Raw genomic sequence first — 72089 nt, 5'->3', positions numbered from 1 at the left:
CCTAGAAGCAACTATTATCATAACCAAGGTTATGGAGGTGGTTCTTCTAGCCGTCAAAACCCTCCCCAAAATCCGTATCAATCTCAACAACCGTCGGTCGTCAATTCTAAGTTAGAAGAGACATTGACGCAATTCATGCAAATGTCAATGGCCAATCAAAAGAGCAATGACGCGGCTATAAAAATCTCGAGACTCAAGTTGGGCAACTTGCCAAGCAACTCGCGGAACAACAAACCGGTCCTTCCTTTTCGGCAAACACGCAAACAAATCCTAAGGAGCATTGTAAGGCGATCATGACGAGAAGTGGGAGGGAGTTGGGAAGTGAGAATAAAAAAAGAGTTGAGAGTGAACAAAGAGAGAAAGAGAAAGAAATTGAGGAGGAAATATTGGAGGAAAATGTTGATGGTGAAGTAGGAGAGTGGAGTGAGGGTGAAGAAGTTGAAAAGAATAAAAATAATGGTGAAGTTGAAAAGAAAAAAGGTGTGGAGATTGAGAAAAATACAAGTGATGAGGTAATAAGGGAGGTAGTGAAAAAGCCTAGATGGAGGAGTTCTAGAGTTGCAAAGGGGAAGGAGGTAGTGAGCGCTACTCCAATCCAAAACCTTCCTTATCCTCATGCTCCGTCCAAAAGGGAGAACGAACGGCATTACGCCCGGTTCATGGGTATTTTTAAACAATTGCAAATCAACATTCCGTTTGCCGAAGCCTTGGAGCAAATGCCCAAGTATGCCAAATTCATGAAGGACATACTTACAAAAAAAACGGAGGCACACGGAACCTGAGACAATCTTGCTTGATGCACGATGTAGTGCCATCATTCAAAAAACCCTCCCAAGGAAGGAATCCGATCCGGGACGAGTCGCTCTACCGCTAACCATCGGAGACACCTACATGGGTAATGGCTTGATTGATTTGGGATCTAGCATCAATTTAATTCCACTGTCCATTATCAAAAGATTGGGAAATGTTGATATCAAACCTGCGAAGATGACTTTGTAACTTGCTGATAAATCTACCACTGCACCATATGGAGTGGCTCAAGACATGTTAGTCAAAGTTGATAAATTATTCTTCCCGGTTGATTTTATTATTATTGATATGGAAGAGGATGATGATGCTCCGCTCATCTTGGGCCGACCATTCATGAAAACCGTGCGCATGATGATAGACGTAGATAACGGTTTGATGAAGGTAAGGGTCCAAAATGAAGAGGTAGCCTTCCATCTTTTTGAAGCCAAAAAGCATCTCAATGATAAACATGATTCTTTCCGAATCGATGCCACAGAGGAGAAGCTAGTGGAGGTCGCAAACCAGGTCCATATTTCTAATCCTTCCGAAAGACCTTTTATCGGAGTCTACCAACTTTCGACCAAAACTAAAGAAAAAAAGATGGAAGCATGGTTGAATGAATTAGAAGCTTGTGGAGAACTTGTCTATCATAAAGAGACAAGGGAAGGCGTGGATATGACCAATATAGTGGAGGAGCCGAAACTAGAGCCACATTTGAAATATGTGTACCTTGATGATAACTGTGCTAAACCCGTGATCATTAGCAATAATTTGTCCACAAACGAAGAGAATCAATTGATGCGGGTGCTAAAAAAGAAGGAGGTTGTCAAATTAGTGGAGGCCGGGATGAATTGTTCTATCGCAGATGGTGAATGGGTGAGCATTGTACAAATAGTTCCGAAAAAGGGTGGTATCAGATTTTATCGAAGGTTCATCAAGAACCTCTTGAAGACAACAAAGCCCTTGAGGAAGTTGCTCAACAAAATGGATCCCGGATAGTCAAACAACAAAGTGGATAGCGGAAGCTGCACAATTCCTTTGGATGCTCCTCTGTGAGCATCACACCGTCGAGCTTAGCCGACGTTAAACAAGCGCTAGTTGGGAGGCACCCCAACATTGTAAGTATTTACTGTTTTTTGTGTTGTGTGTGTTGGATTTCCTAGTGCTAAAACCATGATGTATAAACATGAACTGCTGCCTTTGAAAAGGCAATTGCTGTCATGCTCGCTTGCTGCTCGCTAGGCGAGGCAGTAGCGAGCTGATTCGCTAGCTGCTCGCTAGGCGAAGCAGCAGCGAGCGCTGCATGACAGCACTTATTTAAATCTCAGCAGGGCACTCATTTTTGCCCTAACACAACTTTGCTGTTTTGCAACCCTGCTGAGAAAATTTTTACAGAGCTCTCCACACTCTCTCATTTGCATCACTCTCACTAACACTCCATCTCTATTCGGTCCATTGCAAACCCTGCTCACTTCATTTCAATCAAATCACTGTAACTAAGGTTTGCCCTACTACATTTTCTTTTTGTTTGAACTTTATATTTCCAATTTGAATGTCAATTAGGATGAGTTGTGGTATGGGAAACCTTGGGTTTGCATGTGCGATTTTCGGTTTTGCAAATTGGGATTTTAGGTTTTGGAATTGGGGATTTTAGGTTTTGAATGTAAATATGTAACCCCCAATAGCATAGAACGGTTATTTAATTGTTAAATCATTAGGTTCTGATGTTGGAACCAGTAGAGTATGGGTTTTGGGAAACATTCTTTGAACATGCTGAAAACCCCAAAAACCTGTATGGTTCGCTAGCACTCGCTAGGCGAACCTGGGGCGAGCGTTCGCTGCCACTTCGCTAGGCGAAGCAGCAGCGAGCCTGACAGTCTTTTGAAAAATGGCTTTGCTGTCTAATCTGTTTGGTATGTCTTGTTTCCTTTTATATTTTGCAGATGGAATCAAGGTCTTGAGCGTCTAAGAAAAGAAAGGGAGCGACTACTTCCCGGACTGTGCCTATCCAGTTTGATAATGACAAATTTGTCGGCCCCAAGCAGGCCGCCAGGTACATTTCTCTGGAGAAACGGAAAATTCTTCCAGAGAAGCGATTCCTCATCAACCCCGAAGGCACAAACAGAGCATTTGCCGGGTTGATTGACACTATGAAATGGGATCGGTTGATTAATCCCTTGGAGCATTACGACATAGCAATAGTGCGTGAATTTTATGCTAACGCACTGCCTGATGACGACGAGCCCTTTACTTGGATATCTAAAGTGGTCGGGCGTCCAGTAGCATTTGATAGGGATGCCATCAACCGAGTCCTTGGGGAACCGCTCCAGCTGGGAGCTGAAGAGAGGGACACATACCACACTGACCTACGGCTTCACCGGGATGTTCCAGCCATTTCTGCCGCCCTGCTATTAAGGGGGAAATTTGTTGAGCTGAACCCATCTGGGGTTCCAATGAGGTATCACAGGGAGGACATGACTCCCATGGCTCAACTGATACTGCTGTTGGTGCCGACGAACATCCAGCCAAAGTCCCACACCTCTACAGTGCCGATCCAAGTGGCACATTTGGTCCATTGTATCCTCTCCAACGTCCAAATCGATGTGGCGAGGATTATCGCTTATGAGCTTAAGTCCGTGATCGAAAGCGGGCTAAAGTCGGGGGCTCATGTGAATTGTCCCCTAGCTTTCCCGTGTTTGATCATGAGTTTGTGCATTCAGGCAAGGGTGAGACTTCCGTCTCGGGGTCAGGTAAGGATCCCGCCACCTATCGATGACCGGTACGTGGCCAAATATTGTAGAGCGAAGAATGCCAGAGGCAGTGCAGCTACAGAGAGTACCCGGGCTTCTGATGGTCCTGGTACTTCTACTCCTGGACTAGATCCCTACCTGCGGGCTGTGTGTGATTATAGTTTTGAATGGATGGCGGCATCCCAGAGAGCCATGATAGATATGCACGACTCTATGCAGCGGTTACAGCTGCAGGGAAGTGGTGCTCATGCCTTGATGACGCGTGAGCAATTTCTGCTTAACGCCAACTGGCCTGTGGACAGGCCTGTCTATGGTGAGGGGGTGGGCGCTGGTGCATCTTCAGGTGCTGCAGCTGATGATGATGATGATGAGGATGATGAGGCTACCGGTTCTGAGGCCGGTAGCGAGGAGGATTCTGAGCCCTTAGAGGGTTGAGTTTTTGTATTTTTCATTTTTATGTTTATTTCTATTGTAGTTTCGGATTCTGTGTTTTGTACTGTTGGGGTGTTTTGTCCCCCATGAACAATTTAAATTTCCAGTAATGTTATTTATTTATGTTTTTAATTTTGTTTGTTTAATAAATTTTTGGTTGATTAAGTGGCAAACCTTCTAGATTGGTTGCTCCTCAAAGAAGTACCCAATGAAGGTGCATCCGAGCTTGGATGGCAATGATAAGAATAAACAAGTGAATGAGGCTAAGGTACATGGTTACCTTCGGCTAGAATGATAGAATGCATTAGGAACTTTACTCTTTTAGGTAAATTGAATATTGTCTTTTTGCAACATGATTGAATGAATGTTTCATCTAGAACTTAAAACCACAAATTGTGAGGAAACCTCCATTGTACACTTAAATGTTGGATTCTAATAACTTTTGTTGATTCATTTGATTCATGCTTTGTCTTTTATTATTGTGAATATGTGGAAGCAATTAGAAATGATCAAGGCACTTGTTTTTTATCGAGCACAACTACATCCAAAAACAACTTACCTGTAAGCAGAGAGAGTATTTGTTAACCCCTTTGAGCTTAAACAGTTGAATCTCAGCTTGAAATAAAGCGAGATTTCAAAAATCTTTTTTTTACAACCCGGAAAATCTTGATTATTGTTCTTTTGCCGTAAAAAGTTAAGAGCATTCACTTAGGGTGAGTAAGAAATAAGTTGGGGAGAATCGGTAAGTACCACAACTCTTGAAAAAAATAAAAGAAAAACCGAGCAAGCATTGAAAATAAAAATATAGAAAAGAAACATCTTGATTATTTTTCTAATATTGTTCAAGTAATTATGTCACTGCACAACCCTATATATCGAAAATGATTTAAACATATTATGCGCTAGACTAATCACAAAGTCAAAAAAAAATATTACTAAAAATCCCATAAACATAAACTTACCTAGAAATAATAAGTTTCATGTTAGGTTCAAGTAGGTAATGTAAGGAACAATGTGTGATTACCATATTCATCCTAAGAGATATGATCAATTGTCAATGGTCAATGAATAAACACAAGCATATATAATTAGTATTTGCTAAAACATGGAAACTAACTATAATAGATCAACTGTAACTTTAAAATTACTCACGAATTGATAAATGGTGTTAAGTAGCATTCCTTTCCCCCTCACTTATCAGTGATGACAAGTCATCTTCAATTCTTTTTGGATCATTATTTATCCATCGAATACTATATGGATCCAAGATGCCATAAATATTCGATTTATTTAATTCTATAATAATACGATGAATGTACCTAAATGGTTAAAAAAAATTCAAAAAATAAGTGAGGAAATACAAAAGTTATAAATATAACATAATGGCATATTCAATATATTATATACTTACATGCACAAAACTTGTAATATCCATACGTCCACCCACTCATTTCCAAAGAGAAAATCCTTTATATCTTTAAGATCGGAATAGAAGACCTATATCCATGGACAATGTTCTAGCTGAATAGAAATTAGGTCTACAACATCCACAAGTTGTTCGGATAATGTCCTGACTTCATTTGTGAAAGGAGAAAATGTATCATTATGGATATCTGGAGGGGGCGACTGAACAATTTCCTTCTGTGCTAGAACCACGTACAACAATTCTTTCAGGCAATTAATCGTCACCATCTTCATTTATACATTTTGGATGGTTACATTGATTCTCTGCATCATAATAATAACAGGAACACAAAACAGAATTAACACAATATATATCATACGTTTCAGATAAAACACTATTCTCACATACCGCGTACAACTATTCTAACTTTTCCACATCTTTCATGCATTTTTTCTACTCCTCATCTAACTTTTCATTAAAAAAATCATTTGTTCTTCTAACATCTTCTCAAAATGGTCAAGCTTTTCTTTTTGTGTTTGTTCACTGCTTTTTCTAGATGAACCATAGTATAATCTCAGGTTGACGCCTTATCCAACACCACAAACACGCCCATCATGCTCATATGTTTTGATTGCGTCTCTTAGTATATCATGTCGTGGTTCTAGAACAAAGGAACCTTCACAGTCTGATGCAACCAATAGATCCTAAACAAAATGATGATATATATTGGTATAAAAGCAATTTAAATAACACATAACATATATATGCTCAACAAATCCTAGTTACAATTTTCTCAGCAACTGCTCTTGAGGCATCTGAGGTGTACTCTCCATTTGGGCTTAGTCGAGCCCTCTTCCACTTTGTTAGATGCCCAAAAGTGCTTATTTGAGCTATCATATGTGGGCATCTTTCACTCTATTTCCTTGCTAATGTGTTCAAAACCACCTTTGTTTCGGATGAAATGCAATTAAACGATAAACGATCTTGGTACCTTTGATTTGTGTGTTATTGTGCAGGAAGAAGGCATGAAATAATTGAAAATGTAGACACAAGAAAGTTGGCAAAGGAACCAAAGAAATCAAGCATTCATCAGCCTGCTCGCTAGGCGAGGGCTGTGGCGAAGCACTCGCTAGGCGAGCGCCCAGCGAAAAGCTCCAGTAAAATATCAATAAATTAGCTAGGCGAGCTGCTAGCGAAGGTGGTAGCGAGTTCGTTCAGTTTTGATGAAAAGCGCAGCCAGCACTCACTCGCTAGGCGAGGCTCTAGCGAGTTCCCAGCGAGCATTCCAGTAGCCAAACCTTTCAACCTCGCTGGGGCGAAGGTTGAAGCGTGCCCTTCGCTAGGCGAAGGTTTTGTTCGCTAGGCGAACATGACAGTCTAAGATAGACTGTGTCTCTGGGCGCAGGTGCCTCTTGTGCCTCAATTAGACCCTCGCTAGGCGAGCCATTCTGCTCGCCTAGCGAGCATGACAGCCCAGTACTGCTCTATAAGTAGCAAGTGCCACTTTTGAGAGCCAGACCTGAGTTTTACCTAATTTTTCCACTTTTGTACTTTCTTAGAGATATTTTCCAGCATTGTTCTTAGGATCTTTTATGCCCTAGATTTCATTTCTCTTCATCTTGTAACCATCTTCTACAAAAAGAAGGTGGATTCCCATCCAATATCGATTATCCGACTTGGATGTTGATCAACCTTCTTCCGAAACTTGCCGACCAAGCTACCATGAAAATGAGTAGCTAAGTCATCCATTTGTCAAGGTTAGATGTAGGTGATTACTAGCTTTGTGTGTAAATGTAAGGATCTTCATGTGTAAACTCTTTAATGGTGAATATATGATGAAAACTTTGTTTCTATTTAAAACTCTTTGTGTTGGTTTATGATCGAGAGATGTTTACCAACTCTTGACCTAGGTTTTCATCCAATCTTGTTTGTTAGCTAGAGATAGTAATGAATGATTTTGTTCACCATAAGGTTGAACCAAAAAGTTGTCATTTTGATAGATTGTGTTCGAGAGAAACAATGGATCAAAATGGGAAAACTCACAATGTGTGTTCGAGAGAAACATATTGGGAGGACTTTGTGAAATGATTTATCATCTAAAGGAGTTTATAAGATTGTTGACCGAACAAATACATGCAAAGTGATCATCGAACCCTAACTTTGGCAATATTTCTCATTTATTCAAACCATAACTTTTACCGCAATTTATTACCTTTTTATGCAAGATAACGTGACAACCAACCAAAACCTTATTGTTACATTGAGCTAAGATTAATACAACCATCGAACGGCGGTGATATCTTACAATCCCTGTGGATACGATAACAAAAACCCGACACTTAAAATTACAACTAACACACTTCTCATATCGTGACGGTGCAGATGGGTTGCAATCACAACTAATGGAGTCCTCATCTCCCATTTTTTTTCATTAATCATTGTTTTCTCAAGTTTCCTGTAACCCCCACGAGAGAATCTATAGGGGTATATGTTTTTTCCTTATTTTGTTTTCCTGATTCACTTTTATCCTGTTATAAACATAGTGAAAATATGGTTATTATCAATAAATCATAAGCATAAAATTATCAGAAAAATAAGATTAGTACTAACCATGAATTTGTCAAAACGACGAGACTTCACAATTTTTTTCCAAACCTTCTTAAAAATATAACTATATATCACCCATGGACGCTCAATACTAGGTTTAGGCTTCCTAATGTAGTCATGCGTGAGTCGTAACTTAAAGCCTCACCAACACGTACCAGCATAACTGATTCACCTTTTTTTAACTTTGAATCATCGGTAAACTCATAAGTCAACTGCATTTACATCAATAAGTATGTATTATAAATTATATAAAGTGATATCGAATACATGAAAATTAAAATTAATACCATAACGTTTGTCCAAATGTTATCTTTGACATTCGTTGGTTCTTCTTTCCAATCATCTATCAATATATTAACTTTGCTACATCCAAGGAACGCAACATAACTTTTAAAAAGCAAAGAATAATCACCATCAACTACTCTATAAAACATATCAAACATAATCATAAATTTGCGACCAGAGTCATAGACTTTTGTTAGTCGAGCCATCATTGTGACACATCTCTTTTTTCTTTTCTTTCCATCGTGAGAATCATTTGTACAAGTTCTGTCGCTACTAGGTAAAGAAGACGACATTTATATGCTCAAAAACAATAGTAAAAGATTAAACCAATCTTAAGCCGACAAATATGGTCATACTCATTTGACAACAACAAAATAACACACAACACGTAACAACAAAAACAACAAAAGATTAAACAAATGTCTCTAATACACATTCAACAAATAACAACAACAACAACAAAATACTAATCAAATGTGATCATACACATTCAACACTAATAAAACAACATACAACAAAAATAAAAGATTAAACAAATGTCTCTAATACACATTCAAAAAATAACAACAACAACAACAACCTTAAACATTTAACATGAACAACATAGACATAAACATCAATAACAATGACAACTGAAGTTACTATAGATGCATGGGGGAAAAGTATCTATCGAAAACGTGATGAATAAGTAAAAGAGATTATGTTGTGAGATTCTTTGTCCTCCTCATCAATAGTGTTAGAACAAGATTTGGTTCTGCATGTATACCTTGAGTTTTGATGATAACAATATTATATTTATGTGTGAACAATTTTGGTACCCTAATGGTTTGTTATTGTGTAGCTTTAAAAACCAGTTCTGATTCTGAAAATATGATGTGCAACATCATCAGTTTCTGAATTATGTGTTCTAAATCCGCTTCTGTGCAAGTTATTAGAAGTTCTAAAAGACATCAATATTATTGCTGCAATGTTCTTTCTGCTTCTGAGTTGTTTCACTCATTAGAAGCTTTTGAGGAGACATTATGTTGTTGATGCAATGTTCTCTTAGTTTGTGCTTCTGGACGTGACTCTAATCACCAAACTTCTGAAGAATGGCAAGATTCTAAAGTTGTGTTATGAAGCTGAAGATTTTGAAGATCTAAAGCAGACGATTGAAGTTGTCAAGGTTCTTACTGAAGATTCTGAAGACGCTGAAGATTCTGAACATACTGAAGATCTCAAGCTATACTATTGACGTTATCAAGGTTCTGACCAAAGGTTCTAAAGATTCTGAACCCAACTCTCTATTTTTATATTTCATGCTTCATCAACATTTATCAGAAGCCATTGAATTTGAAGTTAAGATCAAAATGGGAATGTGATCAAATAGTACATGGTACAAAATGAATAACCTTTCCACTACCTGATTTCATGGGCAAGGACAATACTATACATCACACTTGTCACTGCTTTTGTGGGCGAAAGGATAGTATGCAATATCATTCATTTCCCATCCAACAGTGGACAATCGCTCAAATGAGCTTTCCCCATTTTGCCCTCTAAGGGTCCCATGCTTATGCTATATAAGCAAGACTTGGAGACTTGAAGAAAATGTATCGGTTACATAAATATTTTGACAAGTTATTTTCTTTGTGAAAAGCTATCATTCTTTTGTACGCAAATTTTATTTAAGTGTTTGTTATTCGTTTGTGTAAAAATTGCTTGTGAAGAATCATCTTGTAACAAACAAAATATTATCCAAACTATTTGTTTGATTCCTTAAGTAGGTTATCCTTAAGAAGACAAAGAAGGTTGTTCTTTGTGAGTCCTTAAGGAGACTAAGGTTTAGTTGGATCGTTGAGAAGACAAAGAAGGTTATTCTTTATGTTTGTTGTAATTTGTTGATTATAGTGTATTAAGTCCTTGTGTATAAGGCAAAATCACATTGGCAGGTGAAGTGGATTAGGTTTGAGTTCAAACGAACCAAGATAAAAATACTTGTGTTTTTATCTCTTTGTTATTAACCTGATAGTGGTGTTCTTGTTTTGGAAAAAGCTTTTGCTTATAAAATACAATTCAAACCCCCTTTCTTGTGTTTTTCATACCTTCAAATAGTTTTTGAAAAAAAATGATGGGTTGTCTTCCTTTGGTTCGTGAGCAAAACCGATGAATGATGAACGATGAAAATGAAGATGGTTGATTTGTTAGGGTTGAAATCATATGTTGTTTTGTTGATGATCGATGAATGATGAAAGATGAATGTTAGGGTTGAAATAATCTTGTTTCGTTTCTCAGTGGAAAAGATGGCAATTGAAGAGACAAGCTAGTTAGTTATGTTACTTGAAAATGAATAAGGGATACCACCACAGTCACTTACCACAACCATGGTAATATGATTTACTTAATTAAATTTTATAAAGAAGCGCCAGTTTTTAACCTTTTGAAAAATTTAAAACAAAATGAAAAATCTATCACAATGGTTGATTTAAACAATCGTAATGATATCACATTTATTTTTTATTCAAAAATAAATAAAAAATAAAGGCGCGACTAAAACATTAAAGAAATAAATTATTTGTTGGCGCTGAGATTCAAACCCATGAAAGTTTGATTATATCACCAGGGTTGGTCAAACTAACCGTGGTAATATGTTAATAATTTTTAAATAGAAAATAAAAAAAAATGTTGGTGCTTGAGTTTAGAGATGCCTTCAAAGGACTGTGGTAAGATGTGTGTTTTTGTATATAGTTTTTGTAGTAGTACTTCTTCGAACTCTGGAAACGTCGCAGACTTGTCGAAACAATTTATATGAACATGGTTGAATCCAACCAGTTCATTCTCAGGATAACGTCAAGCTGACTTAATGGTAAGCAGAATAAGTACATACCAAAGTCCTTACCATAAATAGTCAAAGCACAATTTGAACAAACCAACGAGGTAGTCACTGAACCATTAGTTGGGGTATCAATGACCATACTCCCAACCATATGAGATATTTCCAAATTTAGCTTCTTAGCACAATCAAGAGATATAAATGAATGCATCACACATGTATCAATAAGAATAATTAGAGGAATACCATTAATGGAACACATACCTCTAATCAAGTTATCAGATCTAATAGTCTTCATTCCACTCAAAGAAACTTTTCCATCAGATTGAGTTTCCTTTGGCTTCTAGCACTAAGTCCTAATGTGACCTGGATCACCACAGTTGAAAATAGTCATAACTTCACTCTTGTATTTTGCAGCATGATGTCTTAGCTTGTTGCACTTGAAACATATTGTGTCTGCACTTATGCACTCAGCTACATGATGACATGTTTTGTCACACTTGAAACATTTCAGAGGAACATAATTTCCTCTTCCACTTGTCTCTTTCCCACCTGAAGCCTTCCACTTCCCTTTATCAACTAGAGCACTATAAGGTTTGTAAACAAGATTTGGTTCTGCATCTGGCCTTTAGTTTTGATGATAACAATGCGTTGTTTCTTAGAGAATAAATTTGTACACTAATGGTTTTTATCTAGTGTGTAGCTTTTTCTAACAGATTCTGAAATCAAAACACACTCTGATTATGGAATCAACACACTCTGACTTTGAAGAGATACAAATGCTTTACAAAATGTTGGCAAGTTCTAGAAAGCTCTTAGACAACGGTTCTGATGAACGTTTGTGATAAAGCTTCTGACTATGTCTCTGATTGAAGAGCCTCTGAAGGATTGTTAGCCTTCAAGATTCTGTGCTCAAGTTCTGAAGATTCTAAAGAACAAGATCTGAATACTCTGAAGACCAGGTTCTGAGGAACTATGTCAAGACTCTAAAGACCGGGGTTCTGAAAATTTGGTCAACTAGTCTCTTAATCCTTCTAAGCATGCTTCAACATTATTTCATCAGAAGCCTCTGAATATTAGAAGATAAGATCAAAAGGTTTTGCATCAAAAAAATAGTACACAGTACAACATCACCCTTCCCTCCACTACGCTGATTTTGTGGGCTAAGGACGATACAATTGTACCATTTTGTCTCCTATATGCAAACCATTACACAAAGAAACAACTGTAATTATATATTCCAATTCTACCCACCAGTGGATCTTTTAACTTCCTATATAAAGGAGAGTTGAAAGAATTGAAGAAATTGCTCGTGTTATTACGCTACCCTCATACACATGCTCTTGGTGAAGTAAATATTTTCTTTGTATATTCTTTGTAAACATACAAGAGTTGTTGCTCGTTATTGTGTGATATATTCATTGTATTTAACTTGTGTTAATTTGCTTTCTTATAAGCAATACTTGTAAACACACACTTGTCAATCTCAAAGTTGTTTGAATGGTTTCCTTGAGTTACTAGGTTTTAGTCAGACAAACTCAAGAAGACAAAAACGGTTTATCTTTATGGTGATGTAATTAGTTTTTGTTATAGTAGATTAAGTCCTTGTTGAGAAGGAAAAATCACCTTGATAGGGTGAATTGGAGGTATCTTCATTAACATCGAACCTCTATAAAAATAACTTTGCTATTTTTCTTGTTTGTGTTATTGTTTGATTGAGTTGGTTTTAAAAAAGCTTTTATTTTTAGAAACCCAATTGGAATCAGAGCTCCAGTTATGGTCTTGATAAGATATCAAACACCTAATAGTGTTAGATAAAGATCCAGTGTGAAACACAATGGATGCCCTTCCACCACCAGTTGCTCAAACAAATAATAGAGATCATTATAATGCTAAACCTCCAGTTTTTGATGGAGATGGATTTGACTATTGGAAGGATAGAATATAGAGTTTTTTCTAGGTCATGATGTTGATCTATGGAATATGGTAGTTGATGGGTACGAACACCTAGTAGATGCAAGTGGAAATAAAGTTGAAAGAAAAGTGATGACAGATCAACAAAAGAAAGACTATAATAATCATCACAAAGCAAGAACGATCTTGCTAAATGCGATTTCATACACTGAGTATGAAAAAATAACCAATAGAGATACTGCAAAATCTATATTTGATTCTCTGAGGATAATGCTTGAGGGGAATGCACAAGTCAAGGGACCCAAGGTTCTTGCCTTGATTCAAAACTATGAAACATTCAAAATGGAGTATGAAGAAATTGTTGAGAACATGTTCTCAAGGTTTCATACTCTTGTTACAGGACTTAAGGTTCTGTACAAAGGGTAATCTACTACTTATTATGTTAAAAAGATCATCAAAAGTCTACCTAAGCATTGGAGACCTATGGTAATAACTCTAAAGTTATCAAAGGATCTAAACAACACTTCTCTTGAAGAGCTGGTTAGTTCTTAAAAAAGTCACGAGATTGAGCTCGAGGAAGATGAGCCCAAGAGAAAGAGCAAGTTTTTTTCTCTAAAGTCTGAAGAAATTGATGAAAAGCCCGAAGAGGAATCAGAAGAAGATGATGAATTGTTTCTTCTGTCCATACGTGTTAATCGTCTCTGGAAGAAAAGGCAAGGTAAGGTCAGAGGACAAATAAGGACAGGTGGTCGTCTCTTTGATGAAACGACAAGGCAAATTCGAGTGGAAGGAACCTGGCCACTTAGAGAATGAATGTCCTAAGTTAAAGAAAGAAAGGCCCGAGAAGAACTTCAGAGAAAAGAAGAAGGGTATGATGGCTACATGGGATGATTCATAATCTTCAAAAGATGATTCTAAAGAAGATCAGGCTAACGTAGCGATGGTGGCTTGAACAAAAGCTTCTGCAGAAACTGTTAGGTTTGTCTTTTGGTAATTGAATGCTTTTTTGAAAAACATTTGATTTAGTGAGTGACTTTGACTATGTTTGTTTGGTGTGCTTGAGTGTTTGGATGGGTTTCTCTTTGAGGGGGAGCATGTGCAGGTTTTTAAGGGGAGTCTTCCTTGGGGAAACTCAGCCCACTGTTCTGATACTCAAGGGGAGCGCCTGATCTGGTTCTGTTGTTCATGATGTCAGGAACTATGTCCTGACATCCTGTCTAAAATAGAAGGAATTTTTCTTATGCGCTTAGTTTTTTTTACAGTATAAGACATGTTGATTCGCTGCGCATGCCTCTGATGACTGTGTCTGAAAGGGTGTTGTATGTTTTCTTGTTGATATACATACCTATGTCTATCCCTTCTATTTATTGACAGTTGACCTTTGCAAAGATTGTTTTAGCCAAAAATTGCCAAAGGGGGAGATTGTTAGGTTTGTCTTTTGGTGATTGGCTGCTTTTTGGAAAAAAGAAGTATTTTCCAGATGTTGAACAAGATGTCCTAACATATTGCCTCAACATTCTACATAATCAAGCTTGTGTTAGTTATGAGATTTAGTCTCCTTAATTGTGTTATCTATAGATTTTCTGAAGATTTAGTTATTGTATTCTATTGCATGTTTTCCTGTGACTAAAGAATATCGTATCTTGACTTGCTGATGAAGGAACAATGTCAAGACATATTAGGAAACATTTGATTTAATGAATCGTATCTTCAGAAGATTGAGAAGAGATCTTGGATCTTATTCATATCAAAGACCGAAGCCCATGCGTCTCACTACTTTATATAGAGGAGTTCTTAACCTAGGAAGGTATTGAAGCAGTGTAACATTGTGTTATCATTAGGGTTTTGTGTGTGCCTTGTGTGAGCCATTCAAGTATCACTTTGATACTTGAATTGGATTGAGTGTATTGAGTTGTAATTTACAATCCCTCATAAGCTTTTAAGCAAGAGTGGACTGTGTTTTTCCGTTGTGTATTAGCGTGTGATTGAGGGAAGTGGGAGGGGTCTCATATTTAGAGTTTCCCTAGATAGAAACGTCCACAAGTAGAGATTAGGAGAGAAGTCTGTAAACACTAAGGTTGTTCAGGACTTCAAACTAATTCTTTGATAGTGGGTTTCCTTCCTGGCTTGGTAGCCCCCAGATGTAGGTGACGTTGCACCAAACTAGGTTAACAACTGATCGTGTTATTTGTTATTTTATTTATCATGTTATTAATTGTTGTGTGATAATGTGCAGACCCTAAGGTCGTGACATCGTGTTCCACATCAGGGATCTACTTTCCATAATTCCTATTAGTATCAGAGCAGGCATCATGCTCTATTTCTGGGTGAGATTCAGGGAAGTTACTTTCTGGAACCATGGACAAGGAAGGGGGATTTATCAACAGACCCCCCCCCCCCCTCCCCCATCTTAGATGGATCAAACTATGACTATTGGAAGGAAAGGATGGTGGCTTTCTTAAAATCTATGGACAACAAGACATGGAAAGATGTCATTAGAGGATGGGAACATCCTATTATGAATGACCAGGATGGAAAGGCCATTACTTAACTGAAACCTGAAGAGGACTGGTCCAAGGAAGAAGATGAGTTGGATCTTGGAAACTCCAAAGCCTTGAATGCCCTATTCAATGGTGTGGACAAACATATATCCAGGCTGATTAATACTTGTATTGTAGCTAAAGAAGCTTGGGAAATCCTCAAAACTACTCATGAAGGCACATCCAAAGTAAAGAAGTCTAAACTTCAGCTTCTCACTACCAGATTTGAGAGTCTAAAGATGAAAGATGATAAGAATATCCATGACTTTCACATGATTATTCTTGAAATATCAAATTCATCTAGTGCCTTGGGAGAAAGGATGTCAGAAGAAAAATTGGTGAGAAAAATTCTAAGGTCTCTACCTAAAAAAATTGACATGAAAGGTCACGGCTATTGTGGAAGCTCACGACATCAGCTCATGAGAGTAAATGAACTTATTGGATCTCTCCAAACTTTTGAGGTAGGTATTAGTGATAGAAATGAAAATAAAACCAAGAGCATAACGTTTGTATCCAACACTAAAGATGAACAAAACCAGTGTGACTTGGACATCGATGAAGGAATGACCAATGTTATAATGCTTCTAGGAAGACAATTCAACAAGGTTCTTAAGATAATTGACATGAAGTCAAGACCCAATGTCAAGAACATCCTTCTTGACATCAGAAATACTAATGACTTCCAGAGAAGAACAAGAACTGAAGAGAGATCAAATCAAGGTAAAGGAATCCAGTGTCATGGGTATGAAGGTTTTGGACATATTAGAGTTGAATGTCCTACCTATCTTAAGAAGAAGAAAAAGGACTATCTGTTTCTTGGTCTGATGAGGACAATTCTGAAAGTGGACCTAAGGAGGAAGTTGATAAACATGTTATTGCTCTAACTGGAAGATGGGAATCTAATGAAGATTCAAGTGATGAAGAACTATCCTATGAGGAACTGGTTGCTTCCTATAGATTGCTATGCATTAGAAGTGAAAAAGTGTGTCTGCTGGGAGAAAAATAGAAGAAAATTATATCTCAACTGCAAGATGGAAAAGAAGGATTTCAATTCACCATCTCTGAGCTCCAAAATGAAGTCATATTGTAGTCTTCCAAACTCAACAACATGACAAAACCTGTCAGAATGCTAAACAAGGGATCTAACATGTTAGATGAGGTTCTGCAAATTGGAAAAGCAGTTGGAGATCTAAGAGGGATTGGCTTTAAAAATCAATCTCTCCATAGCCAAGGAGAATCATCGATGGGACCTATGCAGGTTGAAAGCCTTGGAGGGAAAAGGTACGCCTATGTTGTTGTAGATGATTTTTCAAGGTTCACCTGGGTGAACTTCATCAAAGAAAAATCTGATGTATTTGAGGTGTTCAAAGATCTATGTCAAAGGATTTAAAGAGAGAAGAAAAGCGAAATCACCAGGATTCGAAGTAACCATGGGAAAGAATTTGAAAACAACAAATTTGCTGATTTTTGCTCCTCTGAAGGTATTGGGCATGAGTTATCCTCTCCTATCACCCCATAACAAAACAGGGTTGTGGAACACAAGAACAGAACTCTCCAAGAGTCACCTATAATCATGCTTCATGTCAAGCATTTTCCCTATCATTTATGGGCTGAAGCAATGAATATTGCCTGCTATATTCATAATAGAGTCACCCTAAGAACTGGTACCTCAGCCACTCTCTATGAATTATGGAAAGGAATGAAGCCCACAGTCAAATACTTTCACGTATTTGGAAGCAAATGCTACATCCTAGCTGACCGTGAACAAATAAGAAAGACGATCCCAAGAGTGATATAGGTATATTTATGGGATACTCTACAAACATCAGAGCTTATAAAGTCTTTAATTCCAGAACCAAGGCCATGATGGAATCCATCAATGTGGTAGTGGATGACAATATCTCAGAAAGGGGACAAATGTTGAATTTGATGTCGAGACATCATTTCAGCAGATCAACCCAACTGAAAATGAGAAGTGATTGAATCAGATAGTGAATCAGGAGGTGTTGAACCTGATAACCCTCAAGTCAACAAAGGACCCTCCATCAAAATATAGAAAGACCATCCAACAAATCTCATAATTGGAAACCTTAATGTAGGAGTCACCACTATATCTAGATATGTGATATCAAATGCATGTTTTGTTTCTAAGTCTGAATCAAAAAATGTGAAGGAAGCTTTGACTGACGAATTTTGGATCAATGCAATGCAAGAGGAACTAGGTCAAATTATAAGAAAATGAAGTATGTGACTTAGTACTATACCTAAAGGAATGAATGTTATTGGCACTAAGTGGGTCTACAAGAGAAAATCTGATGAAAAAGGGACTGTGACCAGAAACAAAGACAAACTTGTTGCTCAAGGATACACTCAAATTGAAGGGGTCGATTTTGATGAGACATTTTCGCCTGTTTCTCGCCTTGAGTCAATCAGACTTCTGTTAGGAGTGGTTTGCCTTCTTAAATTCAAACTATTTAAAATGGATATAAAAAATGCTTTCTTGAGTGGGTACTTGAATGAAGAAGTCTGTGTAGAACAACCCAAGGGGTTCATAGATCCAAGTTTTCCAGATCATGTTTACAAATTGAGGAAAGCTCTATATGGACTAAAGCAAGCACCTAGGGCTTGGTATGAAAGGCTCACTAAGTATCTTGTCAACAATGGATACAGGAAAGGAGGAACATGCAAAACTCTGTTTGTGAATGAAGAACATGGTAAACTCATGATAGCTCAAATATATGTTGATGACATTGTGTTTGGAGGGATGTTAAACCAGATGGTCAACATTTTGTCAAGCAGATGCAATCTGAGTTTGAAATGAGTCTTGTTGGTGAACTGACATACTTTGTTGGGCTCCAAGTCAAACATATGGATGACACTATCTTTATCTCCCAAAGTAAGTATGCCAAGAACATAGTGAAAAAGTTTGGCATGGAAAATGCTAGCCATAAAAGGACACCTGCACCAACTCATTTAAAACTAACAAAAGATGAAAAAGGAACAAATGTGGATCAAAGCATGTACATGAGTATGATTGGTAGTCTTCTTTATCTCACATCTAGCAGACCTAGCATTACATTTGGTGTAAGAGTATGTGCTAGATATCAATCTGAACCCAAACTGAGTCACATTACTCAAGTAAAAAGGATTCTGAAGTATATCAATGGAACCAGTGAATATGGAATGCTATATTCTCATAATGCAAACTCTTTACTAACAGGATATTGTGATGCTGATTGGCCAGGTAGTGCTAATGATAGAAAAAGCACTTATGGAGGGTGTTTCTTTTTGGGAAATAATCTAATATCTTGGTTCAGTAAGAAGCAAAATAGTGTGTCCTTATCCATAGTTGAGGCTGAATATATTACTGCAGGAAGTAGTTGCTCTCAATTGATTTGGATGAAACAAATGTTAGAAGAATACAATGTCCAACAAGATGTAATGACATTGTACTGTTACAATCTAAGTTCTATTGACATCTCCAAGAACCCTATTCAGCACAGCAGAACTAAGCACATTGATATCTGACATCACTTCATTAGGGATCTGGTGGAAGATAAAATTGTCACTCTTGAGCATGTAACTACTGAAAAGCAACTGGCAGACATTTTTACAAAAGTACTAGATGCAAATAAATTTGAAAAACTAAGGGGCGAATTAAGAATTTGTATGCTTAAGAAGAGAAAAAGAAATCAAATTTTCTCTTCCCTCCACTTAATTGTGCACAAAACTCAAACTCCATCATTACACATCTTTCTTATTTTCCCGACACGACACCCTAGTCACCTTCACGCTAACCTTTGCATTCTCTCTCACAAATGCATTCTAAGACATCTTAATATCTCCATCACCTCTCCACCAATATCGTGCAAAATGTCACAACCTTTTGTCTCAACTCCAAGAAAATCCTCCAAAGAGAAAGAAAACCCTAAAAATATTGGCATTGAGATAGATTTCTCTGATGTCATCACTGATGATGTTCCTCTCTCAATTGTTCATGTCCATGCAACCCCCATGACAAAGGCCAGAACTTCGTCTTCAAGAGAAAACAAGCCTACTAAAGTAAGTACCTCTTCCACTCCCTCTATAACTGTGATAAATATGAATGATCCTGAACCTCCCAAGGGTGTAAATAAACCCATGTCCATGACTATCTTGTATCTCGATCCCATCAGCATTGAACCTAATATTGGTTTGAATGAAGATTGTTCCACTATGACAAATGTTATGGAAAATGTAGAAGCTTCTGGAACCAGCAATAAACCGAGGTTTATTATAGCCTTGAGCAAATCTAGCATGATCATTGCTGACAAAGACGATGTTGATAAAAATATTTGTGTGTTGATCTCTCAAGTTTTAGGGATTTACCACAAGACAAATGTCATGCCGGATGTCTCCACATCCTTGGCCCAACTGGATAATAATACTGAGAACCCTAGAGATAATCCTGATGTGCATGCACCTACTCTCTCTCCTGAGAAATCTCAAGACAAATAAAGGACCGAAGATATAACTAATGAGCTAAGTAGCAAAGATAAAAACCTTATTGATCAACCCACTGACATTGTTAATATTGAGGAATTGGACTCTAATGATGTTCCTATCGGCCAAAGACTGGCTCCTGGCATAGCTAAAAGGTTGAAGAATAGGAAAGGTCAAGTTGTTGGGTCCTCCAGCACTCCCTCCAAATCTATCAAGAAGAAGGCTAATGTTGGTCCCACTAAAAGATGGAGCAAGGTGGTTACTCATACGCCTAAGAAGAATTCTCTGAAAAGGAAGGAAGTTCCCTCTGATTCTAGTGAATCTGATCAGGATGTCGAACACAATGTTCAGGATATCATCTCCACTTCCAGAAAACAAGCCTCTGGAAAGAAGATTCCAGCCAACATTTCTAAAGTTCCACTTCACAACATTTCTTTTCACTCTGTTGAAAATGTTGAAAAATGGAAATATGTTTATCAAAAAAGGTTAGAACTAGAAAGGGAATTGGGGAAGGATGCGTTTGAATGTAAAGAGGTGTTAAGTCTGATTCAAGAAGCTGGTCTGATGAAAAATGCAACAGGTTTTGGCAAGTGCTATGAAATGTTGGTCAAAGAGTTTATTGTGAACATCTCCAAAGAGTGTGACAACAAAAGGAGAAAGGAATTCAGAAAAGTGTATGTCAGAGGAAGATGTGTGTATTTTTCTCCTGAAATAATCAACAAGTTCTGGGAAGAAATGAAGAAGAACAATCTGAAATTGAAGTCTCAGACAATGTCATCTGCAAAGAGATCACTGCTAAGCAAGTAAAAGAATGTCCAAGAAAAGGAAAATTGCATGCTAGTGCCTTGAGTGTCAAGTATGATGTTCTCCACAGAATTGGAGCTGCCAATTGGGTGCCAACCAATCACACCTCCAATATAGCTATTGGGCTAGGTAAGTTCATCTATATTGTTGGGACCAAGTAAAATTTTGATTTTGGTTCCTATGTTTTTTATCAGACTATGAAACATGATGCATCTTATGTTGTAAAAATGCCAATAGCTTTTCCCTCTCTGATTTATGGAGTTATCACCTGAGTCAACACCCCAACATATTGATCAATTCTGACAGTACTTGCAAAAGGGACCGTCCTCTCTCATTCCGTTATAGATTGTTCATTAGGAAACATGTCCCAGACATTGTCATGACATCTAAACATACTTATTCAAGGTCCATTGACAGAACAAGCATCCTTACTGAGCTGAGAGACACTTGAAAGACCTTGGATGAGACTATAAAAAGATGTACTGAAACGAAAAGCAAACTTGAAATGTTGATTAAGGATCTTTCTGAAGAGAAAGGTGGTGAGGAAGCTTATGGAACTAATGAGGAAGAGGATAATAAAGACAGAACTGTTACTAGTGATGAGGAAGAGACTAGCAGTGATGAAGATTAATGTTCTCTAGTTCTTTTGTGTGTTGTTCCTGAATTTGTTGCTTTGGTGGGTTGTGCCCTGGATTCTATTTTGTACACCCTTTAGGTGCTTCTTGGTTTGTAAACCCTCTTAATCTTGTGTGGCTGACATTGATGGTATGGTAAATGTGTTTTATTTTGACAACTTTATGGCTAAAAAGGGGGAGTAGTGAGTTTGTTTGACTATGTTTGTCTGGTGTGCTAGAATGTTTAGATGGGTTGCTCTTTGAGGGGGAACATGTGCAGGTTTGTAGGGGGAGTCTTCCTTGGGGAAACTCAGCCTGTTGTTCTGATACTCAGGGGGAGCGCCTGATATGGTTCTGTTGTTCATGACGTCAGGAATAATGTCCTGACATCCTGTCTAAAATAGAAGAATTTTTTCTTGTGCGCTTAGATTTTTTTTACAGTATAAGGCTTGTTGATTCATTGTGCTTGCCTCTCATTACTGTGTGTGAAAGGATGTTGTATGCTTTCTTGTTGATATACATCCCTATGTCTATCCATTCTATTTATTAACAGTTGACCGTTGCAAAGATTGTTTTAGCCAAAAATTGCCAAAGGGGGAGATTGTTAGGTTTGTATTTTGGTGATTGGCTGCTTTTTGCAAAAACAAGTATTTGCCAGATGTTGAATAAGATGTCCTGACATGTTGCCTCAACATTTTGCATAATCAAGCATGTATTAGTTATAAGATTTAGTCTCCTTAATTGTGTTATCTACAAATTATCTGAAGATTGAGTTATTGTATTCTATTGCGCATTTTCCTGTGACTAAAGAATATCGTATCTTGACTTGCTCACGAAGGAACAATGCCAAGAAATATTATGAAACATTTGATTTAATGAATCATATCTTCATAAGATTGAGAAGAGATCTTGGATCTGCTTCATATCAAAGACCGAAGCCCATACGTCTCACTATTATATATAGAGGAGTTCTTAACCTATAAAGGTATCGAAGCAGTGCAACATTGTGTTATCATTAGGGTTTCTTGTGTGTGATTTGTGTGAGCCATTCAAGTATCACTTTGATACTTGAATTGGACTGAGTGTATTGAGTTGTAATTTGCAATCCCTCATAAGCTTTTAAGCAAGAGTAGACTGTGTTTTTCTGTTGTGTATTAGCGTGTGATTGAGGGAAGTGAGAGGCGTCTCATATCTAGGGTTTCCCTAGATAGAAACGTCCACAAGTAGATATTAGGAGAGAAGGCTGTAAACACTGAGGTTGTTCAGGACTTCAAACTAATTTTGTGATAGTGGATTTCCTTCCTGGCTTGGTAGCCCCCAGATGTAGGTGACATTTCACCAAACTGGGTTAACAACTAATTATGCCTAAAGGTAGAATTGCTTCTAAGCCTAAGGCTAAAGTGAAACCTCATTCTCGTTTCAATTATGCATACATGGATAGCTATCCTGCACAAAAACCAAAATTTGTTAAGAACTCTGGGAAGACTAACCACAAAGGAGCCAAAAAGATGTGGGTACCTAATGACAAGATAATATATGTTGCAGATATCCTTATCAACAGAGTTGAAACACTCATCATGGTACCTGGACTCTGGATGCTTGTGGCACATGACGGGAAGAAGGCATATGTTCCAAAGCCTGGAACTTAAGCCTGGAGGCTTCATCGGTTTCAGAGGTGATTAGAATGGGAAGATCATTGGCTCTTGAACAATAGGTAACGATAAACTTCCTTCCATTACTAATGTTCTTTTAGTTGAAGTATTAATGCATAATTTATTATCCATAAGTCAATTAAGTGGCAATGGTTATGACAATATTTTCAATCAAAAGTCTTGTAAAGCTGCTAGTCAAAAGGATGGCTCAGGTCTTTTCAATGGAAAGAGGAAGAACAACATTTATAAGATAAGACTTTATGATTTGAAGAATAAAAATGTAAAATGTCTTATGTTTGTAAATGAAGCACAATCGACGTGGCATAGACGATTTTGCCATGTTAACATGAGGAAGATTTCTCAGCTAAACAAGCTTAATTAAATCTGAAGTTTGCTTCAGATGCTCTTTGTGAAGGATGTCAGAAAGGCAAGTTTTCTAAAACTTATTTCAAGGATAAAAATGTTGTTTAAACCTTCAGACCATTAGAGATTCTTCACATTGCCTTGTTTGGTCCAGTGAAATCTACCTCTATCAATGGGAAGAAGTATGGACTAGTCATTGTTGATGACTACAACAGATGGACATGGGTGAAATTTATCAGACACAAGGATGAATCACATTATGTGTTTTCTACCTTCTGCTCCCAAGTGCAAAATGAGAAGGATCTAATAATTATGAAAGTCAGAAGTGATCATGGTGGAGAATTTAAAAACAAAGTTTTTGAAAAACTCTTTGATGCTAATTGCATTTCCTATCATTTCTCCTGCCCTAGAACTCCATAACAAAGTGGAGTTGTAGAGAGGAAGAATAGGACTCTACAAGAGATGGCCAGAACCATGACCAACGAGACTAATGTGGCTAAGCACTTTTTGGCAGAGGCAATCAACACAGCATGTTATATTAAGAATAAGATCTCTATAAGACCCATTCTTAGTAAGACTCCTTATGAATCATGGAAGAATATGAAGCCCAACTTTTCATATTTTCATCCTTTTGGATGTCCTTGTTTTATGTTGAACACTAAAGAGAATCTGGGCAAGTATGATTCTAAGGCACAAAAGTGCATAATGTTAGGATACTTTTAACACTCAAAAGGCTATAGAGTATACAATACTGAGACACGGATTGTTGAAAAATCAATACATGTCAGATTCGATGATAAGCTTGACTCTACAAAGTCAAAGCTAGTTGAGAAATTTGTAGATCTGGAGATCACTTATTCAAGTTTTAAAGGAAATACTTCAGAAGCCAAAGAAGTTGAAGCAAAAAGACTATGAAGCTCCTCAACTAGAAGTTGTTGAAGCTCAGACTTCTATGAGAAGGCGCTGACAAAAATCTTCACATTCTAAAGAATTGATTATGGGAGACAAATTTGAACCTGTCAGAACCAGATCCTCTTTCAAACCTTATGAAAAGACTCTTCTAAGTTTGGTGTCTCTAATTGAGCCTACATCAATTAATGAAGCGCTTCTGCACATAATGGATTGTGGCTATGCAAGAGGAAAATCATTTCTATAAAAAAATATGCGGGATCTGGTGCCAAGACCCAAAGTAACTCATGTTATTTGAACAAAGTGGGTCTTCAAAAACAAACTGAATGAATAAGGAAAGGTAGTAAGAAATAAGACTCGACTGGTAGCAAAAGCTTATAGTCAGCAAGAAGGAATTTACTATACAAAAACCCTTGCACCAGTTGACAGGTTAGAGTCTATTCATTTCTTAATTTCCTTTGTTGTTATTCATAATGTCATCTTGTATCAGATGGATGTTAAGAGTGCATTTCTGAATGGTTAAATTACTAAAGAAGTGTATGTACACCAACCCCCTGGTTTTGAAAATCCTAACAATCCAACTTTTGTTTTCAAGCTTAAGAAATCATTGTATGGTCTAAAACAAGCTCCCAGAGCATGGTATGAAAGATTGAGCATTTTTCTTTTAGAAAATGATTTCACCAGAGGGAAAGTTGATACAACATTATTCTGTAAGTCATTAAAAATGACATTCTTACGTTTATGATATCATATTTGGTTCTGCTAATGCTACTTTGTGCAAGGAATTTGCTAAGTCTATGCAAGTGGAGTTTGAAACGAGTCTGATGGGAGAACTCAAGTTCTTTATGGGGATTCTGACCGATCAAATTCTAGAAGGAACGTGCATCCATCAGAGCAAGTACACCAAAGAACTTATGAAGAAGTTTGACATGTCACAATGCAAGATGTCAAAGACTCTTATACATCCTACATGTATCCTTGAAAAGGATGAGATAAGTGCTAAGGTAGAACATAAGATATACAGAGGTATGATTGGTTCTCTTCTATACTTGACTGCTTTTAGACCTGACATTTTGTTTAGTGTCTGTTTGTTTGCTCGCTTCCAATCAGATCCTAGAGAGTCCCACTTAACAACTGTTAAGAGGATCTTTAGGTATCTTAAAGGTATGATTAACCTTGGCTTGTGTTATATAAGATCTAAAGACTATAAGATAATGGGTAATTTTGATGCTGATTATGTTAGAGACAAGACTTGAGAGAAAAAGAACTTCTGAAAGTTGTCCGTTTCTTGGAGATAATATGACCTCATGGTCTATCAAAAGGCAATCAATAATAGCACTTTCAACTGCTGAAGCTGAATACATTGCAGCCTTTGGATGCAACACTCAGATGCTCTAGATGAAAATTTAGCTAGAAGATTTCCAGATAAATGAGAGTAACATTCATATACTTTATGATAATACTTTTGTTATTTGTTTATCTAAGAATCTCATTTTGAATTCTAGAGCAAAGAATATTAAGATAAAGCATCACTTTATACGTGACTATGTTCAGAAGGGAATTTTAAATCTAAAATTTATTGATACAAATCATCAATGGACTGATATCTTTACAAAACTCCTTGCTGAAGATAGATTCGTTTTCATTCTGAAAAATTTGAAAATTGACTTATGTCCAGAATGAAAAAGATGTTTTTCTTAGAATGTTAATCTCTCATAATTGAAAAATGAGACTCTGAGATTTGTTTCTTATTCTGAATGTGTGAGTCTTATGAAGTGAGAAGGTTTCATAAGTTTATATGTATCCAGTCAGAACTTGTTTGGGTAAACAAATCTGCTTTATGGATACTTAATAGTTTTTCATTAAATAGCGGTCAATTAGTATCGATTAGTGGAACCGTTTTAAGACAGTTGTCTTAGAAAACTGAATCGTTTCAGATATGATGATGTGACACGTTGGGTGAATAAATCTTGGGATTAGGTAAAATCTTTCATGCTTTACCCTCTTGTCATGATTTTTGCTTCTCTCTAAACTTTTTCATGATTTCAAAAACGTTTATTTAAACCCATTTCACTCACTTCACACACTTTCGCTACTATCATAACCTACACTTTCTCTCTTTGATCTTAAGAAACTTTCAACAAAGCCTAAAACCCTTTTCTTCTTCAACAATGGCATCTTCACAACAATCTGGTCAACAAATTCAAGAACAACAACAAGTTCAACAACAAATTGTTGCTTCAACTCAACGAAATGTCTGTGGTTCTTATTCATCGCAACCACAACCTCAAATCCCTCATCTGCTTCAGATAGCTTCATCATGATCTTCTTCAGGTCAACATATTAGTACTGAAGATGCATATGATGTTCCTGAAATTACTTTGAGTATTCCTATAGATAAATTGAATGTTCTGGGTGAACTCTTAGTTGAGTTTGGAAATATGAAGGACAATGGGATTAACCTTTTTCCTGCTATAAATTTTCAAGGTTGGGAAAGTTTCTTCAACCATCTTCAAGGCCCAATATTCTTCAACCTAGTGAGAGAATTATGGATTCATGCAAAATCCTGTCATTTCCAAGTTACCTCCTTCGTGTTTGGAAAGAAGATAGTGATATATGATAAGTTTATAGCCAAACTCATTGGACAAGATGGGTTTGGTATAAGGTGTGAACAAATGGTGGAAAAGGAATCCAATTTGAATGAGATTTCTAAAGTGATTTTCGCCTTTGGAAAACACTATAGCAAATTCAAGGACCTTCTTCCTCATTTGAAGGTTTGGGCTAGAATCCTTCTTGGATGCATTCATCCCAGACTATTAACCTACTCCTTTGACTACATCAACGGTAACCAATAATATATCCTTTACTATATTGAATATGGAAAGAAGGTGAATCTTCCTGAACTTCTGTTTCAGCATCTAAGGGATACAGTAAAGGATTCCATAGATGGTAGCAAAAGGACAAAGAGCTACATTCATATGTGCAGGTTGACCTCAGACATTATGATGGATAGCCAACTGAATGAATCTCTAATAGACGATCAATTCTTCAAAGGTATGCATCCTCTAGCTGGTAGGATGCTGAATGCCAAGGCTCTAAAGAATATGGGGATTATTACTTAAGTTATAAGTCCTCCTACTAAATTCCCTAAGGATATCATCCTTAACATAAGTATTGCTTTAAAATATTTTCCTATCTTCTCAAATCCATATCCTTTGACAGAGGTGGTAGAATTTTTGGAGAATTGTCATGTTGATGCTCTTCTAGCAGCTTCTGAAACTATTTCTCAGAAGAAGAAGAGGAAGAATACGAAGAAACATTCTGAAAGGATGGCCAAAAAGTTTAAGGCTTCTAGAGAGCATCGAGATACTTCAACTGAAGAACCCAGAGTCCCTGAAGCTACTTCTGTTGGAACTGCTTCTGGAACAAATGCTCATTCTGAAGCTCATCGTCCTATTGTTGTTGACAATTCATCCATTTCAATAACCACGCCTCTTCATCTATCTCATTTCCACATACCACTCTACATGGCTTATCCCTCCCTTCAACCACTCTTTCTCAAAATGTTCCCTATGTTCTTGAACCAATTTCTTCTAAACCCATTCTTACTTCTGCTCCCCAATCCTCAAATCCAAATATCACCATTCCACCATACTCACCATCTATTTTCTGAAATTCTAACATCTACCATCTCACAAATACCTCAACCACTATTACCACCTTTTCTTGTATCCCACCTCATTCAACCAGAAAACCCTCAACCATCAATCCACACTCACTCTGACATCCCTATTGCAGAATCAGACATTGATTCTGATACTGAGTCAAAAGTTGAACTCCTAGCCCTCCCAGATAGAACCCCTCAGCCATACTCTAACTAAACAACCTCACAACCCAACATTCACCCTACACCCTTGGATGAATTGTTTACTCAGTTTGAAGGTGATGTTGCTGGCAGAATCAATGCTTTCACTGAGGCTTGCACTTCTAACACAAACCTCTCTGAAGTTTGTGATATGACCAACAACTTCAGAAGTTGGATAGAAGTTAGCTATGAAAATTTGGAGTTTTTCCCTTCTTGAAGGAAGCTAAGAGGAACTTCTATTGGTGTTTCCTCCAACATTTACTTCAGAAGGTTCCTCCAACATTTCTGCTTCCTACTCCAGTAGTGACTCCACCCCCTTCTCTAGACCAGAATACTATGGTTGCTTCTGAGACTACTCTTGAAGATGGAAGTATCTCTGGACTCAAGAAGACTGTGGGTTCTGATGAATTCATTTTGAAGACTTTGGAGCATCTGACGACTGAGAATTCTGAAGTTAAAGAGAGACTCAAGCATCAGGATGACCAGACTTCAAAGATTGAAGGGCTGCTTGGAGAGATCTTATCAAGACTACCACCCCTTCCTAAACCATAATTTTTTAAAACTTTTTGTTATGTTTGTTTTCTGTTTCATTTATGTACTGAGTTTTCTTTTTTAATGAAATGAAATTATATTCTTGGTTTACTTTGTATTTTATTTTATCTTTTTGAATGATGACAAAGGGGGAGAAAGAATGACTATGATTTTGATATATCTAATTCCAATTCTGAAAACCAAAACATGTTTTTATATGTTCTGACATTGGTGATTCTTAGAACTTTGAAAAAGTTCATCATGTTAACCAAGTGTTTCAGGTTCTAAGGCATTAACCAAGCTAGCTGAATCAAGTTAAGAGGAACCAGACTTATGTTTAAGAATCAGACTTATGTTCTGAATAGTTAACTAAGCAGTTTGTAGTTAACCAAACATATTCTTGTTCTGAACTAAGTTCAAGTGATCAAGGTTGAACCATGCATATACAAGCTATAAACCAAATATATTCAATTTCTGTTAACAACCAGATATCAAGAACACAACCAGGTTATGAAACCAAGACTATGAAAGCTCTGACAAATCATGCTTAGTGACGAGATTGATATCCAGACTTTCTGACACTCAAGCAAGGATTCTGAATGAAATACTTTTGTACCCAAGTTGTTGCTTTCTAGGAAGTTATTTCAACCATTATAATCAGGCTTTTACTTTAATGGAAAGACAATAACCAGGCTTATGCCTTTTGGGAAGATAGTAACAACCAGGCTTCTGCCTTATAGGAAGTTATTTATTTCATGCTGATTCAGATTTTTTATATGTGTTAATATTATTTTAAGTCTTAAATTCAGGGGGAACTTGGAAACCTAACTCTGATTTCTAAGCTGAAAAATAATTTTTAATAGTATAAAATTCAGGGGGAGCTTAGAAACCCCATTCTAATAATTTTATGTGATTAAACCAAGTAAAATTATTCATAGAAATACATGGTTTTGTCATCATTAAAAAGGGGGAGATTGTAAGAACAAAATTTGGTTCTGCATCTGGCCTTTAGTTTTGATGATAACAATGTATTATTTCTTAGAGAACAATTTTGTACACTAATGATTTTTTTCTAGTGTGTAGCTTTTGCTAACAGGATCTGACTCTGAAGCATTGGCATGTGACGTCATCAAATTCTGGAATCAATACATTCTGACTCTAAAGATATTCAAGTGCTTTGAAAAATATTGTCAAGTTCTAGAAAGCTCTTAGATAACGATTATGATGAACGTTTATGCTAAAGCTTATGACTGTGACTCTGATTGAAGAGGCTTTAAAGGTATGTCATCCTTCAAGATTCCGTGCTCAAGTTTTGAAGATTCTGAAGAACAAGATTTGAATACTCTAAAGACCAGGTTCTAAAGGAACTATGTCAAGACTCTGAAAAGGTTCTTAAGATTATGCCAACTAGCCTTTTGATCCTTCTAAGAATGCTTCAACATCATTTTACAGAAGCCTATGAAGATTAAAAGATAAGATCAAAAGGTTTTGCATCAGAAATATAGTACACACCATACAAGATCACCCTTCCGGCTAAGGATAATACTATTGTACCGTTTTGTCTCCTATGTGCAAATCGTTACAAAAAGAGACAACTACAATTTTCTATTTCAATTGTACCCTCCAACGGATCTTTTAACTGATTATATAAAGGAGACTTGGAAGAATTGGATAAAATGCTCATGTTATTACGCTACGCTCATACACACGCTCTTGCTGAAGTAAATATTTTATGTGTATATTCTTTGTAAACACACAAGAGTTGTTGCTCATTATTGTGTGAGATATTCATTTTATTTAACCTGTGTTAATCTGCTTTCTTAGAAGCAATACTTGTAAATACACACTTGTAAATCTCAAATTTGTTTGAGTGGTTTCCTTGAGTGACTAGATTTTAGTCAGATAGACTCAAGAAGACAAAGATAACTTGCCTTTGTGGTGTCTGTAATCAGTTCGGTTATATTAGATTAAGTCCTTGTTGAGAAGATAAAATCACCTTTATAGGGTGGACTGAAGGTAGCTTCGTTAACAGTGAACTAGTATAAAAATAACTTTGTTATTTTTTGTGTTTGTGTTATTGTTTGATTGAGTTGGTTTTGAAAAAGATTTTGTTTTTAGAAACCTAATTCAAACCCCCATTTCTTGTGTTTCTTGCCACCTTCAGGGTTTTCCACGGTTTTGACTTCCACTCTTCTTCTCACTAAAACTCTTATAGTGAGCAGATCTAGCATAGTTATCCTCATCGTAGATCCTACACTTGTTAACCAGTATAAACAACTGACGAATCTCCTGATACTTGATGAATTTCTTGATCATAAGACTCAAACCACTCTCAAACTTGATACACTTGGAACCTTTAGCTCCTACTATATTGTAATGTGGGTAGAACCTAAACAACTCCTTAGACTTCTCAGCATAGTCAGTAACAGTCATGTTTCCTTGTTTCAACTCAAGAACTTGATCTCCTTCTTGCTACGAACATCGGTCAAAAAGTACTTTTCAAGGAACGCAATCTTGAAACTCTCCCAAGTGATCTTAGTACATGCAGCTTCCAGCCTCTGACGAGTATTGTCCCACCAATACTCTGCTTCCTCAGCCAACATATGAGTACCAAATAAGACCTTCTGCGCGCCTGGATAAGCCATAACTCTAAAGATCTTCTCGGTCTCTTGAAACTAAACCTTATCACCTTTTAGGTCGTACCTTCCCTTAAAAGTCGGCGGATTCAGCAACGCCTGATTTTCCTGACCCATCACATGAGCCATAGCCTCCAAAACATTAGTGATTACACAATCATTTCTTCCATCCATTTCTATGCTCACTAGTAAACATCCATTAGAATAAACATTGTATCGGCAGTGGTCATACATTCGTCGCATACTAGGGAACCAATAACGTCATAAAACCTGGCCAGATGGACCAACCTGATATGATACCAACTATGTAACACCCTTATTTCAACGAATCAATATTTAATAAAATAATTCAATATAACTGAACATATAGTGTCACACATGATTCACCATAGCATAAAAGAACCATTATTAACACTTTTAAAAATAAGCAGCGGAAAACCAAAAGTTTAAGATATGAATCTCAACAACAACGAATGAGAAAGTGATTCAACAATTCCCAAAAGAAATAAGGCATGCAACAAAAGAAAGCATAGAACATCACGTTCCCCAGTGTTACATATCAGAGTGAGTCCACTAAGACCCGAACGATAAATAACTAAAAAGGCACAACATCATCCTCTAACATCAAGCGTCTACTCTTGTACCTGATCTTCTGTACCCCAGAGGAGCATAGACTCAATAACAAACATATGGGGGTGATAATACATTCATATATAGAAAATATGTATAAATAACACAGATATATAAATAACATATTATCAGTCTCACGACTCATATCAACTACCAGAACAACATCAATAACATAAACTCATACAAAACACCTCAATCAACTCACACAATCAATTATTCATTCGCATCAACTCATATAAGAAATTAACTCAAACTGAATGCAAATATGTATGCAATGATTGACTCCTCAACTCGGTCAATGCTCGCCATGGTCCCCTCTCTGAATCAGACTCGTAACTCAAATCTATATGCATGTGGTACCAAGACTTTTGGATGATCAAAGATTTGTTACTAATTTACATTCCGCCACGGTCCCCTCTCTAAATCAGGCCGCCTCAAGGTCCCCTCTCTGAACCGGGAAATTCTACAACTCATGAATGCATGTAATGCAACTCAACTCTATCAATGTTCGTCACGGTCCCCTCTCTGAGTCAGACTTGTCATATCTCAACCATTACTCTTTCATGGCCACTCACCATGAAACTCAACAATTCTCATTATCAATCAATTGATCAAAACTCTACATAAACTCAACCATTTCATGCATGATCGTTATCAATTCAATAAAATACATCGATTCACATCGACAAAATCAAATAATCTCAAACAGTACACAACAATACCGATAAATTGTCAAAATAACACACTGTCACAAATTGACTCGAAAATAACCAAGTTCTGCAATTTCACCCTCGTCGGGCGACCTATAACTCGCTAGGCGATTTTTACTCTTGTTGGGGGCACATCTCAAAAAACAGAATTTCCTTACTCTGCATATTTCGCTGGGAGAGACATTACTCGTTAGACGAAGTTCATCCTCGTTGGGCGAGATCGCTTAGACCAGAAACCCAAAAACACAATTTGAGCCCTATCAGAGCTCCGATTTCGACCTCAATCGATCCCAAACACGCGAAATTCAATCATACATGTTAATACAGTATTAAAAACAATTAAATAGGCATAAATTAACATATATTTCATCGATTTGATTCAAAATCATAATCATCTTCAACAATTGCAACACAACTCATAAGAACGCCAAACTTCAGAATTCAATTAGGTAAATTCACACGAAATTGACATGAAATCAGTACACAAAAATTGACATCAGAACACATAAATCATGAAAGAGTTCTACAAAAACTCATCTCAAGGTCTAAATCATTCAACAATGGTAAAAAGGGAAAATCCTAAAAGAGGAGGGTAAGGAATCGTCTCTATCCTCTTTGCCTAAGCACCCACACATGAACAACTCTTCCCCCTTACCTTAGAATTGTATATTCTCTAAGCTTTAGTTATGATGTCTCCTCCTAGCTCTCCCTATTCCAAATCCTTGCTTGTCTCTTCTCTCAAAACTTATCTTATTTCACGTACCGTAAATTAAACCCATTTATTTTTCCAAATTTTTCTATTTAAACAAAATAAATAAAGCCTAATTATTTATTTCTAATATTACTCATGATACCATCGTCTCTTGCTAATTACTCTCACACCCAAAATTTCTACTAACTTCTAATTTCTACCCCAAATTCTATTTTTTTCAATTTAAATAATTAAATCAATTAAAATTGAATAAAACTCTCATTTTATTTCTTAAGGATGTGCTCTCTCCTATTAGGCCATCTATCCACAAACTCATAAAACACAATAATTCTACAACACATCACCAATTTAATTAAAATTACACAATTAATTAAATAGGATAAACGAGGTGGTACAGGAACCTGTAAGGGAATGATACAAAGCTTGATTTGAAGATGAGCACAAGTGTGAGAGGGTGAAAAAAAAACTTGAGGATTTGATGGCCATGGGTGCAGTGTGATGACATGGTCATGAGGCTGTAGCTTGGTGTGGGCAACTCGTGCTTCCTTCAAGTTCAAATTGTTTTCATTTTCTCTTTTTTATCATTTTGAAAAAAGTTTACATTTCATCTTCTTTTTTTTCCAAATGTAAGTCTATGTATGAATATTTATGTCGATGGAAGTTCATGTAATGTTGTTGTGGGTGTGTATGCTGAAGGATAGCAAATAACTTGTGATATTTGTAATAGAGTAAATTGTATTCCAATTCAATTTATTATTTTCTTCAATTTTGCGTATGAGTAATAATGGAAAATGATATTGATGATGATGAATGATGGTATCAATGTGTGTATGATCATAGAAATATCCTTTGTGGAATGAGAATAATGTATGGGATGACTTTTGTTGCAACATTGCTAAATTGATGAATGGTTATAATGCTGCAATAAACAAATTTGTTTTGTTTTTTAATTTAATTTGGTTATGGTGAACATGACAAAGATAATGAGGTAATATGATGAGATGATGTGAAATTGAACTTGATTTTACTTTGTTATATAATAATGATAAGGTTGGATGAATGAACATGGTTATGGGATGAAGTAAATGATGGAATAGAAATACAAATGGACATAAGCCATGTGACTTAAATGACTTTAAAATAAAAATGATGATCCAATGGACCATTTTTAAACGTAACTATAGAACTTTAAAATAAATAAAATGCCATTTGTGATATGCAAAAGGTGGACATCATATTTAAAATGTATAAGTCTTTATTATTGATCTTTATTTCCTCATATGAAAAATGATATGCATGTAATGCCCACCATCAGAATCCTTCCATTGACATAGAATTCCACTACAAAATATTTTGAGATCCGGTTGAATATCCTCCGAAAAGAAAGAAACCGTTGCATAATGCAATTACATGTTACCTTAAAAATACTCATATACAAATCAACCAACCCCATCTAGCTAGGTCAAGTCAGTCAAGAGAAAACATGAACGACATGTTAACGTCGTAAGACGGAAAGCAAGTGTCCCCACTCCCAACATGAAACGGCGTTTCGAAAACATTTATAACAAACCCTGCGAAGCCTTTCTCTAATTTGGCAAAGAGCTTACCATTATAAGCAATGCACAACTTTATCTTTCTACCTCCCTTGTCTCTGATTGCAAGCAAACAAGAAAACCCTGCTAGCTAGGTTTTCCATCCATCCATATGGCTCGTGGAAAGATCCAGATCAAGAGAATAGAGAACACCACAAACCGACAGGTTACTTATTCCAAACGAAGGAATGGTCTTTTCAAGAAGGCTAATGAACTCACTGTTCTTTGTGATGCTAAGGTTTCTATTATTATGTTTTCCAGCACCGGCAAGCTTCACGAGTATATCAGTCCTTCTGTCTCGTATGTTGTTTCTTTCTCTAACCCTAGCTACCTTTTTTCTCTACTGTTTATCCTAGATTTATTGTCTTGTTTTTCTTTTTTTTTAGGACAAAGCAGTTTTTCGATCAGTATCAGATGACTGTTGGAATTGATCTATGGAACTCTCATTATGAGGTAGTTATACTCTAGATCTTTTCTCTTTTTTTTCTTTTATTTGTTTATGTAATGATTTTGTTATGTTTTGTTGGTTAGAATATGCAAGAGAATTTGAAGAAACTGAAAGATGTTAATAGGAATCTTCGCAAGGAGATTAGGTATATTTATTACAAATTGATTAAACTTGTTCTTCTCAATGTATATATGCATGTGTTTTTATAATGTGTTTTGTGGTGGTATAGGCAGAGGATGGGAGATTGTTTGAACGATCTGAGCATGGAAGAGCTGAGGTTACTTGAGGAAGAAATGGACAAGGCTGCTAAGGCTATTCGTGAGCGTAAGGTTAGAAGATTATATATAAATATCGATTTATAAGAAAAAATAATTATCAAGATTTATTAATTAGATTTTAGATGATTTACATTATATATCGAAAATTTCATAACACACGTGTTATTAAAAATATTATTAATAAAATATAGAACAGGTTATAGAGGCTTACTTGAGTTTTCGATCAAGAGGTATATAGAATTTAGTTGAAATTTTAAAAAATAGTTAACTTACTAGTATATTACGGTGTGTTGTCACCAAAGCAATGCCTTCTTTTTACTAAATAATATTGCCTATAATCTGATTAATATGATTAATACAGCTCAGTTTATAGTTACATTAAGATATCGAGAGATCCATATTCTAATCCATAATATTTCATTTATTTATCTTTAATAAAGTAGATTTGACAAAAAAAAATTATATTATCTATTATTTAATTTAATTATAAATTAAAAAATATAAAATATAAATTGTCAAATCTTGATCCAACCACAAATAATGTATTGTATAAATATAGTTAAATTATAACTATGAAGAATAAAACTCTAATCCTTTTAACACGGTTTTTCAAATGCCCTATGTAACAATTGAATTGTTTCAAAGTAATTTAGGTGTTGCATGGAACTCGAGGCAAGGCAAATAAACTATTAAAAAGAAAAAAATGTATCCAATATGGTGTGGGTTTGGTTAGGTAGTATTTTAGAGATTTTTTTTCTATTTCTCAAATTTAGGATGGGCCCCTATGCGAGATCAGGAGGTGGGATTATGGAAGATTGATCTCGAATCTCGGATGGAGGAGATTGTTCTTCGTTCGAGAAGAGTCTTTGGTTGTTGAGTTCTTCTTGACTTTCTAAGAGGTTCAACTTTCTTTTAAGAATGAAAAATGAATTTGGAGACATACTATGGATGGTGTTTTCTTTGTGGTGTTTGCTTATTGAGTCCAATATGGACTCAGTCCTATCTCTAAGATCCATCGTGTCAGTGTTCTTCCTTTTTTGCCTTTGATTTGGGAGAGTTGGATCTACTCAAATGTGGTGGTCTTTTCTTGGCAGTTTCTGCGAGGTAGATTTTCGATTAAGGAAAACACATTCATGCGAGATTTCATTTTTGACTTGGATGGGACTTTGTGTATTTTATGTGAGAATTGTATTGAGTCATCCTCTCATCTGTTTTGTACTCGTAATTTTGCTTCGTCTGTATGGTATAAGATCTTTAAGTGGCTCTGGGTGCATATGACCCTTCTTCGTGAGCCTAGGATTTTGTTTGTGATTTCTTTTCTTTAGGTCCTACGACTAAGTTTAGAGATAAGTTTATTATGATCTGGCATGATGTGGTGTCGTCTATCTGGTCAACTCGTAATAATAAGATTTTTTTCTAGCATGTTAACAAATATGAAAGAGGTGGAGGAACATAGTATTTTATTGGCTTGAAATTGCTTCATTAATAAATCCTCTATGAACTCGTGTTCCTTCTCTGACTGGCTCCATAACTTTATCATGTGTTTGAACCAATAACGGATCAAGAGTTTTGGTATGTCCCTCTGGTGTTTAGTGATTCTTTAGTGTTTCTACATGAGCTGGTTTTTATGTAGGTGGGTCTAATCTCTGAGCTCTAACCTAGTTCTTGTTGGTGGTGCTCTGGTGTGCCAGTGTTTCTCAGGCCTTTACTTCTCTTCTCCTTGTTGATTTTGGGATTACTTTTGCTTTCTTAGTTTGGTACTCATTATACCTATTGTTTTTGTTTATACTTCTCCAAACTATTTTGCCTATATTATTAATAATATTTTACCTTTAAAAAATGGCGTGAGTGTCATTTTTGTGTTCATGAATCATTTATTTTCATAAATGGATTATAACTTAGTTAAATTTTAACCTTCAGTTATTTAAGATTATATTTGACTACTCTAAAGACAAAAAAAAAGTTTTTTTCTTAAGGTTGATGCAGTGTTTTTTAGAGAATCAGACAGTCCCTTCAAAATCTTAGAGCTCTTAGGGATTCTGCAAGTTGTGCAGTATCTAATGAGTTGGATTTGGTTAATGACCTTTTTCTGACTATCCAAAGAACCATCCTTTCTTTGGATCTTAATAATTGGTGTTTGCTCTACGGAGAGGGTGACACATATTTTGTTTCATCTTCCTACACTACTTTGTTTGATGCTCAGTATTCGCCTAACACCTCATCTGCTGAGTTGAGTGTTTCTTTGTCTTCTATCTAAGGTATTAAAGTCTCTTCTAAAGTGGATATGTTCTATTGGAAACCTCTATAAGATAAGATCCTCTCTAAGGAAACTTTGTTTAAGAGACGTGTTATTCTTGACTTGGTTGGTCTCTCTTGTGGGTTATGCGTTGGGCCTGTTGAGTCTATCTCTCACCTGTTTTCCACCTGCAGTGTGGCGGCAAACATGTGGTATAGCTTCTTTCGATGGCTAGGAAGGGTAGTGGTTTTACTGGGAGATAATGTCTCGGTGTTTGAGGTTTTTTATTCCTTAGGAGGTTCTATTAGAGGTGGATTTATCATGATTTGACATTCAGTGGTGTGGACTACTTAAAAATATTGAAAAGACTTCATCTTTATAGATTTGTTGATTATTCATGAGGACATGGAAGATAAGTGTATCCCTCTGGCTTAAAAATGGTATCTTGCTAGGTCGTTAGCTTATTCTTGTTCTTTTTCTAATGGGCTATCGAATCCTATTCTTTGCCTGAGTCGATAGCAGTTTAAGAGTGTCATCTAATTTTGTAGGGGCGTGGACTTAAGTTACACTAGATTGTGTTGGTATGTCGATGGTGGTTATGGTTCCTAGGATCTAGCCTAGATCTGTTGTTGATTTCGTGGTTCCTAGAGCTTTTGTTTTTCTCCTAACTCTTTTATCTTTCTCCTTATTTCATTGATACAAAAGACAATATAAAAGTGTACATAAGACTTAACACCTAAACATCGGCACCGAACCACGAACATGGTTCTCATTCACATATAAATGATGGGAATTTTTTCTTCCATCTTAAGTGGTGGAGAAACACCCTAAAGAAAATCTGAAATGTTCTTAAAAATTCAAAAATGCATTTTCTAACGTACCCATTTCACACCAAATACATGCGTAAATGAGTCATATCTCTCTTTTTGTTTGAAAATAATTCAGATGTACACTTATGTATTCACCATATACGCACCCTAAGCATTCTTAACTAAGACACCCTTATTTGACATAAATGGATCCAAATATGCATCTTTGTGGAAGATTACGGATATACACTTTCGTATTCACCCTAAACAACAAATTTTGATTTTTTTTTAGAAACACACCGAAGTAATAGACCATGTATTATAACTATACTATCATAATAATTTTTTTAAAATTAAACCATAAACATATCAAGTAAGATGAAAATTTCATATATAAAAAGGAATCAATCCTGAATCAAAAATAAAGTTAAAATAAATTACAAACGATAATAGTATCTCTAATACAAATACTATACTACTGCGCATGTCGTACCCCCTTGTTTCTATAGTGCCTCATGTACTGCAGTATCGTTTGTGTCTCGATAAGAATGACATCTACAATATCCCTCCCAAGAGAGCCTTTCGGAGAGATTCCTCTTTCTATATCCACTCGTGCAAGATCCATAATACGACGACATGCAGGTACCACATTAACAAAATGATCTTCCATATCTTACTCCTCCTCTAGTATCTATTGATGAGTTATCCTAGGTGGATATCCCGGAACTTCAGGTGTCATATAAGGATGTGACACTCTAAAATACCATTGAATGTAAATGTATGCATAACTCCAATCGCTAGGAGGTGGAATACCTTGTGTTTCATCCAGTACCAGATGATTTAGGAAATCATCATACATGTCATATACATCTTTGTGGACCATATTAGGAGAATTAGAATATGAGGGGTCTCTTGGAACAAACGACATATACCTAAATTGAGGCATGACGTGCTCAGGCAGATGTGGATCCACATCAAAAGCGGACTACAAGCCAATCATCCAGAGTATAAGGAAATGTCATCAAAGGGACGTGTCAGACGATAATCATGGTACGGCTGGAAGTGTATATCATCTGCTAATATGCGGTCAAGATACACTCTGAAAGACTCGGTATCCTGATTTCTTTTGAGCGGGATGAATGAATAAGCATTGGACAATTCCTTAGTGTAGGTATCAACATATGACCAGTAAGATATGTGTGGGAAATGCTGGAGGATTCATGCCTGAAAATGGTACATATGAATTATTAGTAATGGCGTAGCACAAATGATATGAATATAGTACAAACACGGTAAAGGATGCAAAAATATTGTGTTAAATATGTTTTTAGTCCTCCTAAATATCTCATATTTAACTTTTAGTCATTCCAAAAATTTCCTTTAAAGAATGGTCCTTCTAAAAATTTTAATTTTAACTTTTGGTCATTTCTACAACTTAGAGGCGATTTTTACAACTTAGCAACAGATTTAGCGACAATTTTAGCGACGGTTTTTTAATTAGTGACTGAATTAGTGGCAATTTTAACGACGATTTTGGCAAGAGGGACCAAAAATTAAAATTAAAATTTTTAGGAGGACCATTCTTTGAAGGAAATTTTTGGAGGGACTAAAAGTTAAATATGGGTCTCCTGATTCCCTCTGAGCGGGATGAATGAATAAGCATTGGGCGTATCCTTAGTGTAGATATCAACATATGACCAGTCGAATATGTGTGGGAAATGCTGGAGGGTCCATGCCTGAAAATGATGCATATGAATTATTAGTAATGGCGTAGCATAAGTGATATGAAAATGGTACAAAAACAGTAAAGGATGCAAAAATATATTACAGTCAACTGTGTGCAACTAGATGTCATCTATTTGACCTTCCATACAAAACCTTCAACTAACTTGGAGTATAGGTAGACCAAACAAGCGGCCCCCGGTTGTACTCATGAATATGCTCCATGTCAACAAAGTATCTGAGGTAAACCATATCAGCGTAATAAACACTCTTGTCCACAAATATGGGTGTGCCAACCAAGTACAACGGTTATGCTCTCACTGCATATGTTATATGCTGCATAACGTTCTTATCATCACCATCGGTCGGCTTTGTCGCTGTTAGTTGTTGTGCATACAACCTCTCACAGAATCCAAATCTAGCATAACATCCTCATGTGTCTTCTATCTCCCTTATGGAATCCCCTGAGTCAACTCCCAAATATGTTACCATCATTATTATGCCTCATCTTTGATAATTTTGTTATGGTCTAATAGTCTTCCCTTGATCAGAAGATGCAACAGACATGACACATCGTACAATGTGATGAACACCTCACCATGTGGAAGACGAATTGGTGATGTAAGTCTTGCACCCTAGATAACTGCATCACATTGTTAAACCACTTCTCTTGAGGCCTATGCAACCTCGTAACCTTCCGACCATGGTTGATGCATTTTAAAGCATCATTGTCATGCAGAAAAATAAATTATCGTCAGAAACTTTGAATATTAGAACATATGTAATTCAAAGAATAAATACAAATGAATTTTACCTCTCCATCCCACAAATGTCATGCAACATGGTCTAAATATATAGGTAGCAGCGATAAGTCGTACAAGCCTCCTCCAAACCCCTCAGGAATGACATCAAGCCAGGGTGCCTCAACCTGGACCTGTGGGGCTTTCAGGGCATCAGGAGGTGACATTTTCCTCCCCCGGGAAGACAAATCCTGAGGGAGATGCATGAACCCTGGAAGTTAACACATTTGCATCAAACAAACTAGAACTGATCGGTGCTTACGAGGGTCAGACTCTTTTCTTACGAACCAATGCATGTTACGACACTCTACCGAGCCTCAATCTAGCTTGGTTATCATCCATAATCCCTATACTTAAACCACACAAGTATTACACTGTAGGAAAAATTAAACCTAGATGAAACATAATAATAATCAAGGCAACGTCTGCATACATACCAAATATGTAAATGCATTTCTGGATTTCTTGAAAACAAATTCTGAAAGAATACGGAAGTGCATTTCTGTATTAACCTGCAACTAAAAAAAATGAAAAATGACAAAAATGCATGGAAATCCAACAATCTCAAAACACATTGCTCATCTAAACTACCTATCAAACACATTGCTCAGTGAAATAACCTATCTAAATTACCTGTTACACAACCTAATGTTCAATTTCTACAAATATATAGAGAAATAAAAAATGTATAGAGAAATAAAAAACTTACTAAATGTGAGTTTGATGTTGATCTATTTGATTGATTGGATGTTGAAAGTAAAAAGTGGGAAGTTAGTTGAGAGAGTTTGAAAGACTTTGGGATTTTGAGAGGGTTTGAGAGTTTGAGAGAGTAAAAGAGAAATGAGGAAGGAGAATAGATTTGTGCATTTTTTTATTAAAAACGTATATTAGTCCGAATGTGCATTTTTGTAAGTTATACATAGATGCATTTTCGTATTATTTTTGACATAGAATAATGGTTTGACTCAATAACGAATTATTTGTGTGAATGGGATGCATCCGAAAATATATATCTATATTATCCGCACTTCACTTAACCATTACTAAAGCAAGAATATTCTTTAGAACTCACATCTTCAACAAATTTAAGTTCCTCAGAAATTAGAAGGTTCAAACGACATTATATAAAGGACCACTAATCACTACTCAATCAATACTCACCCACAATCTTATACTCAACCCTAATCAAGTGTAGTGTTTTAGACCAGACTAATTTTACCTTTTAAAAATGTGAATAATTTTTGTAATGTCAATTAAAATTAGTCATAAAGTTCAAAAAAAAAGTTTAATAATTTATAGGGTTGTGAACATGTTATTAATTTTTATTGCTCATTAATTAACCATCAAACATTAACTAAAAAATATCATGAAAAAACATTTCATTAAAAATCGTTACTATTTTTATTATTAGATCTGAACAAAGTCAATTTTTGATGATCAACTCTATCTCTATCTATTTATATAATAAGAATGGTTGAAACCATCTGATATGCTTAGAACAATTGCGGTAAAGAATTGGTTGGCCAAAAAATATTAAAGAATTAAAAATAAAAAGATATTTTAATAATAATTAATGAGACTAAAATATTGTTTTTTAAGAGATTAACTTTGAAATTCTTAAACACTGACCGTAGAGGAAAATAGTAGTATTGCATTATTTAGAAATTTTGAAGTTATTATACATTATACCATAATAACTAACTAACTAACGAGTTTGTTATGGCAATGGATGACAGTATAAGGTGATAACAAATCAGATTGACACTCAAAGGAAGAAGGTATAAATTCAAATGTTTCTCTATCTTTTTTCTTATTAAATCTTGGTTAGTTTGATTCTTTATGATTGAAATTTCCTTACTGTTATTTTCTTCTAGTTTAATAATGAGAGGGAGGTGCACAACAGACTCCTGCGTGACTTGGTATGTATCCTTCTCCTCCTCTACTACAATCTAGCAGCACAGAATCTAAACTTTTGATTGATTTGATTTGTTGAAGGATGCAAGAGCAGAAGATGGACGTTTTGAAATGATGGAAAGTGGAGCAGCAGATTATGAGTCTGTCATTGGTTTCTCAAATTTAGGTCCTCGGATGTTTGCCTTGACCTTACAGCCTACTCATCCGGCTAACAACCCTCATAATACTGGACAACAACAACCTGCTTCGGATCTCACCACTTACCCTTTACTTTTCTAGTGCTACTTTTTCATAACACGGATACCACAATAAAAATTATTAATTATATATATATTATCAACTACTACTGTTTATGATATATATGTTTTACACATTCTGTTTTTAAATTCATTTATGTGTACCTCAAATATCTTCCATCAAAACCTCTGCCATGTAATTTGTGGTTTGGATCAAAGTAACTCATTATTAAATATTTTCAATTGTATGTTGTTTGGCCTAATTAGAGATGTGAAATGATATGATGTGATGTATGCTTTTATTAGCATGCTTAACAATTACCTGATATGGATTTGGTTTACTTGGTTCATCCCAAATGGTAAAATTGAGTCATATGGACTGTATTATGGTGTCATCAGAAAATTGTTGGGATTCGTAGGGTGTAATTAATCAATTTTCAAGATTATTGGAGGGATGTTTAAGATTGTTGTTCACTGATGAGCAAGTATTTATGGGGCCCAAAATCTTTTAGACTTTAAGAAAGTTTCTTAAATTTGGGTTTTTTTTTCTTTAAAGGGGAAGAAAAACACGAAAATGGAGATTTAAATTATGTTGTCTGATTTAAATTTTTTTAAGTTTGTTCAAATGAAATTTAAGTCAATTACAAATACGAAAAGAAAAAAAGATAAGGAAAGAGAAATTAAACACATTTAGTTTATGTTGGTTCATCCCCTTAACACCGAATTAGGATCTTTTCTTACTGTGTCTCTCATCTATCCATTCTGCCATGATAACCATTGTTGATTGGCTTTCATGACAACTTATATTTTTTAATTCTTTTTATTTAAGATTTGTTGGTTCTTGGATTAGGTGCATGATAGAGGCCTGAATGCAATACGCATGAGACAATCCATTTCCCTTAACTCGAACTTAGGTCTAGTCCCCAAATATTGAGATATTTTTACCCTAACTAAAGTGACTACAATATCAATATAACTATGCTATGATATTTTACAATTCAACTGAGCTGTATATTATATTTTTAAACACATAATTGATTTTAAATGGATCTTTTTTTTCATCTCAAATAATCTTACTAATGTGAGTGCATCCTCTGTTTAGATATATTTTGAATGATGTTTAGCCGTGTATTTTAGCGTTTTTATATTAGGAAGCATACCAAATTTGTTGGAAATGGTCTGGAAAATATTTGTGCATCAAAATATTGTGTTAAGCATGAAAAAATTGGCCTTAAGTGAAAAATCCTCATTACAGATCGACACATACGATTGCAGGTCGGCCTATAGATGATTTTTTTAAACTACAAGTCGACACATAAGATTGCAGGTCGGCCTATAGATGATTTTTATAAACTACAGGTCGACACATAGATGGTATAAATCGACATGTATGCTGCAATATTAAAGTTTGTAGCTTATGTCTCATGTGTCGAGTCTTCAAGTCGACACATGCTTCCAACTGGTCGACACATGACTCGTATAGGTCGACCTATTGATTAATTTTTTTGAAAATTTGTATTTGTTTTCATTCCTTATATATATATCATTCTCCAGGAATGTTTCTAGAGTGAGTAAAACCTACATGAATCTAGGATTTCAAAGTATCTCATTATCTTCAATTCAATCTATGTGTACACACAATCAAACTACACATAATCATTTTTTGATTAGGTGCCATATAGATTAGGATTGATAACATCCAATTAGGTTTGTTGTACCGAGAATATTGGGTTGAGATCTTTGAGGGATTCAAATAAGAAAATTGAGGTGAGGTTTTCCTTTAATATCTTTAGGGTTTGAAGGTTTTGGACAAGATTGTGCACTTCGGATCTGATCGAGTGAAAGTCTTAGGACTAGGTGTATCGTGCAAAGGAGTAACATAGAATGGTGGATCGTGTTCACAAATATTGGGTTCAACAAGTGTGCACATGAGATTAATTCAGACGGGTGAAATCCTTGAGACAAAAAGGTCATGCAAGGAAGTAGCAACAACATGTAAATTGAAGCGACATTGTTGGTGTCTTGATTAATCTTTGATCAAGGTTTTTGGAGGTGTTAAAGTCAAGAATAAACTTAGAGTTTGTGGGATTTGATTTCTCATCTCTTATATACATACATTAAGAGATAAGCTGAGAGTGAGAATGTGCTCAAAAGACAACCTCAAAATATGCTCAAAAGATAACCTCAAAATATGCTCAAAAGACAACTTAACTGAAACTAGACGGGAATGTACTTGATCGTGTCGCATGATCGAACATACAACAGAGTCGTCACCGAACTTTATTTATCCCAAAATAAATAAGGGAAATATCAATAAAACCCAAGGGGGGACATAAAAATGGGTAAGGAAGTCGGTTAGGCGGGGGGGAGGTATTTGGTCAAACAGTCTTGGCACATTTTGGGCATCTTAAGGTCCCAAGTTCATGACACCATAACTTTTGATTCCCTTGTGCATTTTGAACCAAACTTTGGCCAAATGATCTTTGTCATAAGCTTAATAAGATGCAAAAGGAATGGTGTCAAAAGAGTACTTAAGCTAAAAATGGCATGACTGCCAAGTGGGGGTCATGACAAAGGTTTGTCCTAGTTTGGCAACTTACCCCCTTCCAAAGTTGAGGTCCTTAAAGGTTGAACTGACGCTTGATCCTTGAAGAAAAGTTGTAGAGGAGCTACTTAGTGACATTTTGATCAAATAGGCTTGTCAATTGGTTGAAAATTGAAGGAGTTATGGGCTTTGGACCAAAGTGAGCCATTCTTATAAATTAGGTCAAACAAGTAGTGTCAACTTATGGAAACTTGAAGTTTTATTGCATCACAAGCCAAAAATGACGATGGAATAAGCATCCCTTAAAGAGAAATTGATTAAGGCTTGAATGATCTTGAGGGTGGCTTAGAAATTGGATGAAATGGCATGGAAATAAACACATGAACCACTCTTGAACCAATGAACCACACTTTCATATTTCTAGACCAAAATGACCATTGTTTAGTCTTGAATTGAGGCATGATTACCTGCATAAACAAAGGAACAAACAAGTAACAATTCTCATGATGCTTTAGTTAGTTGATAAGTGAATCAAAGTAAAAACCCTAATGTTAAGTTAAACCAAGAATGTGGTCATGCTTGTGAGCCAATGACCAAATACAATGGTTATGATGATGCATGATATGATTCCGTGTATGCAAATGATGTAAAGCAAAAGGTAAGAAAGAGAGGGTAAATTTTGGGGTATTATAGTTGCCCCTATTTAATCATCTTAAACCTAAAGGTGCGAATTATATTAGCTTGCCTTTTCGGGTGTTCGAGGTAGAAGAGGATTAAATATAGAAATGTCCGAAAATTTTCCTGTTGAAGAGGAAGTTGTGTGAGGAGAAGCAAGTAAACTCGCTGGTTTGTCCTGCTGGAAATTTACTGAAATATTCCGCTGGGGAGATAGATCATCTGCAATGAGTAATGCTTGATATGCATGACGTATGCAATGTACGATTGGTTGTTCATAATGCATATGCAATGCGAAATATTAGGTAGCAAGGTGGGGTTTTCCTCAGGGGAATGGTAGACTTCGGCTCGTCGGTATCCACACCAGAGAACCTGCAAGGAAAAGTTTCTGGTTACTACCGCTGTTGGGGGAAATTATGCTGGTTGAGGAGTACCATTTGGCTCTACTTGGGGAGAACGGGTGCTTGGTCCAACCGAGCAGTTACGGGCTTATGCGGTAAGTGCTTACTATAGACTATTGGTCGTCCACTAGGGAGCCTTCAATGATCGAAGCAATGTATATAGTGTTTATTTTTATTTTAGCTTTTATTATTCTTAAAGTTTTATATCATTATGAAATCAAGATTGGCAGTTATTTTGAAAACAAAATGCGGGAAAACAAAAAAGAAGTAACTGAATAATGACTGAATTTTATTGATTGTAAAATTTTGTACATATGAGATGTGTACAAGGATGTAAAAATCCTTAAAGTGGAGTTTGACAAAATTGAAAAACAAAAGTAAATGACAATGGGAAATTTGTTTGATTTTCCACTGATTACTGAAGGAGAATTGCGGTCCAAAACGCAGCGGAAATTAAAATTTTCTCCTTTAGAGATCCTTACGAATGGTCATGATCAGTGATTGAATATTTACCTCTTGTGACGATTGAAACCTTTGGTGCAGATCTCTTGTGACGATCAAAACCTTTTATGCAGATCCACGAAGCGATCACGAACGTTGAACGATGACAACGTCTCTACTCAGTTCACACGAACGGATTCCTTCAATCCCAGTGCTAGCTGGTACGAATGAAGGCTTTGAGTGAGAGAGAGAGAGAGAGAGAGAGAGAGAGAGAAAACGAAAATAATGCAACCGTAATAAATGCTTCTGCATAAGGGTTCTATTTATAGAACCACTTGTGTGGGCTTCAAGCTAAAAGACCCACTTAAGTGTATTTTGGCCCATACCTTATAATATGCCCAAAATCACTTAAGCCCATGGTACCTTACCATATTTCGTATTCTACTCAAGTACACCGTACCTTACTGTCATACGGTGAACTGGACTTTAATGGATTTTTAATCGCAATGTCGCGGTTAGCAAGAGTCGCCACCGACTTTTCTTTTATCCCATAAGGAAAGGTGGAAAAGAACAGGAAAGACCTTAATTTAGATTCTTAGGTTCGGGAGGTACGTTATACAAAGGGAAGGTATTAGCACCCTTTATATCCATGGTTATCCATGGGCTCTTAATTGCTCAATCATTTATGTTTTCTAGTGTGAAAGAGTGTTTGAGAAATGTGTGAAAAATGTTTTGAAAATGAGAATTTAACTTTGTAATGATCCTTGCATGAATGTATACAAAGTGGTTATCTCATTTAGATTTGAAAGTTATTTAGAAAAATATAACTCAGCAATGATCCTAGTACGGATGTATGCTAAGTGGTGATTTTCCAAAAGGATGTTTTGAAAGGTGTGGGGTGTGAAAAGTATTTTTAGGTTATGAATGAGCAATTAAGGGTTGTACCTGTCCGAGGTCTTTACCGTCATTTTCTATCCTTGTGAGGGTAAAACTGTCCTTACTATGGAGAAGTAAGTAGTTTATCCTTGGGATTTAGAAGGGTCATCGTAGGGTCATCGATTGGTCATTGAAGGCAACAGTTGTGAGGATACCTTAGCATTCGAAGGGACGATCATCATTTAACCGTAGGCTACACCAAAGGGTCATCGAGGGACAAAATCGTATTTTCGAAGGCAACATCCGAGGGACCATGATTTATTTTATGATGATTTAACCGAAGGGCCGTTGCTAAGTGTATCCCTACATTCGCGGGACATGACCGTATTACGTAATCGTGGGGTAATAAAGAGAGGTCCGATACTATTTATTTAAAGTCCAGATTTTAACAATTAATTAAATAGCCGTAATCAGTTAGGTAATTAGGTCCACGGTAAATCAATGAAATCAATACATAAAAAAAATCAAGCTTGGTGATTCAAGATGAATCTCCACATTAAACTTAGGTCATCCAAAAGCCATCTCCTCAAGAATGTCCACACCTAAAGCGGCATGCCTAGCCGGCTATGTCTTTGGAAGTATGCTAGCCTTTACATCATGCAACACACGGATTAGAGCATTGAGGTAAAATACAATTGGAAATTGCATCATAAAATAAACATAACAGTCAGGAGTTCAGGCCAAATGATGCAGAACCATGATTAGATAAACATAAAATGGACAACAAAGAGACAAAGCAGCCACTATCCCGTTCGCCTCTGCTTCGCCTAGCGAAGGCTCAGCGAAGGCTCGCTGCAGGCTCGCTTAGCGATGAGCTAGCGAGCGGCCACGGGTTTGTAATTTGACTGCAGCATGACTTCCGAAAACCTGCACTTTCATGGCATTGGATTATAGGCATAACATGTACAATTATACAGGATATTCATACTCGGATTCACATGCGAAATCGATTTACATGTCAAAACTTTAATCGGAATGCATCATGTATGTAAAGAAGATCAATTGGAAACATAAAACAGCGGCGATACGCAAATCTGTGTGCAATTGCGATATTGAACGGGACTGATTGCTTGGAGGCCGGATTGAGTTGGGCGGCGGTAGCTTCGGCGCGGATGGGCTGCCTTCAGGTTAGCAGGATTTTTGCACCAGGGTTTCCGTCCTTCGTCCGCCGGTTTGTGCGTTTCCGTGTTTCTCCCTCTGTGTCCGTGTTCCCTTTCGTGGCTGAGGAGCTGGTATTTATAGTAGCAGTGGTGGTGACCTAATGGGCTTAAAATGAGGTCCAAAACTTCAGATTTTCGCAAGCTTCGCTAGGCGAAGGAATTGCTCGCCTAGCGAGCAAGCTAGTTCTGGGCTTTTTCTGGATCTGACGCTTCGCTGGGCGAGTGTCATGATGAAATGTTCGCTAGGCGAAGGGACTGCTCGCCTAGCGAGCAAGCTATTTTGGGCCGCCTTTGGATTGGGCCTGTTGTGAGCTGGGCTTTTGTCCATTTGATGTCAGTGCCTTGCAGAACAAGTCGGAGGGTCTTGAGGAATACTTTGTAATATCGACGGGCAAATTTTGGGGTATGACAGCTGCCCCTGTTCAATATTCTTGAACCGAGAGAGTAGAATGGTATGTTCCGTTCGTGGTCTGGAGGTGAAAGATTATTGAACACTAGAATGCCCCAAAAATTTGCGCTTGTCCATTAGGAGCTAGTCTTGATGGAGATGGGCTTAGAGATGCCATCCAGGAAGTTTGATGATGAGCTTCCGATTGTGTCGTACATTAGACGATGTCTGAAGACATGGATGTCATACCGGGTCATACGCTAGACCGTATAATGAATCATCCATCATGCTGTTGACTTCGCTGGGGAGTCAGCGTGTGCTATATACTGCTGGGGATAAGGGATCAGAAATGTACCTGTCCGAAGGTAGCATCTGAGTAGCAGAATGAGCCGTCCGTTAGGCCGAATCTGCTGAAAAGGGAGTAGTCGTATACTAGACTACCATTCAGAAATGTACCTGTCCGAAGGTAGCATCTGAGTAGATGAAGGTCTAACTTGGTCGTACATTAAACCATATCTGAGTAGAATGAGCCGTCCATTAGGCTGTGTCTACTTTTAAAGGGAGTAGTCGTGTATTAGACTACCATTCAGAAATGTACCTGTCCGAAGGTAGCATCTGAGTAAAGGAGTAGCCGTCTACTAGACTACCATTCAGAAATGTACCTGTCCGAAGGTAGCATCTGAGTAAGGGAGTAGTCGTATACTAGACTACCATTCAGAAATGTACCTGTCCGAAGGTAGCATCTGAGGAGATAAAGGTCTAACTTGGTCGTACATTAAACCTTATCTGAGTTGTTGAAGATCAGAGTGGATCGTACGTTAGATCGTATCTGAGCTGGAGGTCCAAATGGGTCGTACGTTAGACCGTATTGGAGTTGCAGAATGAGCCGTACGTTAGGCTGTATCTGAAGAAGAAAGTAGTCGTATGCTAGACTACACCCCGGAATATACCGTACGCTAGGCAGCATCTGAGGATTTGAAGGTCCAAATGGGTCGTACGTTAGACTGTATTGGAGTTGCAGAATGAGCCGTACGTTAGGCTGTATCTGAAGAAGAAAGTAGTCGTATGCTAGACTACACCCCGGAATATACCGTATGCTAGGCAGCATCTGAGGATTTGAAGGTCCAAATGGGTCGTACGTTAGACCGTATTGGAGTTGCTAAAAGCCAGAATGGATCGTACGTTAGATCGTATCTGAGCTGAAGGAGTCATATGTTGGGCTGAATCAGAATGAACCGTACGTTAGGCTGTATCTGATAATATTTGTCGTATTTGCAGCGAATATCTGAGGTGGGCTTAGAGATGCCACCATTGGGAGAATGTCAGAACGTTCGTCAGATGAATTATATCTGAGAGCTGTATTCGAACCTTGAATGTGATCAGGAGGATAATTAGCCTGAAAAATAAAGTTAGTTTCATGCAATGTCATGATGCATGAGATGCGAATGTTGTATGCATGCGTGTGCTGTGAAATGATGTAATGAGTGAATTATGCGTCTGGAATAAATGAGAGCATTGTACACATGTATATGTTACGAAATGATGTAATGTATATGATGCGGAATGAAAATTGTATGTAGGTGTGTGATGTGAAATGATGTAATGAATGAATTATGCATCTGAAAAGTTCTTCCAGAGGACTCTACTGGGGAGATAAATCTCAGTCTGCTGGTCGGAGACATTGGTATTGATGACCCTGTCTCGGCTGGGGGATACTTGATGGTGAAAACATTCCACAGAGCCTGGTTGGGTGTGGAAGAGATGACCCATTTGTCTAGTAATGCCACTCTCTTCTGGGAAATAATTGGCGTTGTCGGGGAATAGGATTAGCAACGGACTCATTGGAAAGCGTGGTTAGACCTTCTCCTCGGTCCTGAAGTCTCGTAGTAATTGCAATTTCCATTTTAGGCATCAATTCAAATTAAATCAATGGACGTTTACGCAAACAAAACAGAGAAAGTAAAACAAAAGCATCTTTTTGGAAATGAAATTGTACTGAAAGAGGGCCTATAAACAGGCAATTTTTGTACAAGGAGACAGAAATCCTAGTAAGAGGAAATTGTCAGGAAAACAGAGAGAAAACTATGTAGAAAAAGTCCTATTGATTTTAATTCCACTACTGTCATCATGTCTTCAGGCATCTCATCTCCTGCTGTCGGATAGAGGTGATTGGCTTGTTCAGTCCCTTGAACTTGGTTGAAGCTGACAGAGAACGGGACATAGTCATACGCTTGAATCCCTAATTTTTGCCTGGACCGCCTTTTCAGGTTTTCAGTCCACCAGGATACCCATTTTTGCCCAAGCCGCCTTTTCAGGTTTTCGACTTGCCGGGTGTACATTTTTATACGTTTATCCCTAATTTTTGCCCGAACCCTTTTGGTTCGCCGGGATGCCCTTACTTTTGCCTAGGTACGTCGACCTAGCGGGTCTCTGTTATGCGTAGTATTTTTTAACTATGTCTGCGTTCACGGGATGCGGGAAGTCTTCGCCGTCCATTGTAGCTAGTATCATGGCTCCACCAGAGAATATCTTCTTAACTACAAACGGCCCTTCGTACGTGGGAATCCATTTGCCTCTGGGATCACCTTGTGGTAGAGTGATGCGCTTTACCACCAAGTCGCCAATTTGATACACCTGTCTCTTGACTCTTTTGTTAAATGCCTGGGTCATGCGTTTCTGATATATCTGTCCATGACACACAGCCGCAAGTCTCTTCTCATCGATCAAGTTTATCTGGTCGAGTCGAGTCTGAATCCATTCATTTTCATCTAAGCCCGCCTCTTTCATGATTCGTAGAGAGGGAATCTGAACTTCCACTGGTAAAACGGCTTCCATTCCGTAGACTAAAGAAAAAGGAGTTGCTCCTGTCGAAGTGCGTACTGAAGTGCGATAACCATGAAGAGCGAACGGTAACATCTCATGCCAGTCTTTGTACGTCACCGTCATCTTTTGTATGATCTTCTTGATATTCTTATTAGCAGCTTCCACGGCGCCATTCATCTTTGGTCGGTACGGAGAAGAGTTATGGTGTTTTACGTTGAACTGCGTGCAGAGTTCAGTAATCACCTTGTTGTTCAAATTAGTACCATTGTCAGTAATAATTCTTTCAGGGATGCCATATCGACAAATGAGATTATTCTTGATGAATCGTGCCACCACATTCTTGGTGACAGAAGCGAATGAGGCGGCCTCTACCCACTTTGTAAAGTAATCAATAGCAACAAGGATGAAACGATGCCCGTTAGAAGCAGTAGGTTTAATCTCTCCAATCATATCAATGCCCCACATTGCAAAGGGCCAAGGTGCGGTCAACACGTTCAATGGAGCAGGAGGTGCATGTACTTTATCCGCATATATCTGGCACTTGTGACAGGTTCTAGAGTGATGATGGCAATCAGCTTCCATGGTAGACCAATAATACCCTGATCTCAGAATCTTCTTGGCCATTGTATGTCCACTAGAATGAGTCCCGAAAATACCGTCGTGCATGTCTTCCATAATCTCTTCTGCTTCCTTTTTATCCACACAGCGAAGCAAAGTTGAGTCATGATTACGTTTGTATAATACTCCATTACTCAGAAAGAACTTAGCGGAGAACTTCCTCAGGAATTTTTTGTCATTGATGGATGCCCCTTCAGGGTATTCCTGAGCTTCTAAATATCTTTTTACTTCGTGGAACCAAGGTTTTTCCCGTACTCCCTCAGTGTTAAGTTCATAACAGTATGCCGGTTCATCTAGTCGCTCAATGGTGATCCTGGGAGCTTCATGGTCCCATCTGACTCTGAACATAGATGACATGGTAGCTAATGCGTCTGCCAACTGATTCTCTTCTCGTGGGATATGTTCGAATGTAATCTCTTCAAAGTATGGGATTAATGTCATCACCCGTTCTCGGTAAGGGATGAGATTCGGATGCTTAGTGTCCCATTCTCCTTTGATCTGACTGATTACTAATGCTGAGTCTCCGTACACACTCAAAAACTTGACCCGCCGGTCTATAGCAGCCTTGAGTCCCAAAATACATGCTTCATACTCAGCCATATTATTGGTACAATGAAAACATAGTCTAGCCGTGAAAGGCGTATGGTAACCCTCGGGAGAAATGAGTACAACCCCAACACCATGGCCCAATGCATTAGAAGACCCATCAAAGACCATAGTCCATCGGGATCCCAGTTCGGATCCTTTATTCGGTTTAGGTTTTTCCTCATCAGTAACAAGCATGACATCCTCATCTGGGAACTCAAAATTCATAGATTGATAATCGTCCACCGCTTGATAAGCCAAATGATCAGCGAGCACGCTTCCTTTGATGGCTTTCTGGGTAGTATACTGGATATCGTACTCTGTTAAGATCATCTGCCATCTCGCTATTCTTCCGGAGAGGGCAGGCTTCTCGAACATGTATTTGATGGGATCCATCCTAGAAATCAACAAAGTGGTATGATTCAACATATACTGTCTTAGTCGGCGAGCAGCCCAGGCCAAAGCACAGCAAGTTCTCTCGAGCAGCGAGTATCTTGTTTCACAGTCGGTAAACTTTTTGCTCAGGTAGTATATGGCATGCTCTTTTCGACCAGACTCGTCATGTTGCCCCAATACGCACCCCATTGAATTTTCTAACACGGTCAAATACATGATTAGAGGTCTTCCTTCAACTGGTGGTATCAGAATCGGAGGTTCCTGGAGGTAGTTCTTGATTTTGTCAAAAGCTTCTTGGCATTCGTCATTCCATATCATTTCTTGATTTTTCCTCAGTAATTTGAAGATGGGTTTGCAGGTAGCAGTCAAGTGGGAGATAAATCGGGCAATATAATTCAAACGTCCCAAGAAACCTCTGACCTCTTTCTCCGTACGGGGAACTGGCATTTCTTGAATAGCTCTCACTTTAGCCGGGTCAACCTCAATTCCTTTACCACTGACAATAAAGCCCAAGAGTTTACCGGATCTTACTCCAAAAGTGCATTTGTTCGGATTCAATCTCAACTTGTACTTCTTCAACCTCTCGAACAGTTTGTATAAATGATCGAGATGTTCTTCTTCAGTATGAGATCTAGCTATCATGTCATCCACATATACTTCTATCTCATGATGAATCATATCATGGAACAAAACCACCATAGCACGCTGGTACGTTGCCCCGGCGTTCTTTAGACCGAATGGCATTACTTTGTAGCAGAAAGTGCCCCATTGCGTCACAAACGTAGTTTTCCCCATGTCCTCAGGTGCCATCTTAATCTGATTATAACCCGAGAATCCATCCATGAATGAGAATACTTTGTGTTGAGCGGTGTTATCTACCAGAACATCAATGTGCGGGAGTGGAAAGTCATCTTTGGGACTCGCTTTATTCAAATCTCTGTAATCTACGCACATTCGCACCTTACCATCCTTCTTTGGCACTGGCACCACATTAGCAACCCATTGAGGATAAGAAGTAACGGCTAGGAAACCGGCATTGAATTGTTTCATAACCTCGGCTTTGATTTTCTCAGACATTTCAGGACGCATGCGGCGAACCTTTTGCTTGACGGGACGACAGTCTTCCTTCATGGGCAGACGATGCACTACTATGTCGGTATCCAATCCTGGCATGTCTTCATAAGACCAAGCGAAAACCTCTACATAGTCGTGCAACATCTGAATCAATCTTTCTTTTACACTGTTTTCCAAATCTGCTCCTATTTTGACTTCTTTTCTGTCTACCTCAGTACCCAGATTTACAATTTCGAGGGACTCTTCATGCGGCTGTATAGTCCTTTCCTCTTGCAGTAATAGTCTGGCAAGCTCTCCAGGGACTTCACAATCTTCCTCACTTCCATCTTCGGCTTGGTAGATTGGATTTTCAAAGTCATAATGAACAGTAGCGGAATTATTATCAATAGGATCCAGAGTGGATACGGATCTGCAATTTGTTACGTGAGTGTGTGTAAGAAAGCATAGCTTGTTTGAAAAATGACAGGAAAGATAAAGAGCGCAATATTTGAATGCAAAAAGTCCATTGATTTATTGAATATGAATATGCTTATGAAATGACAAAACCCTTAACAAATTAGCTATTGTGCCCCGGGCGTAGACACAATGCTTTACGAAGTTCAATTGAAAAATTAAAGATTTGCAATACTAAATGGACAATAACAATTACTCCTGACTAAAGGAGATCGGGATAGTGTCTTCAGCCTTCCAATTATTGAGTCCGTCGCCAATTGTTGGGTAGATCCAGCTATCCAGGTCGCACTCACTGTCAGCATCTTCTACAGCATTGATTTGATCTTTGACCATCTTTTCAGAGCTAAATCCCAGACCAGATTTATCAGACTTGTAGGGTATGCTGATCAGTTGACCCCAGCCAGTACAGCCACCATCTTCAACCACAGCTTGAGCGTCCTTCAGGGAAACCATGGCAGGAGGAGCTCGAATAACCTCGGGCACAAGGGGAGTTGGCTTAAGGACAGGACTAGGCGGAGGAACCACTTCAAATGACTGGGACGGAGTCTCGAAGAATTCACCATCCATCTCAACGTATCTGAAGGTATGCACACTACTGACAATGTATTCTTCTTCCCCACACACAGTGATGATCTTACCCTCTATTGGATACCTCAGCTTTTGATAGGAGAGACGAAGCTACAGCACCTGCCTCATGAATCCAAGGGCGTCCCAGTAAGCAGGAGTAGGCAGGACGAATGTTCATTACATAAAAGGTAGTGTTGAAGACTTGAGGTCCTATCTTGATAGGGAGAACAACTTCACCGTGGACAACACTCTTTGCACCATCGTAAGCCCGCACCACAATGTCACTAGGCTTCAGTTCAACGCTCTTGCAGTCAAGTTTATCGAGCACGGCTTTCGGTAACACATTCAAAGAAGAGCCATTATCGATCAACACATGAGACAGGGTGATCCCTTTACACTCAATGGAGATATGCAGGGCTTTATTGTGGTTCTTTCCCGCTGGCGTCAGGTCAGCATTGGAAAAACCTAGGCCATCATCAACAGTCAGGTTAGCAACATAGTTTTCCAACTGATCGACGGAGGTCTCCTGAGGTACATGAGCAGTCTTCAAGAACTTTATCAAGGCATGGGCATGAGATTCAGAAGATAACAACAAGGACAACATCGAGATTTTAGACGGGGTATGCCCCAACTGCTCTACCACATCAAAATCACTCTTGCGGATGATTTTCAGCACCTCCTCCATTTCGCGTTTGGCAACGTCTCCGGTAGTAGCTTCGATCGGTGTCTCGGACGGGGAAGGGCTGACTGGTTCCTTTCCTCGGTTTTCGGGAACTGGAGGTGAGATCTCTGGAGAGAAGATCCTTCCGCTTCGAGTAACTTTACTAGTCCCAATAATGTCATTAGGATTAGCAGAATCACCAACTTGCTTTACGCCATGGATGTAAACATCACCTCCATAATTCCACGGAATGGCTTTGCTTGAAGAATACGGTACTGGGCCAGGGGCAGTGATGATCAGGGGGGCTACCTTGGGCTCAGCCATAATCTTTACGGGTACTCTGGGAGCAGTAATCTTCACTGGAACTTTGGACCTTGCAATCACAGATACTTCTTCAATAGGGTTTTCCGTCTTAGGAACCCTTTCAAAGAGAATTGTACGATCGTCCATCAGCCGTTGAATACCGTTCTTCAATTTCAAACAGTCCTCGGGCCAGAGTATGCAGAGATTGCAATCTTCAGTACAACCTGGAAATAAACCAGCTTGCAATAAATTCCTCTTTATGATCGGGAGAGAAGACGTTAAGTCCGCTACAGTAATGATGAGAGAATCGTCATCGAGAGCATTAACAGCCTTGTCATGATTAGGCATAGGAGCAGTGATGACATTAGGAGTCTCCGGGGGCTCGAATTCAATTTCCCCAGCGTCGATCATATCCTGAATTTTGTTCTTCAACAACCAACAGTCGTTTGTATCATGCCCGGGGCTATCGGAGTGATATGCACACCTGGCATTGGGATTATAACGAGGCGAAGCAGTGTTGACATTTGCAGGAGGACCTCTGAGAGTGATTAAGTTTACCTTTAGCATACTTTGCAGTGCTTGTGCTAAAGTCATATTGAGCTTGGTAAACTGCCTTCTTGGTCTGTCTTGTCTTTGCTGGAAGTTTTGAGCTGGCGGGGCTGCGATTGTCACTGCTCCAACGGCATGGTCACCATTTTTCTTGTTATGATTCTTTTGACCATACACGGCATTCGATTCCTGCTTCCCATGGTAGGACTTTTTACTGCTTGTAGAAGCAGCTGCCTGTAACTTTCCACTTCGAATGTCGCTCTCCACCCGTTCACCTGTCAGTATAAGTTCAGTGAAACCTGATGAAGAACTCCCCAGTAGGTGGCTGTAGAATGGGCCAGTCAGGGTACCCATGAACAGGTCTACTAATTCTCGGTCAGTCATAGGGGGTTTGACCCTGCCGGCCAAATCTCTCCATTTCTGGGCATACTCTTTGAAGCTTTCTTTAGATCCCATAGCCATATTCTGCAACTGTAACCGAGTAGGCGCTAGCTCAGAATTATATTGGTACTGTTTATAGAAAGCTGTTGCTAGATCAGTCCAGGTGCGGATGTCAGAACTTTCGAGCTGATAATACCATTCTAACTGTGTGCCAGACAGGCTCTCTTGGAAGAAGTGGATCCACAGCTTCCTATCAGTGGTATGCGGCTGAATCTTTCTCACATAAGCCCTTAGATGCATCTGAGGACAGGATGCACCATCGTACTTAGTGAAAGTGGGGATTTTGAATTTGCGAGGAATGGTCACATCGGAGACCAGACCCAAACTTTCAAAATCCAGACCAGGTGCCTTCTGGCCCTCCATGGCTATCATGCGTTCTTCCAGCAATTTGTACTTATCATCTCTTGGAGAGTACTGTTCATTTTCATACTCTTCATCGTCATTGTCAGGGTTGGAGAAATCAGTATTCTCTTCCTCTGAATCATTCTCCGCCCCCTCCTCTGGGCCATTCGGGATTCCAAATTTGAGTCCCGTAGCCTGTCCTTTACGCCTTCTTCCCGGGTTAATGAAACTCACAGCTTTCTTGTCTTTCTTCTTTTCGACCAGAAGAGCCTTCAGTTCCTCCTGCCCCTTGGACAAGCTTAGCATCATCTCCTTGAATTGGGCATTATGAGTCTGGAGATCTTTGACAGTCTGCTCGAGATCCATTTTTCTGTGTAAGAGGCAGACCGTGAGAATATGGTCCTTTAGAATACCTGTTATGCAATGTTATGTTATGCGATGCAATGCATGAAATGTTTTCGAGGACTTTTGAAATTTAACTTTGCGTAAATCACCAACAAGAGAGAAATGTTTATTGCTAGTTTTTTTTGATCAATGTTCATTACAAAAGGAATAATAATAAAATACAATGAAAGCTCAAGTCTCCCAGGGGCGACTTCTTTTTGGGCGAAGATATGCATTGAGTCTTCGTTCCTCATTAAGCTGACTGGTGAGCTCTAGTACTTTCTTCCTTTCTGCATTGAACTGAGCTTCGAAAGTATCTCTCTCCTCTCTCAACTGGAACCAGGATCTTTTCAGTTCCTCAACATCGGTAGGCATATCTGGGTAAGAAATGATCTGGGAAGTCCTTTGGACAAGATTGTGCACTTCGGATCTGATCGAGTGAAAGTCTTAGGACTAGGTGTATCGTGCAAAGGAGTAACATAGAATGGTGGATCGTGTTCACAAATATTGGGTTCAACAAGTGTGCACATGAGATTAATTCAGACGGGTGAAATCCTTGAGACAAAAAGGTCATGCAAGGAAGTAGCAACAACATGTAAATTGAAGCGACATTGTTGGTGTCTTGATTAATCTTTGATCAAGGTTTTTGGAGGTGTTAAAGTCAAGAATAAACTTAGAGTTTGTGGGATTTGATTTCTCATCTCTTATATACATACATTAAGAGATAAGCTGAGAGTGAGAATGTGCTCAAAAGACAACCTCAAAATATGCTCAAAAGATAACCTCAAAATATGCTCAAAAGACAACTTAACTGAAACTAGACGGGAATGTACTTGATCGTGTCGCACGATCGAACATACAACAGAGTCGTCACCGAACTTTATTTATCCCAAAATAAATAAGGGAAATATCAATAAAACCCAAGGGGGGACATAAAAATGGGTAAGGAAGTCGGTTAGGCGGGGGGGAGGTATTTGGTCAAACAGTCTTGGCACATTTTGGGCATCTTAAGGTCCCAAGTTCATGACACCATAACTTTTGATTCCCTTGTGCATTTTGAACCAAACTTTGGCCAAATGATCTTTGTCATAAGCTTAATAAGATGCAAAAGGAATGGTGTCAAAAGAGTACTTGAGCTAAAAATGGCATGACTGCCAAGTGGGGGTCATGACAAAGGTTTGTCCTAGTTTGGCAACTTACCCCCTTCCAAAGTTGAGGTCCTTAAAGGTTGAACTGACGCTTGATCCTTGAAGAAAAGTTGTAGAGGAGCTACTTAGTGACATTTTGATCAAATAGGCTTGTCAATTGGTTGAAAATTGAAGGAAGGGCTTTGGACCAAAGTGAGCCATTCTTATAAATTAGGTCAAACAAGTAGTGTCAACTTATGGAAACTTGAAGTTTTATTGCATCACAAGCCAAAAATGACGATGGAATAAGCATCCCTTAAAGAGAAATTGATTAAGGCTTGAATGATCTTGAGGGTGGCTTAGAAATTGGATGAAATGGCATGGAAATAAACACATGAACCACTCTTGAACCAATGAACCACACTTTCATATTTCTAGACCAAAATGACCATTGTTTAGTCTTGAATTGAGGCATGATTACCTGCATAAACAAAGGAACAAACAAGTAACAATTCTCATGATGCTTTAGTTAGTTGATAAGTGAATCAAAGTAAAAACCCTAATGTTAAGTTAAACCAAGAATGTGGCCATGCTTGTGAGCCAATGACCAAATACAATGGTTATGATGATGCATGATATGATTCCGTGTATGCAAATGATGTAAAGCAAAAGGTAAGAAAGAGAGGGTAAATTTTGGGGTATTATAGTTGCCCCTATTTAATCATCTTAAACCTAAAGGTGCGAATTATATTAGCTTGCCTTTTCGGGTGTTCGAGGTAGAAGAGGATTAAATATAGAAATGTCCGAAAATTTTCCTGTTGAAGAGGAAGTTGTGTGAGGAGAAGCAAGTAAACTCGCTGGTTTGTCCTGCTGGAAATTTACTGAAATATTCCGCTGGGGAGATAGATCATCTGCAATGAGTAATGCTTGATATGCATGACGTATGCAATGTACGATTGGTTGTTCATAATGCATATGCAATGCGAAATATTAGGTAGCAAGGTGGGGTTTTCCTCAGGGGAATGGTAGACTTCGGCTCGTCGGTATCCACACCAGAGAACCTGCAAGGAAAAGTTTCTGGTTACTACCGCTGTTGGGGGAAATTATGCTGGTTGAGGAGTACCATTTGGCTCTACTTGGGGAGAACGGGTGCTTGGTCCAACCGAGCAGTTACGGGCTTATGCGGTAAGTGCTTACTGTAGACTACTGGTCGTCCACTAGGGAGCCTTCAATGATCGAAGCAATGTATATAGTGTTTATTTTTATTTTAGCTTTTATTATTCTTAAAGTTTTATATCATTATGAAATCAAGATTGGCAGTTATTTTGAAAACAAAATGCGGGAAAACAAAAAAGAAGTAACTGAATAATGACTGAATTTTATTGATTGTAAAATTTTGTACATATGAGATGTGTACAAGGATGTAAAAATCCTTAAAGTGGAGTTTGACAAAATTGAAAAACAAAAGTAAATGACAATGGGAAATTTGTTTGATTTTCCACTGATTACTGAAGGAGAATTGCGGTCCAAAACGCAGCGGAAATTAAAATTTTCTCCTTTAGAGATCCTTACGAATGGTCATGATCAGTGATTGAATATTTACCTCTTGTGACGATTGAAACCTTTGGTGCAGATCTCTTGTGATGATCAAAACCTTTTATGCAGATCCACGAAGCGATCACGAACGTTGAACGATGACAACGTCTCTACTCAGTTCACACGAACGGATTCCTTCAATCCCAGTGCTAGCTGGTACGAATGAAGGCTTTGAGTGAGAGAGAGAGAGAGAGAGAGAGAGAGAGAGAGAAAACGAAAATAATGCAACCGTAATAAATGCTTCTGCACAAGGGTTCTATTTATAGAACCACTTGTGTGGGCTTCAAGCTAAAAGACCCACTTAAGTGTATTTTGGCCCATATCTTATAATATGCCCAAAATCACTTAAGCCCATGGTACCTTACCATATTTCGTATTCTACTCAAGTACACCGTACCTTACTGTCATACGGTGAACTGGACTTTAATGGATTTTTAATCGCAATGTCGCGGTTAGCAAGAGTCGCCACCGACTTTTCTTTTATCCCATAAGGAAAGGTGGAAAAGAACAGGAAAGACCTTAATTTAGATTCTTAGGTTCGGGAGGTACGTTATACAAAGGGAAGGTATTAGCACCCTTTATATCCATGGTTATCCATGGGCTCTTAATTGCTCAATCATTTATGTTTTCTAGTGTGAAAGAGTGTTTGAGAAATGTGTGAAAAATGTTTTGAAAATGAGAATTTAACTTTGTAATGATCCTTGCATGAATGTATACAAAGTGGTTATCTCATTTAGATTTGAAAGTTATTTAGAAAAATATAACTCAGCAATGATCCTAGTACGGATGTATGCTAAGTGGTGATTTTCCAAAAGGATGTTTTGAAAGGTGTGGGGTGTGAAAAGTATTTTTAGGTTATGAATGAGCAATTAAGGGTTGTACCTGTCTGAGGTCTTTACCGTAATTTTCTATCCTTGTGAGGGTAAAACTGTCCTTACTATGGAGAAGTAAGTAGTTTATCCTTGGGATTTAGAAGGGTCATCGTAGGGTCATCGATTGGTCATTGAAGGCAACAGTTGTGAGGATACCTTAGGATTCGAAGGGACGATCATCATTTAACCGTAGGCTACACCGAAGGGTCATCGAGGGACAAAATCGTATTTTCGAAGGCAACATCCGAGGGACCATGATTTATTTTATGATGATTTAACCGAAGGGCCGTTGCTAAGTGTATCCCTACATTTGCGGGACATGACCGTATTACGTAATCGTGGGGTAATAAAGAGAGGTCCGATACTATTTATTTAAAGTCCAGATTTTAACAATTAATTAAATAGCCGTAATCAGTTAGGTAATTAGGTCCACGGTAAATCAATGAAATCAATACATAAAAAAAATCAAGCTTGGTGATTCAAGATGAATCTCCACATTAAACTTAGGTCATCCAAAAGCCATCTCCTCAAGAATGTCCACACCTAAAGCGGCATGCCTAGCCGGCTATGTCTTTGGAAGTATGCTAGCCTTTACATCATGCAACACACGGATTAGAGCATTGAGGTAAAATACAATTGGAAATTGCATCATAAAATAAACATAACAGTCAGGAGTTCAGGCCAAATGATGCAGAACCATGATTAGATAAACATAAAATGGACAACAAAGAGACAAAGCAGCCACTGTCCCGTTCGCCTCTGCTTCGCCTAGCGAAGGCTCAGCGAAGGCTCGCTGCAGGCTCGCTTAGCGATGAGCTAGCGAGCGGCCACGGGTTTGTAATTTGACTGCAGCATGACTTCCGAAAACCTGCACTTTCATGGCATTGGATTATAGGCATAGCATGTACAATTATACAGGATATTCATACTCGGATTCACATGCGAAATCGATTTACATGTCAAAACTTTAATCGGAATGCATCATGTATGTAAAGAAGATCAATTGGAAACATAAAACAGCGGCGATACGCAAACCTGTGTGCAATTGCGATATTGAACGGGACTGATTGCTTGGAGGCCGGATTGAGTTGGGCGGCGGTAGCTTCGGCGCGGATGGGCTGCCTTCAGGTTAGCAGGATTTTTGCACCAGGGTTTCCGTCCTTCGTCCGCCGGTTTGTGCGTTTCCGTGTTTCTCCCTCTGTGTCCGTGTTCCCTTTCGTGGCTGAGGAGCTGGTATTTATAGTAGCAGTGGTGGTGACCTAATGGGCTTAAAATGAGGTCCAAAACTTCAGATTTTCGCAAGCTTCGCTAGGCGAAGGAATTGCTCGCCTAACGAGCAAGCTAGTTCTGGGCTTTTTCTGGATCTGACGCTTCGCTGGGCGAGTGTCATGATGAAATGTTCGCTAGGCGAAGGGACTGCTCGCCTAGCGAGCAAGCTATTTTGGGCCGCCTTTGGATTGGGCCTGTTGTGAGCTGGGCTTTTGTCCATTTGATGTCAGTGCCTTGCAGAACAAGTCGGAGGGTCTTGAGGAATACTTTGTAATATCGACGGGCAAATTTTGGGGTATGACACTTACGATGTTCTATAATTCACTTAATGACACCGTACCTTACGGTATTCCTTAGTTACTCTATCTCTCATCAATCTGTCCTTTGTGTGTGACCCTGTAGGTTTTCGCGACATTGACAATTATATTAAATCATGTATTTAACATAATAAACAGTGAGCGGTATCTAGCAACACATCACTGCTACCCAAGACACGAAAATGTCAAGTGATCTGACAATTCCTTCTGTGATAATACTTATGTGTATAATTACCCTTTTGCCCTTATGTCTATATTGAACACAAGGCATAGACCGTGTCATCCTTGTCCAGTTCAATATTGGGCCCATAGACATTTATCCTGTTATGCAGGATGGGCAAATTCCATCTAGGTCACTCATGTCCCTCAACATGCTTCGTGGAGTACCCATCAACTGTCTTTATGGTTATCCAGTTACGGACAACGTTGGATCAGCAATAAAGCACTCGACTCTACATCTAAGGTCCATATGGTTTCAGGTCGAAGAGTGGTATACACCATTATCACCATGAGAATAACTTATGACACTTTGCATAACTTTCTATATAGTATTTTCATAGCGGGTCAATCCGGTATAAATATTACTCCTAATATTCATACCTATGTTTAAGACTTGATAACTCTTTATCCATGATCCATGAGATGTGATCATCAGTCTACAAACATAATAGTCTTAATGCTTTAATGTTATCCCACTTCACACTAAAGCTCGACTACGGATACTTTAAGAATAGTATCCTTATGTTTAATGTGTTCTCATGATTAAGTCACACTTAATACATTAAACGGACTATCTATTCCAGGGACTTTATTAATCAACCATAATAAAGAAAAAGCCTTTTATTATTAATAAATAATTCGATACAAGTACCAAAAGTATTGGTCTCTAGGGCTTACACCAACAATTACAACATTGGATGTTATTCACTATAGCACTAGGCTCCGACACTTTGCTTCTATTGATGATGATTGGACTGATCTGATACCGTCTGAGATCAAGTTGATGATAAGATAGGCTCAAAAGATACAATCAAATGCCTTTGTCCCTAACTTTTGCGTGGAATTTTTATTCTTTTGTCCACCGGGATATCCATTTTTACCTAAGTCGCTCTTTCGGGTTTTCAACTTAGCAGACTTGTATATTTTTTTTATCCCTAACTTTTGCATGGACATTTCTTTTTTTGGGTCCATCAGGATAACCATTTTTTTCCTAGATTGGTTCTTTGTAGATTCCAATCTAGCGGGCTTTGTATTCATCATTTTTTTCTAGGCATAATATTTTTTGACTGTATTTGAATTCACCGGCAACAACAAGTCATCCCCGTCCATTATGGTGAGAATGAGATCCCCTCATAAGAAGACCTTTTTGACGACGAAGGATCCTTCATAGTTGGGAGTCCACTTGCCCCGAGGATCCGAGTGAATAGGAGAATGCCTCTTGAGCACGAGTTCACCAGCTTGGTACATGCGAGGGAGAACCTTCTTATCAAAAGCTCGTTTGAGGCGTCTTTGGTATAGCTAGCCATGATAGACGACCGTCAAATGCTTCTCTTCAATGAGGTCTAGCTGATATTCCAAATTATTTTCTGAAAGATGGATGCTTGCTTCGAGCTAACTGAACGTAGGACTAAAGAACATCACGGAGAATGGGCGGGTATAATAGGTCTTGAGCCTTATATCCTTTCCTTCTGAAACCGTGAACCAGGCCACGTTACAAACCTCGAAAGACCTAATTGAAGCATGGTTTATTTCGAAAGCATACTATGGTAAGATCGCGTTAAGCTAACTCCTAAAGATTTGTTTGTCACCTGTATTGATACTGATATGGCATTCTAATCAGTGATTCGTTCACTAGATGTCATAATTTTAGTGAACACACTTGAGTTTCCAAAACTTGCATGAGCATGACATCATAATTATCATTTTTAAAATGAGAATTTTACTTGTGAACAGTCATTTGACAACAAGGAAGCTTACACAATGGGAAAGTTGATTAAATTCCTTATATCCCATAGCTCAGATCTCTTCGAGAGTCAGTCAATCTGGGGAAACCATGTCGAGATTCCACAAATCTCTCTGAATCAGCCAGAAGGGGGCAAAATTACTTCAAGGCTCACATTGGGGAAGGCCACCTCAAGAGCATGAGAAGTCAATCATTCCCAAGATGGTTAATCGAGAGAATACAATTTCAAGACGCTGGGGCAAGCCAGTTTGAGATACTCAGATGATAAGACTACTCCATAATCGGTAACTAGGGCAGTTGGTGCAGATATCTAGTGCATTGAGGCAGAGGCAAACTACACAGATACAAGCTCTCTCCATGTTCTAGACAAGTCCAAAGGTGTGGCAACAACTGTTCAGTTTGAAGTAGGTGTCGGAGAATCACGTAGGTATGACCTTATCCTAGCCCAAAATTCCCAACTCCCTCCATATGAGCATCTGGCTTAACCATTGCATAAATCATCGTCATGTATTAATCACGTCGCTTCACTCGTGCATATCATTCATCTAGCATAACTTGAAGTCATGTATGCAAATCAGAGGAATCAAAGCCCATTATTTTATTGGCATCTTCCAATCCCAACCTCACCTGGTACCTTTTAAAACCAGCTAGTTTGACGATTCTTCCAAAATCCAACTTGCTTGGCATCTTTTAAAGCCTAGTTTGCTTGGTGTCTTTTTCCAACCTTTAGGGTTGATGATCCTGTTTGTTTCCAACCTTCAGGATTGGGGAACCTTTTTTCAATCTTCATGATTGATAACCTATTTACACCCTCTAGGGTTGACAGTCTTTGCTTCCAACCTTCATGGTTGTTGAATCTTTTTCCCATCATTAGGGTGATGATGGACTTTGTTTCCGACCTTTAGGGTTGATGATCCTCTTGCTTCTAACCTTTGCGATTGTCGAATCTTCTTCTGACCATCGTGGTTGTTTAATCCTTTTTCCAATCTTTAGGGTTAATGACCTTTGTCTCCAACCTTCGTGGTTGATGAATCTTTTTTCAACCTTCGTGGTTGATGAACCTTTTTCAGTCTACGTGATTGATGAACTTTTTTCCAACCTGTAAGGTTGATGACCTTTCTTTTTCAAACCTCCGTGTTTGACTTTGTTTCTAGTTTAAACTGAGGATTCAATTTTGAAACCCCTTATCTGCAAGGGTATTTTAGAACCTTCACGTTTAAACTTTTATGGGCTCTCTGATTAGCATACATGGCATCATGTCTCATAAAACGAAAAAACATACAATATAGCATGCATCTCATGGCCCTCATTTTCCGTTAATATCCCTATATCCCATATAACCGTCCTTAACGGGATTTTTTTTTGATACTTCAATATTTAATCCACTCATACCTTGAAATCCGAAAAGCTCTCGCAATTCGACGATTCAAGCCTAAGTAAATTAAATAGGGACAACTGTCGTACCCCAAATTTTCCTTCCCTTTTTAATTTTTCATCTGACCCATGACTTGAGATTCATCTACACATATTCATTCATACTGTCATTGGCCAATCTATAAGATTCAAAGCTGGTGATTAAGGGTTGCTCATTATATGGATCCAAAACCCTAGTTCTTGACTTTGGGTATTCATTTTGCCTTAACTATGTGTGAAACCCCAATCCATTGGGGAAAAGGCTTTTAACTTGCCTATCTACTTGCCTGAGATTCCATCTGGCTCAGGGTTGGTCCAGACAACCATCCATTTGGTGATTTCAAGATTCATAGATCTTGAATTTATGTCAACATTAGTGCACTGGTGTCATACCCCAAAATTTGCCCATTAATATTTCAAGACATTTTTCAGGGCACTCCGACTCATTTTTATGACACTGATCTTAAAGGAACGAAGGCCCAGCTCACGAATGACCCAAACTGGCCTGTTCGCTACACACTCGCCTAGTGATAACATGAAATTATATCATATTTTAGGACTTAATTCAATTAAATTTTATCATTATTTATTTCAGTTCACTTTATGTTGTTAGATATTACGCGGTATTTTCTTCCTATTTGTCTCAGGTGGCTTGTTTGGAAGCACAAGTAAAAATGGAGGAAAAGAGGTGCAAAAAGGAGAGAAAGCGAACCAAATAGCAAAGCCCAGCCCAAAGCGCAAGACACAAATGCTGTGCTTGTGACGGACGTCACAGAGGGCGTGACGAGCGTCACGCAAAACAGCCTTGTGACGGACGTCACACATGGTGTGACGAGCGTCACACCACTCCCCTACTTTTGGGCGCAAGTAACGCCTCAGAGACTTGAAGAGACGTTGAGGAGTGTTGGGCCCTATATCCACGCCATGAAATTAGCCACGTTGAAGACCTCTTGGCAGCAAGTAGTTACTTAATGGTACCAATATAAATAGCCACAAGAAAACCTAAAGGGGGGGGGGGGCTTTTCCACATTTTTTCCCTTTGGCCGTTTTCGCTTTTGCATAGTTTCTTTTCCAGCAGCTTAGGCATTGTTTATTACGAGTTCTACACTACTTCCCTTGCAATTTCCCATTTCCTTTTTAGCATTTGGTTAATTCTTTTCGCACAATAGTTTCTACAACGGAAACTATTGTGTACCCTTTTACCGAATCTAACCTTACGTTAGGATCTAGTTTATTTCCTTCGTTTTAATTTGTTGTTTAATTGAAAAATCCAAAAAAACAAATCCTACCGGCTTGTGGTGGAGTGTTCAGGACTACTGTTTAACTTACTCCAGGTAACCCCAAAGGAAACCCTGAAGGAAAAGCCGGCGGCTCCGCCCAACTCAATCCGGCATCAACCCTAAGAGTGCCAATTCAAGGTTGCAATTCAATTGCAAACAGGTTTGCGTTACTATCGCCGCTTTATGTTCCGAATTCCCATGTGATACCATAATTGAATTCATAAATATATTTGAGGTTCTGCATGTAGACTTAAGTATGCCTGGATACCTTGAATTGTTGTAGCGGATGCCGCTGTTTTTCGTTCTGTTTTGATCTTTGCCCTTCTGACCTGTTTTATTATAACCATGCTTTGTTTACCTGATACTATTACTACTTTGGTGCAACTCTTGATTGCACCCCATTTGGCATTCTGACCTGTTTGCGGAATTTTGTAAGGGCTCACATACTCCCGAAGAAGGTGGCTTGCTAGGTATTCCACTTTATTTGAGGGATACCCTTATGGAGATGGATTCCGAACTAATTAATTTTAATGGGGAGATTCATCCTAATTGCCTAATTAATTTTAATGTGGAAATTCATCTTAAATACTTAATTGTAAAACATGGCCTTTGAATATGTGACCTTGGACCTCTCTTTGTTGCCTTACGATATTACGGTATTACGGTCATGTCCCGCGAATGTGGGGATACCCTTAGCAAAGACCCTTCGATTAAATCATCATGTCCTTTTAAAATAAATCATAGTCCCTCGGATGTTGCCTTCGAATATATGATTTTGTCCCTCGATGACCCTTCGGTGTAGCCTACGGTTAAATGATGATCGTCCCTTCGAATGCTAAGGTATCCTTACAACTGTTGCCTTCAATGACCTATCGATGACCCTACGATGACCCTTAAACATCCAAAGGGTAAAATTACTTACTTCTTAATAGTAAGGACAGTTTTACCCTCATAAGGATAGGAAACGTTCATAACGACCTTAGGAAGGTATAACTCTCAATTGCTGGATCATAACCTAAAATATTTTCAACACCTCACGCCTTTCAAAACCTCTTTTGGAAAATCACCACTTGGTATACATTCATACTAGAATCATTACCGAGTTATATTTTTTTCAAACAACTTTCAAAACTAAACGAGATAACCACTTTGTATACATCCATACGAGAATCATTACAAAGTTAAACTCTCTTTTCAAAACATTTTCTAAGCCGTTCACAAGCACTTTTTCAGACAAGAAAAATAACATAAGTGATCCAGCAATTAAGAGCCCATGGATAACCATGGATACAAAGGGTGCTAATACCTTCCCTTTGTATAATGTACCTCCCGAACCCAAAATCTATTGAGGTCTTTCCTGTTCTTTTCCACCTTTCCTTATTGGATGAAAGAAAAGTCGGTGGCGACTCTTGCTAACCGCGACATTGCGATTAAAGAACACAAAAAGTCAGTTCACCGTATGACAGAACTGGCGACTCTGCTGGGGAAATCCAAAGAGAGGTCACCTTAAAAAAAAATCATTTATGTTTTAAATTGTTCCTTCTTTTAAGGGTATTGTTGAGTGAAAGATCCTACACCCGGATCTAGTGTACCTTAGGTAAGTGGCAATAGATCATCGCGACTATCCGGCGTATACTGGAATGGTTAAAATGATGGCTACGGTTAATGTGATACTTTGGATGTCCTGATGTTCCTCATGTTTACTTGAGGAAAAATTTGGCATTCGCGTGGTGTCATCAAAGCATTAACCAGACCTTTAGAACCCTAATTGACTCATCCTAGCCATTAGAAAGTAGTGAGATAACTGACTTCGGTTCCGACTGGGGTTGGTTGATACTCGATACTACACTCTTTGAGATTGGACTTTAGGGAAGCTTCGGTCAACCACTTGGTGTTGCACTGAAGTGGACTTAAAGAAAGGTCAATGATTTGAGATCCTTCTAGAACCCGGTTACTATTCTAGGACAGGTTGAACCAACCAAACTTCAGTGGGGAGGGTACTTACCTATGGAACTCATGCAAGCCTTAAAACTCAGGAATGATGGTTGTGTGACTTGCTTGTGCTTGTTATTTACTTAACATCATAACATCATAACATCATAACATCATAACGTCATAACATCATGGCATTGTACTAACCATTTCGAGGACTTAGGGATTTAACTTTGCTCTGTTTTGTAAAGAAAAAAAATAAAAAATAAAATAAAATAAAATAAAAAAAAAAAGTTTCCTTTTTTGGTAGTTTACGCAAAGTTAAATTCCAAAGGTCTTTTAAAACATTTCATACATTGCATAGCATAACATTGCATAACAGGTGTTCTAAAGGGATCAATGTTCTCACGGTTTTCCTCCAAACAGAAAAATGGACCTCGAACAAGTTGTCAAAGATCTCCAGGCTCAGAATGCTCAACTCCAGAAGATGATCTTGAACTTATCCAGGGGGCAGGAGGAACTGAAGGCTCTCTTGCTCGAGAAGAAAAAAGACAAGAAATCTGTGAGGCACGTTAACCCGGGAAGAAGGCAGTTTACGAAGATCAATATGACTTTAGCACAAGCACTGCAGGGTATGCTAAAAGCAAATTTAATTACCCTCAGAGATCCTCCTGCAAAACCCAACACTACTTCTCCTAGTTATAATCCCAATGCCAGGTGTGCCTATCACTCCGATAGCCCTGGGCATGATACAAACGCTTGTTGGTCATTGAAGAATAAAATTCAGGATATGATCGACGCCGGAGAATTTGAATTTGATCCGCCTGAGACTCCTAAGGTCATCACTGTTCCTCTGCCTAATCATAACAAAACTCTTAATGCTATAGAGGATGCTGACAGCGATTGCGACCTGGATAGCTGGGTCTACCCAACAATTGGTGACGGACTCAATAATTGGAAGGCTGAAGACACTATCCCGATTTCCTTTAGTCGGGAGTAATTGTTATTGCTATTTTAGCATTTTAAAGCATTGTGTCTATGCCCAGGGCACAATAGCTAATTTTTCCAGGGTTTTTGTCATTTTCATAAGCATATTTACAT

The 72089-nt window shown here is 38.0% G+C and overlaps 4 protein-coding genes across 4 annotated transcripts; 3 read left to right on the top strand and 1 right to left on the bottom strand.

The window, feature by feature from the left end:
* Positions 1-18558: 18558 nt before the first annotated feature.
* On the top strand, positions 18559-19062 carry LOC127078597 (secreted RxLR effector protein 161-like). Its single transcript, XM_051019038.1, has one exon. The coding sequence runs from the start codon at positions 18559-18561 to the stop codon at positions 19060-19062; it is 504 nt and encodes a 167-aa protein (XP_050874995.1).
* Positions 19063-19407: 345 nt separating this feature from the next.
* Positions 19408-21451, top strand: LOC127078596 (uncharacterized). The gene is made up of 4 exons (XM_051019037.1): positions 19408-19802; positions 20034-20819; positions 20891-20949; positions 21351-21451. The coding sequence occupies exons 1-4, from the start codon at positions 19408-19410 to the stop codon at positions 21449-21451; spliced, it is 1341 nt and encodes a 446-aa protein (XP_050874994.1).
* Positions 21452-30914: 9463 nt separating this feature from the next.
* LOC127078595 (uncharacterized) lies at positions 30915-31564 on the bottom strand. Its single transcript, XM_051019035.1, has 2 exons — positions 31436-31564; positions 30915-31226 (listed from the first exon to the last, which is right to left on the bottom strand). Exons 1-2 carry the CDS (start codon positions 31562-31564, stop codon positions 30915-30917), a joined length of 441 nt encoding a protein of 146 aa, XP_050874992.1.
* Positions 31565-35027: 3463 nt separating this feature from the next.
* Positions 35028-43720, top strand: LOC127087419 (agamous-like MADS-box protein AP3). Its single transcript, XM_051028311.1, has 7 exons — positions 35028-35334; positions 35421-35487; positions 35566-35627; positions 35712-35811; positions 43064-43105; positions 43202-43246; positions 43323-43720. Exons 1-7 carry the CDS (start codon positions 35147-35149, stop codon positions 43518-43520), a joined length of 702 nt encoding a protein of 233 aa, XP_050884268.1. The 5' UTR covers positions 35028-35146; the 3' UTR covers positions 43521-43720.
* Positions 43721-72089: the final 28369 nt, after the last annotated feature.

This window comes from Lathyrus oleraceus, chromosome 5, assembly GCF_024323335.1.
Source record: "Lathyrus oleraceus cultivar Zhongwan6 chromosome 5, CAAS_Psat_ZW6_1.0, whole genome shotgun sequence".
NCBI lineage: Eukaryota > Viridiplantae > Streptophyta > Magnoliopsida > Fabales > Fabaceae > Lathyrus > Lathyrus oleraceus.
The sequence above is the reverse complement of the archived record's forward strand: the minus strand, read 5'-3'. Positions and strand labels throughout refer to the sequence as shown.

Excerpts from the sequence above, each read along its gene's own strand:
- LOC127078595 (XM_051019035.1), bottom strand. The coding sequence starts at position 31,564 with ATGGATGGAAGAAATGATTGTGTAATCACTAATGTTTTGGAGGCTATG. Across the intron at positions 31,227-31,435 it reads ACGACCTAAAAGGTGATAAG|CAAGAAGGAGATCAAGTTCT; the intron begins GTTTAGTTTCAA and ends CGATGTTCGTAG.
- LOC127087419 (XM_051028311.1), top strand. The coding sequence starts at position 35,147 with ATGGCTCGTGGAAAGATCCAGATCAAGAGAATAGAGAACACCACAAAC. Across the intron at positions 35,335-35,420 it reads TATATCAGTCCTTCTGTCTC|GACAAAGCAGTTTTTCGATC; the intron begins GTATGTTGTTTC and ends CTTTTTTTTTAG. Across the intron at positions 35,628-35,711 it reads AATCTTCGCAAGGAGATTAG|GCAGAGGATGGGAGATTGTT; the intron begins GTATATTTATTA and ends GTGGTGGTATAG.
- LOC127078596 (XM_051019037.1), top strand. The coding sequence starts at position 19,408 with ATGTCACAACCTTTTGTCTCAACTCCAAGAAAATCCTCCAAAGAGAAA. Across the intron at positions 20,820-20,890 it reads AAGAGATCACTGCTAAGCAA|AATTGGAGCTGCCAATTGGG; the intron begins GTAAAAGAATGT and ends TGTTCTCCACAG. Across the intron at positions 20,950-21,350 it reads CAATATAGCTATTGGGCTAG|AGAAAGGTGGTGAGGAAGCT; the intron begins GTAAGTTCATCT and ends ATCTTTCTGAAG.
- LOC127078597 (XM_051019038.1), top strand. The coding sequence starts at position 18,559 with ATGAGTATGATTGGTAGTCTTCTTTATCTCACATCTAGCAGACCTAGC.